Here is a 72,089-nt window from a genome sequence, read left to right on the forward strand (position 1 = left end):
TAATGACATATACGAAACTGACAAACCCAAAAACATTTAAACCCATTGTGTTCCAAGAGGCCGTTTCATCAATATAAATAGAACTTGGGACAAGCCGACGTGTCAGATGACTGGATGACCGCCAAGTCCGTATATTCCGTGCTTGATAAAAGACACATGAGGGAGCAGGAACGAGGGAAGATTTACCTGTGGTAGATTTGGAAAGAACCCCCCGACACTAGAAGGGAACAGAGCTAGTCAGTAAGCCACCAGGCTGTCCCACAGACGTACACACATCATGGTCCATTCACAAATCCATAATATCTATGTACAATAACGGTAACAAGGTCTACAAAAAGAAATAAGGGTACAAAAGACATAGTGGGAGCTGGATGTTCCTAGAGATATGCAGTAACCCTGGGATGCTAGAGGTTGTGTTTAGCTGGGCCCAATGCTATATGTACCGCTGAGGCACTTGTCATGGTGGTCAGGAGTGGTATACGCCAACCCCTGGATATACTGGCTCACACTTCCCAAGGTAGAACAGGTGTAGTGCAGGTGTAGGTGTGAGGAACCACTGAGTCCAGCCAGTGACTAAGGGCCCTATTCCACCGGACGATTATCGTTCGCATAGTCGTTTACCATTAACGATCTCAAACGACCGCTATTGCGAAAGACCTAAAAAAGGTTCACTCGTTACCATGGAACGATAATCGTTACTTAAGCCCCTATTCCACGGATCGCCAGAGGAGCAAACGAGCGCTCTCAGCGCTCGTTTGCTCCTCGTTCCCCGCTCGCTGCCGCCGCTATTCAATGCGGCGGCAGCGAGCAGGTGAGTGCGGGAGGGGGCGGCGGGGAGCGACGGCAGCAGATCGCTGCTATATCAGTCGCTTGTTTTTCAACATGTTGAAAAACAAGCGACTGCAACGATCAGCCGACATGAACGATGTCGGCTGATCGTTGCACTCTATTCCATGGGACGATTATCGTCCGTAGCGGTCGATATCGGCCGAATACAGACGATAATCGTTCCGTGGAATAGGCCTTTATGATCGTATTTGCGAACAACCTAACGACGTCTTATTCAATGCGAACGTTTTGCGAACGAGCAACGATAAAAATAGGTCCAGGTCTTATAAAGCGATCAACAATTTCTCGTTAACTGCATTTCAACCGAACGATTATTGTTTAGATTTGAGCGATTTAAAGATAATCTGAACGATAATCGTCCGGTGGAATAGGGCCCTTAACCAGGAACAACATTTACTGAAGTCAATAAAGGGGTAGTACTAAAATAATAGACTTTGCGGTAAGGTGCAAGAATACAAAAATAGATTTCTCAACACAGATCCCTTAAGTTGGGTATTTGTGTAGGGTACATAGGTATAGGATTATTCTCAGCTTCTCGCTGGCGGACAGATAATAGAATCTGAGCCTCTCGCTGCTGGATATATATACATACTGAGGAGGACTGTCTTTAAAGACTCAAATAGGTTTGTGTAAGACATCATGTAGAGAAGACAGACTTTGAGGTAGTTAGTGCTTAAGTAGTGCAGAAATCTGTCATGGTGACCTGGCGGAAGAAGACTTGATAGGAGAAATACTCGTACTCACGGTTTTGAAGACTATGGCCTCATGCCAGAAGAGATCACGGAGTGCCAGGTCTGGTAGTATGGGCCCCTGGCTTTAACAACCAGGTGTAGATTACTGCTCAAAATTACCCAAGACGGGCGAGCGATGATTAATGGAGTACGTCAACTTAAGTTGCTCTTTGCTCCACTGGGGATATTCCGGTCTGCTGAAGGACTGCCTGAATAGCAACTTGACAGAAGAATAGTCACCTCAGACGGAGACAAGATTGGTCTCTTTTGTGGTAGTTACTCCACTTAGGGTTCTAGCCAGACATAACTAGGGTTTCAGGTGTGCTAGGGAAGATAAAGAGCTGCATGCACACTCTAATTCAGTGTAGAAGAACACAAATGGGTTCTGACCTCCAGTCTAGGCCCTGGGATAGACTGCAACTGGAACAACTTTTCTCCGGACTGCTCTCTCTCAGGAACCCACTACAAGAACCACCAAAACTAGTGTTGGTAAATATAGTGCAAGGGGTATATACTAGGAGACACGGCACTACCCCCCCACCACCAGAGAGATAGTAATGGCCAATCTGGCTCACCTGGACATAGTTCTGAGATCTACGGTGCTCTGCAACCAGCAAAGTGTAGGCCTTGAGGCTTTGACAAAGCGTGTTTGTGCGTGAAACGATCGTCGCCTTTCTGTGCAACATCTCTGTCCTGTATGGCTAAATAAATCATACTTTGGATCGTATACGAGTGCCGCACTACTTTCATCTTTACAGTGCCGTTGGTAAATATAGTACTAAGGGGACCCTGGGATTGGCCAGGAACTCTCTGGAAGGTCCTAAGCTAGGCCTGTGATAGGTGCAAGTGTGTGAGGTACCAAGCTCAAGGATTGGACAGTCAATAAATCACACAATAGTGGCACAAACAAGAATCAAGGACACATCAGTAAACCCCTTGGCCTGTACATCTTCCTTCGTGCAAGTAAATACAGTGCAATATGTCAAGTTTAGTGACACCTAGTGGCGGAAGTGGTAGAAGACAGGCCTTCAGCCCATAGCGCTGGTACTTGTGGCCAAGAGTTGTTGGTGAGATATTTCATCATACAGGGCCGCACTTACTCGAGCACTTGGCCTGCGAGTAAGGAATCAACTGCTTGATCCATAATCCGACTGTAGGACTGTAGACTTTACAGATGGACCATATGCTGCTCCTTGTGGCGTCCACACACATCATGGCTCAGTAGCTGAATCCAATGTCTATCGTGGTCTCCATTCTACTTCCCAATCTTTTTGATGCATGATCTGTTGTGGCTCTTTATAACTCGATAAAATGTGTCTTTGTCTTCGTTGCCCCAGTGTATAACATACATGAGGAGCGTCCTCATCTTATCCTGCGGTGTGGACTGACTTCTTACAGTACTGCACTCTTCCTCTGTGAGGAGTTTCTGCTTCTGGAGGTTGTCTAGGACAGGCTGGATATTTTTCACTTTTTGTACAAGGTCACAACGGTGTTGATCAATGAAATGCTCAGGAGGAACGCCTACAAATCACAATATAGTCAACCTCATCAGCCATTCATATTAACAAACTAAAACTATACAGTGTTATACAACCTCTCCTTAAAGGGGTAATTTAGGTCTGTTAAAAAAAAAGAAAAAAAAAAGTAATATTGTGCTAGAGTCTGTGGTAAAATTACCTATTCACGGTCCTACATTAGTCCTGATGCAGCTCTGTTGTTCTTCCAGCCATTGAGCTCTTCAATCCACTTCTGAGTCGAGTGCTCGGAGCAGGACCTTCCCAATTAGCCAATCACTGGCTGCCGTGGTGTCCTGTCCCGGCCAGTGATTGGCTGAGCGGGCTGGTCCTGCTTCAAGTGATCATTTTGGAAGTGGGTTGAAGGGAGAAGTAGTGGAGGACCACAACAAGAACAACAGGAGCAGTGGCGAGACTAACGGGAAACCTTGGCTGGGTAATTATAGCTTTTTTTTGTATTTTAACACAGCCCCAGGACTATATAATTACTTACAGATCCAGATTACTCTTTAAAGATTTGCTTTCAGTTTACTGGCAGCTCATAACTTACCCTTTCTTCCTCCCTCCCCAACACCCCCCCCCCTCCCGTAACAATATCTGAATATAACATGTTACCTCTCCGGGCGGCTTGTCTTGATAGTTCTTTTATATCTGCTAATAAAAATAATACATTTATAGACCAGACTCAAGAAACATCATCATGTCATGTGATTTATAAGTTTAGTAACTTGGATAGTCAAAAAAATAGGGGTCAGTGGTAGGCAGCTTCACCGCCCATATTCATCCCCTGAGAGCCAATCCCTGCAAAGCTAAGTCCATCCATTTCCTCCTTTAAGTCAGCTCCGGCTTCACCAGGGGACTGAGAGCATCTACCTCCCGCCCTACACAAGTCCACACTGAGAGGACTATAAGCTCTTCTCCCTAATCCAGACAGGAAAGATTGGCAAGACAGGAGAGGTAAAAGCTGAACCAGGACTCTCCTGCACTCTTTGTTGGCGTACAGCCTTAGTGAGTGCAGGGAGCCTTATACAGCAGGAAAAGTGTCTTCCAGCCATCTGGGTGTTGTACAGCAACCGTGAGTTCAGTCATTTTTCAGTAAACGACACCACACTAAGCTGTATACACTACTATGAGTAACATTAAAGTGTTTAAAAGTATTTAGAGATTCTATTTCTGTAAATCGGCTTAAAGATCAACTGCTAAAGGGAGCTGTGACCAAACCTGACTATCCAAGTCCTGTGACTCTAGATCCTGAATTGCATCGAAATCATGGCCTGGATAATTAAGAGTTAAAAGTAGTTACATGTAATCCTAGTGTTCCCGCACAGAAAAAAACTACATTGACAAAAATATATCTTAGAGGGGAGCACCGGGTTAGTGTCACCTTCCTACCATGTGACAAAACTGCTACTCCCGGCTATCCCGCAGCATAACTCTGATCATCCCCCATGGATACAAGTGTAATAAGTCCTATATAGGACCCTGTGAAACCTCGTGTCAGTTCTCCGCTCCACACGGTTTCGGACTCGGAGCTCTTCTCTTCCTCCACACGTAATGAAATCTTCTCTGCAGTTTTTGACACGTTGATCTCGGTGAATGGATAACTTTCTATTTCTTTATGATCGATGAATGGCAGGGTCTACAAGAAACGATACGAGGATTGTGTTACCCCACAGGGCATCTATAGAACCTATAAAACACAAGTGTAGCGCTGTTTTTGGAAGAAACAGATTGATTTTTCTAACCCTGGATTTATGTATTCTGTGGTTCGGTGCGATTATCTCATTTCGATTTTTTTTTTTCCCCTCGTCATCCTGCATGACAGCATAACAGGAGGCCGAGACCACAACTACAGAGACAGGAAACGTTTTTTTCCTTAATGTGGCCTGAAGTTAAAGCAACTCTGTACCCACTTTGTGACCCTCCCAACTACTTATACCTTCTTTTAGCTGGTGAGAAGTTTTTTTTTTGCTGGTATGTTTATTTATGCTGGTGTCGCTTTCCAGAGGCCGAAATTCATACTTTATTCGGCCGTAGCCGTGCCAAAGAGGCGTGGCCTAGAGCGATCGTGCCCTAGGCCAGTGCCGCCTGTGTGGTTGTCCGTCTCCTCCTGCCTCCCGATCCGCCCTCTGTTCGGCTGCACAGTATTAGCAGTCATTGTGCATGTGCTGCCTCCTGACCCCCCGGCGCCGCTGCAATGACGTAGGCGGGTCCACGCCGCCTCTCTGGTTTGTCCTCACAACGCCGCCCCTGCCCCTTGGTCCTCTTCTCCGCACATGCGTCATTGCGCTACGATCATTGCGCTACCAGCTTTGTGCGTCACTGCGCATGCACGGGATCATAGTGCAATGGAGCGCAACGGCACATGTGCGAAGAAGAGGACCAGCTGATTCAGGGCACAATTGTATGCGGGGGGGGAGTCAGGCAGGAGAGGCGGGAAAAGGCAGGGCGTGTTACAAACACGGGGCGGGGGCAGCGTTGTGAGGACACACCAGAGAGGTGGCGCGGACCCGCCTACGTCATTACAGCGACGCCAGGGAGGGGGGGTTAGGAGGCGGCGGCGCATGCGCAATAACTGCTAATGCTGTGCGGGCTCGGACAGAGGGTGGATCGGGGGACAGGGGGGACGGACAACCACTCAGTGTCATGTGCTCCCAATGTTCTCCCAATGTGCTTAATGTCATGTGCTCCCAATGTTCTCCCAATGTGCTCAATGTCATGTGCTCCCAATGTTCTCCCAATGTGCTCAATGTTATGTGCTCCCAATGTTCTCCCAATGTGCTCAATGTCATGTGCTCCCAATGTTCTCCCAATGTGCTCAATGTCATGTGCTCCCAATGTTCTCCCAATGTTCTCCCAATGTGCTCAATGTCATGTGCTCCCAATGTTCTCCCAATGTGCTCAGTGTCATGTGCTCCCAATGTTCTCCCAATGTGCTCAGTGTCATGTGCTCCCAATGTTCTCCCAATGTGCTCAATGTCATGTGCTCCCAATGTTCTCCCAATGTGCTCAATGTCATGTGCTCCCAATGTTCTCCCAATGTGCTAAATGTCATGTGCTCCCAATGTTCTCCCAATGTGCTCAGTGTCATGTTCTCCCAATGTTCTCCCAATGTGCTCAGTGTCATGTGCTCCCAATGTTCTCCCAATGTGCTCAGTGTCATGTGCTCCCAATGTGCTCAATGTCATGTGCTTCCAATGTGTTCCCAATGCTGCTTCCTACATCATTGCTTCCATTACCCTTGGCTGTATTTTTGGATCCGGTTCTGCACTGATGATGTAGTTGGTTTCGGTGTACACAGTGCTGGTTCGGTGAGGTTTATCGATCCTCTTGAACCCATCGAGCCTCTTCAGCTCAGTAAGTTTCTGGGAAAAAAACCCACAAAGCTCTGACAAGCAATAAAGACAAACTTACATTGTGGTTAATGGCGTTTACACATTTTAGCAGTAGTGGAACAATAGGAAACCAATGTATGGAAACAGGGCAGATACCTCTCAGAGACCAGGGTAACATAGCAGAGTCAGCTGTTGTTCCACAATCATGTATAACTTAAAAGCTTGACACATTTTATTTCTCATACTAAGTATATTCACACGCACCATATCACGTAGTGCAGGCATGTCCAAACTTTTTTCGAAGAGTGCCAAATTTGATGAAGTGAACATGTGCGAGGGCCGACCATTTTACATGCTACATGCTATATGCTTTATAACACAGGCAGATAATAGCAAGCTGGATACCTGGGGGGCCGTAAAAGTTCGGAACGCGGGCCGCAAATGGCCCTCCGGCCGGACTTTGGACATGCCTGACGTAGTGGATGCTCCCTGAAATCTTCTGTAGATTTTCTGCCCATTTGTTTTGGGTAACAAACCTATGTGTTTTACGCTCCATGGGTCGGGTGCACAGTGCCCAGCCTATAACATCCCCACTTACCTCCCCAGCCAGGAAGCAAGAAGAGGTACATAGTGCACCACTTATTACAGTACAAGAGCCCGTACTCCACCCAAAATGATGGTCCCTGCTCTGAATGGGGTTTCCTGCTCTAGAGCTGAAGGCTTCTGTTTCTGAGTAGGACTGTGGCTATACAGCCATGGCCCGGCTTAGGTTGTATAGAAGGAAAACATTTCTCACGACTAGTCTTCCAGGAAAACGTTAGTGGTGATATGGATTACCACCTAACTCTTTTGGGACACAAAACAGCAATTTCTTACTACGCCCCATCCCCTGAGCTGAGCATACTGCACCCTACCCACCATGGAAGAGGTTAAGTAGGGATACTGAGCATTGTCACTTAAGCCCCTGGGGGCCAGACAGTAAGCAGTGATCTATACAGATATGGTGGATCAGAACACCTATCAAAATGATGATTGTTCTGCTCCTCAGTAGGGACCTTACCCTTCCCTGCTCCTGGCTGTATCTTTAGCTGCACTGCAGCCTCTAATCAAATGATCACTAGAGGCTGCAGTGCAGAGAAAGATGCCATAGAGTCAGGAATTAAGAGGAGAGAGGGTTAGGCTGTGTTCTCACATTATGTCTTTGTGAACTCAGGCTTTCAGCACTCTGTAGGTGCTTCTCCAAACTGAACTAGCCCTAGAGGCTAGCACATGCACTTGTGAACTGCAGATGTGACCTGGATGTATAAGTCCAGGTGCCACCTGCAGTTCATGACTACAGATGTATACATTTCATAACTTTTTTTTTCCGTTTCTCAGATACCGGTCTCCTGAGGACTACACAGGATTCGATGGACCATGTGGATGAACGCCTGTTTTTTGTTTTTTTAATGTTCAAAGAGGGATATGAGGGTGTTTTTATTCCAGTAAATGAACATCACACCCGTGTTACCTGCACATATGGTCTACCAGAAGGAATGAGGTAGAGGTGGATTCTGTACTCCATAACCTCTTTATCTTCTTCACAAACCAGCCGGAAATATATGAGAACCTTCCCATGAGATGGACACGGCTTCTTTCTTCTTGATACAGAGGTAACATTTGTGCCTACAGCCGCCACGCAGGAGAAGGTGGGATTACCCAGCACAACACGAGAGGCTTCAATTCTACTCGGGAATTTCAGGGTGACTTTCCCATCTTTGTGACCGGATTTTATCATCATTTTTTCTCCTCTATAACCTGTAAGAAACAAATGGAACAAAACATAGTGGGGATAATTTACTAACAATCTGTCAATTTTAAGTCGTTGTGCCGACAGTTGTGTCTGGTTTTTCGCGTTAAATTAATTAGTCCCAGTAGCGCTCAGATTACTTACCCTACAGGTGTTTGCTACACGTCATCTATGACGACTGCACACTAGTGCTCATGATTGGTTGTTTTTGTGTTTTTAACATGTGCTATGTGATATGCTCATTAGACCATGATTAAGCGCGCATGCGTGCGAAACGCGTAGGTCCTTGCTGTTCACCATACATGAGCTGTTTTTACTTTTTGGAATGAAATAAAGATTTTTGATAATTTTTAATACGGAGTGCTGGGACCATCACTTTTTGTAATATCTATTCTGTGTATGTATTTCACTCTGCCTAACAGCAGACGCTGAATGGTTTTGTAAGAGCAAGGGTTAATGATCTTCTGCTGTATCGTGATCCCACACCTGTCACATGTTTGAGAATACGTAAATCTGGTCCCACCGCCCCTCTCTAATCCAATCAGAGAAAGCTCTAAACCTCCTAATGTCTCTCCACCAATGAGAACACTAATCACCTGGTGTCTCTCAATCAATGGGGGCATCACTGTAGCCCATAAAATGGTGGACTGAGTCAAGACTCTTCAGTTTAGGGCCTGGCCCAGGGCCAGTGTGCATGTCTACTAGCTCTGCTCCTGCTAGTTAGACAATTCAGTCGGCTATTCAGCAAGTAACTACCAGTCCATGCTGTGAGGATCAATCTATAATTCTACTTCTTCATCTAGACCAGTGTCTGAGATATTGTGCTGTGCTTCTAGGTCCCGTGGCATTGCTGTCCTCCATTAGGCCTCCAGTTGGAGACAGTACTGGTTGGCTTCCCCGTTGGAGATCATGTTCTTGTATATGTCACTCGGGGTGTAATGATTGAACCAGGCAAGTGGATCCCCTGGGTTACTGAGAAGTGCTGACGTACCCTCTCAATGGAACGGAATCTAAGGAGCCCCCGATCTTCACCAGAGCCCGCCGCAAGGCAGGATGGGCTTCTCTGTACGAAAATCCCAGGTTGCTTCCATAAAGATTATTCCCGGTGAATGAGTAAAGAAATGAAGGAGTACTCGAGCCTGGGCCCAGTTTCTTTTCTTCTGCAGTTGAAGTTCAAAATGCAATGTGAAGACGTTGTTCGGACTGGAGATGAGCAGAGAACTAGGAATGGAACGGGATCTAAATGGATAGAAGGTCACACGGAAACGAGGAATGGAAGATAGCCAGGGAGCACAGATGTGGTTTACTGACTGAAACACACCAACAACTGAGCACAGAGGTCTGGAGGTGGTGGCTATATATACAGTATATAGTTATAGCCACCACTATGCTCAGCTGACCAGCCTAGAATTTTCCAGAACTTGTATACTGAGTCTATAAATACAGATAAGCAGGCGTTCAGCTATCGGAGGTGTATGGCCACCTTCATCGTCTATCCTTCAGTTCCACTTTGATCTGCACTGCACATTGATCAGGACACTGGAAATTGTCTGGTCTTATTTTCACACTTCCCTGAATTGGGTTCCGTACAATCTGAACATGTAGGGAATACAGGAGAAAGAGAGCTCAGTCTTCAGCGGATCAGTATGATCAGAAGACTTATATATAATCTGTAATTGATACATAAAGATTGACCAACACATTTCTGATTCCCGCCAATGGAGTCTCCTCTTCCACCCATCTAACGTGATATATATCATGACTGATATGGTAACTCACCTTGTAGACGAGCATAGTGTGGTGGGTAGATGGCTGACACCCGGCCTGATAGGACTCGTACATTTAATGTGGGGCCCAGTAACTTATAGCCATTTTTCTGGATCAGCTTCATGTAGTCATCACCGTACTCCAGGGAACATTCAATAGTCGTCGTAGATGGTCCCACAAACTTTATCCCAGTTTCTTGGCAATGGAATATCGTCTCTACATCGAACCTTGAAAAGACGGAATTCTTTAGGACCTTGTAACAGTAGGACACAGCCTTCCAGGTATCCTGAGAGCTATGGTTGTCTATGGTCCTGAAGAGTTAAAACTAGACAGGTCCCTACCCTGTTCTCAGGAAACCCAAGGATGTCTCTTTGTGTTCTCCTGGTGGGACCTTCTTAAAATATTCACCCGAGGAGCAGGGGAGATAGGAGCACTGAGAGACAAGAGCAGGGAAGATGGGAGCAGGTGACAGGAGCAGGGGAGACAGGAGCGGACATTAGAGGGGACAGAGGTACAGTACATTAGAGGGGACAGTGGTACAGTACATTAGAGGGGACAGTGGTACAGTACATTAGGGGGGACAGTGGTACAGTACATTAGAGAGGACAGTGGTACAGTACATTAGAGGACAGTGGTACAGTACATTAAAGGGGACAGGGGCACAGTACATTAGAGAGGACACTGGTACAGTACATTAGTGGGGAGAGTGGTACAGTACATTAGAGAGGACAGTGGTACAGTACTTTAGAGGGGGCAGTGGTACAGTACATTAGAGAGGACAGTGGTACAGTACATTAGAGGACAGTGGTACAGTACATTAGAGGGGACAGTGGTACAGTACATTAGAGGACAGTGGTACAGTACATTAAAGGGGACAGGGGCACAGTACATTAGAGAGGACACTGGTACAGTACATTAGTGGGGAGAGTGGTACAGTACATTAGAGAGGACAGTGGTACAGTACTTTAGAGGGGGCAGTGGTACAGTACATTAGGGAGGACAGTGGTACAGTACATTAGAGGGGGCAGTGGTACAGTACATTAGAGGGGGCAGTGGTACAGTACATTAGAGGGGACAGTGGTACAGTACATGAGAGGGGGCAGTGGTACAGTACATTAGAGAGCACAGTGGTACAGTACATTAGAGAGGACAGTGGTACAGTACATTAGAGAGGACAGTGGTACAGTACGTTAGAGGGGACAGTGGTACAGTACATTAGAGAGGACAGTGGTACAGTACATTAGAGGACAGTGGTACAGTACATTAGAGAGGACAGTGGTACAGTACATTAAAGGGGACAGGGGCACAGTACATTAGAGGGGACAGTGGTACAGTACATTAGAGGGGACAGTGGTACAGTACATTAGAGAGGACACTGGTACAGTACATCAGTGGGGAGAGTGGTACAGTACATTAGAGAGGACAGTGGTACAGTACTTTAGAGGGGGCAGTGGTACAGTACATTAGAGGGGGCAGTGGTACAGTACATTAGAGAGCACAGTGGTACAGTACATTAGGGAGGACAGTGGTACAGTACATTAGAGGGGACAGTGGTACAGTACATTAGGGGGGACAGTGGTACAGTACATTAGAGGGGACAGTGGTACAGTACATTAGAGGGGACAGTGGTACAGTACATTAGGGGGGACAGTGGTACAGTAAATTAGAGGACAGTGGTACAGTACATTAGGGGGGACAGTGGTACAGTAAATTAGAGGACAGTGGTACAGTACATTACAGACGGCACTGGTATTGCATGTTAAAGTGGACAGTTGCGCAGGGTGCCATTCCAGTCCCCAGGGGGAGATATAGTAGCATATGAGCCCCGTGTTTTAGCATACTAGAGATTCAAAGAATTAGATCTGGGTTTAGTAAGTCATGTGGAGACAACAGTGAATACCGCCGAAGCAATATGACATCACAGCTATAATCATTTTCTATCGTCTACACGATTTATTACCTTATTTTATCGTTTTTCCATTTTTGCTGCGCTTTAATCTGGAACATGGCAAATCCCAATCTGAGTACCACAGGGAAGAAAGCTCGGGCAATTGTCTTCATCATTCCCATGATGGATGGACTGCGCTTATCCCCAAGTAACTAGAAGAATAGGTAAGGTTACAGTATAGTAACAATTTGTATAACATGGTCTTATGGGATTATGAACAAAGAAATATGGCATGGTGTGAACACAGGCTTATAACAACATGGGGTACAGAGGTTCTTAAGGGGACATTGTGTGAACAAGGTCTCATATGAATATAGTATTAACATACAGCATGAAATGGAAACTGGGTCTAATAGCGATGTGGTGGGAACAGAGTCTTACAGGAATATGGCATGAACAGGGTATTATATATTGGGGTGTGAAAAGGGTCTTATACAAAAATGTGATGTGAACAGAGTCTTATACAAAAATTCAAAATTTGTATAGAAATGTAAGAAAGTGAGGAAGCTTGGATAAAGCATTGGAGCAGAGGTGTAGGCCATATAGCTGGGATCATTTATATTGTAAGGATTTAGCAAGGTGGCGTCCAGATAATGTTTTACATGTATGTATTGGCCCATCTAGCAAGCACTGTGCACTTTACCAAGTCTACCACCAGAGGGCACAACTATATGTTTGATGTATGGACTGATTGATGCACCTAGAGGCTGGGTTCACACGCTGTAAGGCAGCGGCCGTTCTGTGACCCGTCCACGTCTGTGTCAGTGAAGTTCATCCTGGCCAGTACTGCAGTTATTAATTGGGATGCGCTTGCATTTGTGTGTGCCCGGATTTCAATCAACCATAGCCGACAATGTAAAGTCTGTTCGGAGCCGCACTTTACACTATCTGCTCTGTGAGTCATGTGCGGCTGCTATTCAATGAATAGACAAGTCAGTTTTTTTGTGCAGCCGCTTGGAATCCCAGTGTGAGTGTATACAGTGAGTGCACTCCGGCCGGGACTCCATAGTGATTATTGCCGTAGATCATTTAATAACGACCGTGGATGCAAACCTTCAACTACGGCCGTTGTTTATTGAAACTATACATTGTGTGAACTTAGCCTATAGATTGTTTTTTGTGACTTTGTATCCCTCACTGGTTCACGGCCTCCAACGTCTGGGTTATTAATGTGTGTTAGCTTATGTAATGATAAATGAGACATTTATGTTGTTCTTTACATGAACACTGTCTTAAGGGGGTGAAGTGTGAACAGTATCCTATAAAGAGATGGAGTAACCAGGGTTTTCAGAATTGGGGTCAGTACTTGACCTTGTCTACTTGGATGATATCCCATAGATAGTGGCTGCCAACTGGGCGATCGATGGATGAAAAAAAGAAGGTCATGGTCAGCTATACCCCGCTGCCAGGTAGCGTGGGGGAGTGACATCCCTGCCGCTTGATAGGCTGACCAGGGTCGGTCATGGCAGCAACAGAAAGCCAAGTATATCTCTACCATAGTAAGGCCGAGCTCAGCACAGGAGCAGGGAAGGGTAAGTATTATACAAGGATCTTACAGGAATATGGTATGAACAGAGTCTAATAGAAATGTGGTGTAAACAGGGTCTCGTAAGAACATGATACAGTAAAAAGAATGAAGTGTTACCGGTGTCTAATAACAATGCAGTATCTATAGGTATCTGAATAGTATCTGCATAGGAATGTGGTGTGAACAGAGTCTTACAGAAACATGTTTTTGGATAAGGTTGCTAGAAGGTTCTGGAGGTCGCTCAAGGGTTTCCTAATGAAAAACACAACTCATGGACTGACATTTGTTTTATCGTGTTGCCTATGTCACACTATGTAAAAACAACGGCCATATTAATAGTTTGTGAAATTTTGTGAAAAAGCGTCCATTGTTTGCGCAACAACGGCCGTTGTTATGAAATATGTCAGTTGTTTTTACATAACCTTATAATGTATAGAGAGAGACCCGACACTCACCAACGTCCATGGATGCTTATCTGTTCATCCAATAGATACACAGAGTACATGTTTCGGCTAACAAGCCTTCATCATCTTTATTCACAATCTTAAAGGGGAAGTCCGGGGAGGGAGGAAATGATGGGGTGTGCGGTATGAGAGTAGCACTTACATGTTAGGGAGTGTGAGAGGATGTGCAGCATGATAAACGCCAAGTACTACAACTCCCAGCATGTGAGCTGATGAATCCTTATTAGCCGAAACGTGTACTCCATGTATACATGGCATTTATGCTTCTCTATACCACTATATGGACTTCTCTACCTCGTGCACCACAGAGAAATATCCCATGTACTCAGGGCCGGATTAAGGTTGGTGGAGGCCCCGGGCGACAATCCCCCACCCACCCAAAAAAATAAAATAAACAAACTATACCGCCATCCACACAGATGGCTGCTTACTGTAGGTGAATTAGCACAGACCCCTCCTCGCTCCTGGCTGTATGGGTCAGCATCCTCTTCTGTTATGCATGTGGTCACTGGGAAGATGTCAGGCCCTAGAGACAGGAGCAGAGGGGGGGGGTGGACTAAGTATCAGAGTGTATTCCCACATTGTGTTTGTGTTAATAACGCAATGTGAGAACACAGCACTTTCTGCGCGCTGTTGCCCACTGTGTTAGGGCTCTATTACATGGCCTGATATTCTGGGTAAGCAACACCGTTCTGCTAGGGTTCGAGCTGGTGGGGGCCCCTAAGTGGTGGAGGCCCCGGAGCATGTGCCCCTGGTGCCCTCCCTTTAATCCGGCTCTGCATGTACTATGTCCCCACATCCCAATGTAATATCCCATGTACTATGTCCCCACATCCCAATGTAATATCACATGTGCTATGTCCCCACATCCCAATGTAATATCACATGTGCTATGTCCCCACATCCCAATGTAATATCCCATGTACTATGTCCCCACATCCCAATGTAATATCCCATGTACTATGTCCCCACATCCCAATGTAATATCCCATGTACTTTGTCCCCACATCCCAATGTAATATCCCATGTACTATGTCCCCACATCCCAATGGAATATCTCATGTACTATGTCCCCACATCCCAATGTAATATCACATGTACTATGTCCCCACATCCCAATGTAATATCCCATGTACTATGTCCCCACATCCCAATGGAATATCCCATGTACTATGTCCCCACATCCCAATGCAATATCACATGTACTATGTCCCCACATCCCAATGGAATATCCCATGTACTATGTCCCCACATCCCAATGTAATATCACATGTACTATGTCCCCACATCCCAATGTAATATCCCATGTACTATGTCTCCACATCCCAATGTAATATCCCATGTACTATGTCCCCACATCCCAATGTAATATCCCATGTACTATGTCCCCACATCCCAATGTAATATCACATGTACTATGTCCCCACATCCCAATGTAATATCACATGTACTATGTCCCCACATCCCAATGGAATATCCCATGTACTATGTCCCCACATCCCAATGTAATATCCCATGTACTATGTCCCCACATCCCAATGTAATATCCCATGTACTATGTCCCCACATCCCAATGTAATATCCCATGTACTATGTCCCCACATCCCAATGTAATATCCCATGTACTATGTCCCCACATCCCAATGTAATATCCCATGTACTATGTCCCCACATCCCAATGTAATATCCCATGTACTATGTCCCCACATCCCAATGTAATACAACATGTACTATGTCCCTACATCCCAATGTAATATAACATGTACTATGTCCCCACATCCCAATGAAATATCCCATGTACTATGTCCCCACATCCCAATGTAATATCCCATGTACTATGTCCCCACATCCCAATGTAATACAACATGTACTATGTCCCTACATCCCAATGTAATATAACATGTACTATGTCCCTGTTACGGCCGCGGCGGCGTCCCGCGTTCCGGGCCGCCGCCGCGACCGCTACCTGCCCTATGCAGCAGCCGGTGTCCATAGTCGGGGACCCGGCGCTGCTGTCACCTCGGCCCCGGGGGGCGCCTCACCTCTCCACGCTCCTGTCTCCCGCTGTGCCGGCCGGCGCGCGCGTCCCCGCCTCCTAGGGCGCGCGCGCGCCGGCTGTCTCAGATTTAAAGGGGCAGTGCGCTCCTAATTGGTAGTTGCACCCTATCACTCCCCTATAAATCCCAGCATGCCCTGTCCTTAGTGTTGGAGCCTCTACATGCTTCCCATAGCGTTTGGCCCAGCTCCCTGTTGTTCCTGTGTCCTGTCCGTTACCTGGTCCCAAGTCCCTGTTCCTGAGTCCTGTCCGTTACCCGGTCCCTAGTCCCTGTTCCTGGTTCCTGTTTCCCTGTCACTCCATCTGTTCCTGCGTTCAGCCTGTCACGTGCGCTCTCACCTGCAGATCATTGCCAGTGCCATCTCCTGCCTACTGCTCCTGCCACGCCTCGCCTGCCGACACCAGCAACCAAGCCAGGGGTAGCGACCTGGGGGTCGCCTGCCGCAGCAAGTCCATCCCGCCTTGCGGCGGGCTCTGGTGAAAACCAGCGGCCCCTTAGACTCCGCTCCCTGGTGAGGTTTGTGCCATCGCTGGTGCCGGTCCAGTGGATCCACTACTCCGGGCGTTACAGTAGGCTCCAACCATGGATCCCGGCGAGGTGCCAGATCTCCGTGACGTCGCCAGAGTGGTCGCGCAACAGGCTCAACAAATCCAGAAACAGTCACAGCAGATCCAGCAACTCACTGCCGCCTTACAGCAGCAGACTACTGCCCAGCGCACACCATCTCCTGACGCTGCTTCTTCACTCCGACTGGCTCTCCCAAGCAAGTACTCTGGGGACTCTAAGTTGTGCAGAGGATTCCTGACTCAGTGCACCATGCACATTGAACTTTTGAGTAGTCAGTTTTCCACCGAGCGCTCTAAAGTGGCTTTCATCATCAGCCTATTAGAAGGTAGAGCCCTGGCCTGGGCCACGCCACTGTGGGACCGTGATGATCCAGTTGCTGCCAATCTCCGGGCCTTCCTATTTGAGTTTCGCTCCGTCTTTGAGGAACCTGCCCGTGCTTCTTCAGCCGAGACTGCTCTCCTCAATCTCTCTCAAGGCAGCTCCTCTGTTGGTGACTACGCCATCCAGTTCCGCACCCTGGCAGCCGAATTGGACTGGAACGAGGCCGCCCTATTGGCCACCTTCAAGAAGGGCCTGTCTAGTCGTGTGAGAGACGTGCTCGCTGCCCGAGACCTGCCTACCTCCCTGAACGAACTCATTCTACTGGCCACCCGAGTTGATACTCGTTTTTCGGAGAGGGAGGAGGAGGTTCGGCATGAACATTTACTAACCCGTTCCCGTCGCCATCCCCAGCTGGCGCCAGTTTTCCAGAATCCTGACCTTTCGATGTCCCAACCCTCTCCTGAGATTCCTATGCAGGTGGAACGGGCTCACCTGACGCCTGATGAAAGAATCCGGCGCCTGGAGCAGAATCTCTGTCTCTATTGCGGTGGTTCCGATCACTTCCGGCTGGGATGTCCCCTACGTCCCCAAACATCCGGAGAATGCTCGCACCTAGGTCCGGTGGGACAGGTGTCCCTAGGTGTGAATGCCACCATTCCAAGTCTGTCTATGCCAGTTTCCATCCGGACTCCCTCAGGACAAAATCATCAGACTACTGCCTTCCTCGATTCTGGGTCAGCAGGCAGTTTTATTGCGGCAACATTGGTCCAAAGATGGCGGCTACCCGTGACCCGACTAGCCAGGCCCCTGACTATCTCCTCGGTCACAGGCGAAATTCTTACCGACCGCGTGTACTACCAGACCGCATCTTTAGTCCTCCAGGTGGGTCCTTCACATCAAGAAGAGATATCCTTCTACGTCCTGCCCCATTCTTCCCCCGCGGTCCTCCTGGGACTCCCGTGGCTACAAAAACATGCCCCTCAGGTGGACTGGAGAACCGGGGAGATTCTCAGTTGGGGTCAGGACTGTTCCCACCAGTGTCTCAAGTCACCTCAGACCAAGTGTATTATGTCATTTCCTGTCCCGGCCAAGCCTCTATCCGGCCTACCGGCAGAAGACCAAGACTCGGCGGATGCCTTCTCTGCCGAGGTGTACCCTCTCCCCGTACCCAAGACTAAGGTCGTATCCTCTCACCACCGGAAGAACTTACAGAAGGTCCCTTGCCACGTTATACCGCCTGATCGCCTAGTACCAGTCGTCACCTCCACTCTTCAGAGAGTACCCCCCGGAAAGACTCATGTTCACCCTGCGCTTCGAAGAGGTATTTTGAACTGGGGACATTCCTCGTTGGAGGCCGGGCACCCGGGAGTCCGTAAGACCGGCCAACGGATCTCTCGCCACTACTGGTGGCCCAGCCTATCCCAAGATGTCAAAGACTTTGTGGCTTCCTGTACCATTTGCAGGCAAGAAAGAGGGGGAGGCCAAAGGGGGGGGGTACTGTTACGGCCGCGGCGGCGTCCCGCGTTCCGGGCCGCCGCCGCGACCGCTACCTGCCCTATGCAGCAGCCGGTGTCCATAGTCGGGGACCCGGCGCTGCTGTCACCTCGGCCCCGGGGGGCGCCTCACCTCTCCACGCTCCTGTCTCCCGCTGTGCCGGCCGGCGCGCGCGGCCCCGCCTCCTCGGGCGCGCGCGCGCCGGCTGTCTCAGATTTAAAGGGGCAGTGCGCTCCTAATTGGTAGTTGCACCCTATCACTCCCCTATAAATCCCAGCATGCCCTGTCCTTAGTGTTGGAGCCTCTACATGCTTCCCATAGCGTTTGGCCCAGCTCCCTGTTGTTCCTGTGTCCTGTCCGTTACCTGGTCCCAAGTCCCTGTTCCTGAGTCCTGTCCGTTACCCGGTCCCTAGTCCCTGTTCCTGGTTCCTGTTTCCCTGTCACTCCATCTGTTCCTGCGTTCAGCCTGTCACGTGCGCTCTCACCTGCAGATCATTGCCAGTGCCATCTCCTGCCTACTGCTCCTGCCACGCCTCGCCTGCCGACACCAGCAACCAAGCCAGGGGTAGCGACCTGGGGGTCGCCTGCCGCAGCAAGTCCATCCCGCCTTGCGGCGGGCTCTGGTGAAAACCAGCGGCCCCTTAGACTCCGCTCCCTGGTGAGGTTTGTGCCATCGCTGGTGCCGGTCCAGTGGATCCACTACTCCGGGCGTTACAGTCCCCACATCCCAATGTAATATCCCATGTACTATGTCCCCACATCCACCTTGTAATATCCCATGTACTATGTCCCCACATCCCAATGTAATATCCCATGTACTATGTCCCCACATCCCAATGAAATATCCCATGTACTATGTCCCCACATCCCAATGTAATATCCCATGTACTATGTCCCCACATCCCAATGTAATATCCCATGTACTATGTCCCCACATCCCAATGTAATATCCCATGTACTATGTCCCCACATCCCAATGAAATATCCCATGTACTATGTCCCCACATCCCAATGGAATATCCCATGTACTATGTCCCCACATCCCAATGGAATATCCCATGTACTATGTCCCCACATCCCAATGTAATATCCCATGTACTATGTCCCCACATCCCAATGTAATATCCCATGTACTATGTCCCCACATCCCAATGAAATATCCCATGTACTATGTCCCCACATCCCAATGAAATATCCCATGTACTATGTCCCCACATCCCAAGGCCCGAGGTCTTCTCTGTTCGGCTCCCAGCCCAGGACTTACCCTCAGCATCTCAGCAAACTCTACATCCATATTCTGTTCAAGATCTTCACCAATTCTTGCAAGCGCAAGACAAAGCTGCTTCGTAGCGTCAACATTTTCCCTCGCCTTCTCCTCTGTACATGGAAGAACAGTGAATCGGTTAGTATTACATGAACTAGAGAGATATATCATCGACTCTTCGTCTATCCCACCATGTAGAGCTACACATGCCTCTAGACAATATGAGGTTCTTTCATGTATGGAGGTTGTATGGAGCAATAATAGACCCGCATACACCAGCCCTTAATCCGGACATATCATGTAAGGACTCAGCTCAACGCCCAACACCAATATAAGAGATTCCTCACCTTCTATCTCCATCTCTTTCTCTTCCAAGGCGTCATTACTCTTCAGAATGGTGTTTCCAATGGATCCCTGGGACACCGTGTATTCCTTCAGCACAGTTTCAGCCTATGTGAATGAAGGATTAAATTGTTGGATGAATGACGAACACCAAGTGTTACTGTCACTTGATCTTTTGTCATGAATATCGGCTCAGACCACCACCAATGGCCAGATCTAGCTGGAAAAATATTGTGGTCATATCTATCACGTCACACAGAAATGATGGAGAAGATCTTCTCATAGATCAATGGATAGAACAAACAAACTAGAAAAATGTCTGTAATCTCTGTATAAAAACTTTACACACATGTTGGACACAACTTCTTCTACCAACCTGAAGGCCTTTCCCAGGTTCCAGGTGATATTTGTCTTCTATCTCTTTTAGGTTTCGTCTGAACCTTTCATGGCCACCACAGATGGTGTATGACCCCTTGGATAAAGCTTCTTCATAGTCCCCAGAAAGCTTCTTAATCGGAGCTTCACACACTTCCCGTGACTTTTCCTCATTCATGTGATGGAACTCCTTCCTCTTCTCGTCTATCAGTTCCTGAAGGAAGAAACACATAGGGTTTGAATATTTACTGGTTTCTTCATTTTTAAGATAAGCTCCACACTCCACTCCACACATTTCTAGAGATGAGCGAACGATCGGCATTTGATTAGCTGGGGCTGCTGAACTTGGATAAAGCTCTAAGGTTGTCTGGAAAACATGGATACAGCCAATGACTATATCCATGATTTCCACATAGCCTTAGGGCTTTATCCAACTTCAGCAGCCACCGCTAATCACATGCCGAACGATCGGGTTCGGATGGACTCCAGCTGCTCCAGGTTCGCTCATCTCTAGACATTTCCTATCTAGTTAGGGATAACCGATATTCTGGAGGTGGGTGCTATAGGAGTTATGGCCACTGCCCATTTCCCCTGAGGACATCATCACTTTCTTTTGGTGAAACGTGACCCACTTCTCTGAAATCCACTGTCCACTGCCCGTTGTTAGGGAAATTCTGTCTCTACTAACACCTAACAACCATGCTATTCTAACATTGTCAATTCTGCTCAGTGGTTCCTGTTCTCTGTTACGACACATAGGAAATGATTGCTCAGCTGCTCCTGGGCTGCACCGGTCAGACTTACCAAGAATTTTTGCAGGAATTTCTGCTCTTCGTCTTGAATTGACCTTCTTAAAAATTTACGAAGAGCTTCAATCTCGTAGCGTCTGCTGAGCTCCAGGAACTGGTCCAGAGTTTTGGTGGGGAACACAACGTTCTCCTTCATCTTGTTCTCATAATGTCGTACAGCCTCCTGGACAGCCGCTGTGTGTTCTGTGTCAGTCGGTGGCTGGGCCACATCCTCCATGAAAATATTGGAAGCCATCAATGCTTCAGTGTGAATTCAGTTCTGAAAACCAAAAAAATGGAAGTCAGTTATAAGGCAGCCGGGGAGGAGCAGCATAGAGCGGCAGTCAGTTATAAGGCAGCCGGGGAGGAGTAGCATAGAGTGGCAGTCAGTTATAAGGCAGCCGGGAAGGAGTAGCATAGAGCGGCAGTCAGTTATAAGGCAGCCGGGGAGGAGTAGCATAGATCGGCAGTCAGTTATAAGGCAGCCGGGGAGGAGCAGCATAGAGTGGCAGTCAGTTATAAGGCAGCCGGGAAGGAGTAGCATAGAGCGGCAGTCAGTTATAAGGCAGCCGGGGAGGAGTAGCATAGAGCGGCAGTCAGTTATAAGGCAGCCGGGGAGGAGCAGCATAGAGCGGCAGTCAGTTATAAGGCAGCTAGGGAGGAGTAGCATAGAGCGGCAGTCAGTTATAAGGCAGCCGGGGAGGATCAGCATAGAGCGGCAGTCAGTTATAAGGCAGCCAGGGAGGAGTAGCATAGAGCGGCAGTCAGTTATAAGGCAGCCGGGGAGAAGTAGCATAGAGCGGCAGTCAGTTATAAGGCAGCCGGGGAGGAGTAGCATAGAGCGGCAGTCAGTTATAAGGCAGCCGGGGAGGAGTAGCATAGAGCGGCAGTCAGTTATAAGGTAGCTGGGGAGGAGCAGCATAGAGTAGTAGTCAGTTATAAGGTAGCCAGGGAGGAGCGGCACAGAGCGGCAGTCAGTTATAAGGCAGCCAGGGAGGAGTAGCATAGGCAGCAGCTGATGAGCGGACTGCAGAGCTAACAAAGCGCTTCACCTCGTTATTACTGTCTATTCGCTCATCTCTAGCGGCAACCCTTCTCTTTTTTATAACACACACTGACGGCCCAACTGACCCAAGACGTGTACAGATTAGTCGCGCACTGAGACACAGCAGTTAGCAGGTAACTCACAGGTGTTCTGGCCCCGGCTCCTCAGTCCCGGATGGTCTTACAGGAATATTAGTCGAGGTGGGAATTTCCCTTTAAGTCATGTGATTCTTTGGTTATGTGGAAGGTCCTGTCGTACCTGATTTGCTGCACTTCCTCCCTGTGATATGTCAGCAGTATGCGGCACCTTCTCAGATCGGGGGGGGGGGGGGGGGTTGTGTGTGGATGTAACCCCACCTGCATGTGACGGCCCAATGTCATCAATGCTGCGGCCATGTTGGACTGTTATCGGACATTGTGTGCAGGTTACATACACACACGATAGTCACAACATGCCCCCCCTATCTGAGAAGGTGCCCTCCTAGGGGCAGATGTATCGCCCTCATTTTTTGCACAACATTTATCGGTGCAGATCAGCTGCATCTCTCCGGTTAGCACCACATTGGCCGTTTCTCAGTATTTGCGCCAGGAGGGGACGTTGTTTCAGATTAGATGCCTTTTTTGGCAGATTTATTATGTGAGATTTTTTTTAATTTTTGCGCAGATATTGCCTTTCCCCCTTGACTATTTCATGTGACCATGGCTGCCCGATCCGGCCCTGTGTAATAGCCTCAGTAACCCACAAGCTGGTGTTTTTGCAGCAGTTTTGCAGCAGCTGGAGAGCAGGCACTTAGTGCAGCGACCCTGTCATTCTGCTCAGTCTGATGTCACAAACAACAAAGGGTTAAAAAAAATTGTTATTTACTTATAACTGATCATCGAGGTTCAGTGTGTGATGATGTAGCAGAGCTGAGTGTGTGATGATGTAGCAGAGCTGAGGGTGTGATTATGTAGCAGAGCTGAGCGTGTGATGATGTAGCAGAGCTGAGTGTGTGATGATGTAGCAGAGCTGAGTGTGTGATGATGTAGCAGAGCTGAGCGTGTGATGATGTAGCAGAGCAGAGTGTGTGATGATGTAGCAGAGCAGAGTGTGTGATGATGTAGCAGAGCTGAGCGTGTGATGATGTAGCAGAGCTGAGCGTGTGATGATGTAGCAGAGCAGAGTGTGTGATGATGTAGCAGAGCTGAGCGTGTGATGATGTGGTAGAGCTGAGCGTGTGATGATGTAGCAGAGCTGAGCGTGTGATGATGTAGCAGAGCAGAGTGTGTGATGATGTAGCAGAGCTGAGCGTGTGATGATGTAGCAGAGCAGAGTGTGTGATGATGTAGCAGAGCAGAGTGTGTGATGATGTAGCAGAGCTGAGTGTGTGATGATGTAGCAGAGCAGAGTGTGTGATGATGTAGCAGAGCAGAGCGTGTGATGATGTAGCAGAGCAGAGTGTGTGATGATGTAGCAGAGCTGAGCGTGTGATGATGTAGCAGAGCTGAGCGTGTGATGATTTAGCAGAGCTGAGCGTGTGATGATGTAGCAGAGGTGAGCGTGTGACGATGTAGCAGAGCTGAGCGTGTGACGATGTATCAGAGCTGAGCGTGTGACGATGTAGCAGAGCTGAGCGTGTGATGATGAAGCAGAGCAGAGCGTGTGATGATGTAGCAGAGCAGAGCGTGTGATGATGTAGCAGAGCAGAGCGTGTGATGATGTAGCAGAGCAGAGCGTGTGATGATGTAGCAGAGCGTGTGATGTAGCAGAGCTGAGGGTGTGATGATGTAGCAGAGCTGAGCATGTGATAATGTAGCAGAGCTGAGCGTGTGATGATGTAGCAGAGCAGAGTGTGTGATGATGTAGCAGAGCTGAGCGTGTGATTCGGTTCTTTGTGTGATATGACTTCTGTGGGGATACATAGGCCTGCAGGCAAATCTACAACAGAAAGACATGACAAACTCAGCTCTGCTACATGTGAGAGGGTCAGAGAACACTAAGAGGAAACCGGACATTGTGCACAGATGGACAGAGAGAGATTACCGGAGACTCCTGGAGGGGGCGACCCCGTGATATCCAGAGGAGAAGAGACCGACAGAGCCCCGTTCATTGTATATACATTGTAGCAGGGCGGGGGAGAGAGGAAAAGCAGGAAGAGAGAAGTCACCGCCTCATATTACAGTATATCCGTAATATCATATATACAGCACAGTCATATATAGCACTGCCTGCAGAATATCATCATACACCTCAGCTGCTGCAGAACCTCATACTACACATCTCAGCTGCTGCAGAACATCATACTACACCTCAGCTGCTGCAGAATGTCATACTACACCTCAGCTGCTGCAGAACCTCATCATACACCTCAGCTGCTACAGAACCTCATCATACACCTCAGCTGCTACAGAACCTCATCATACACCTCAGCTGCTGCAGAACCTCATCATACACCTCAGCTGCTGCAGAACCTCATCATACACCTCAGCTGCTGCAGAACCTCATCCTACACCTCAACTGCTGCAGAACCTCATCATACACCTCAGCTGCTGCAGAACCTCATCATACACCTCAGCTGCTGCAGAACCTCATACTGCACCTCAGCTGCTGCAGAACCTCATCATACACCTCAGCTGCTGCAGAACCTCATCTTACACCTCAGCTGCTGCAGAACCTCATCCTACACCTCAGCTGCTGCAGAACCTCATACTACACCTCAGCTGCTGCAGAACCTCATCATACACCTCAGCTGCTGCAGAACCTCATCCTACACCTCAGATGCTGCAGAACCCCACACTACACCTCAGCTGCTGCAGAACCTCATAACATACCTCAGCTGCTGCAGAACCTCATACTACACCTCAGCTGCTACACAACCTCATCATACACCTCAGCTGCTGCAGAACCTCATCATACTACACCTCAGCTGCTGCAGAACCTCATCCTACACCTCAGATGCTGCAGAACCTCATGCTACACCTCAGATGCTGCAGAACCCCACACTACACCTCAGCTGCTACAGAACCTCATAACATACCTCAGCTGCTGCAGAACCTCCTCCTACACCTCAGCTGCTGCAGAACCTCATCATACAGCTCAGCTGCTCCAGAACCTCATCATACATCCCAGCTGCTGCAGAACCTCATCATACTACACCTCAGCTGCTGCAGAACCTCATCATACACCTCAGCTGCTGCAGAACCTCATCATACACCGCAGCTGCTGCAGAACCTCCTCATACTACACATTTAGCTGCTGCAGAACCTCATACTACACCCCAGCTGCTGCAGAACCTCATCATACTAAACCTCAGTGGCTGCAGAACCTCATCATACACCTCAGCTGCTGCAGAACCTCATCATACACCTCAGCTGCTGCAGAACATCCTCATACACCTCATCTGCTGCAGAACCTCTTACTACACCTCAGCTGCTGTATAACATGTTGATAGTTTTGCTGCTGTATGTCCTGCAGGAAGTGGTGTATTCTTTCCAGGCTGGCACATATATTTGAGATTGTATAGTAGCCCTATGGTTGTCTCCTACACTGAGATAAAAAAATGATGTTTCTTTTATTTTGAGGGTCAGTGTAATTGGAGCAAAACCAAGTTTAGAAGAAGAAAAGTGTTTGAAGTATCATCTTGTATCAGTAAAGGGGTTATACTGATCTTTATAGGTTTCAAGGTGGAAAACAGCAACAGCATGGGAAGGGTTACATCACAAAAGCAGCCCTGGCCTAAGCAGTGAAGTGCTGCTATTGCTGCTGATGATGACAGGATACACAAGGGATGGCTGCCTGGCTCCGCCCACACCAGGCTGTACCAATAGAGCGCCGATCAATGTACTGCATTGATCTCTATCAGCAATCAAATGACCGTCCATGCAGATCCCCCTAGGGGGACTACAAAAGTGTATAAAAAAAAAGTAAAAAAAAATAAATTACATATATATATATATATATATATATATATATATACATATATACACAAAAGACTTCGCGGCACCTCCGTAGAGTGAAAAAACTGTGATTTATTGTTTCAAAAAAACATTAGTCAGTGCTGCGAAGTCTTTTGTGTATGAAGAAGGGGACGTGGTTCCAGTCTCCATTGCTGGCACTCCAACACCAAGTTTCTGCGAGTGCACTCCATTCTGTTGTTTGTATATATATATATATATGTTAATCAATAAATCCATTGTATAATAACCACTCTTCAAATTCCACCTATCCCTTTGATTCAGTGGGATTTCTCACGCTGCTTTTTGTGTTTGCCAGGTGCCCCTGAATCTTAGTATGTTTGCCGGGTGCCCCTGTATCTTTTTGCATTTGCCCGGTGCCCCTGTATCTTTTTGCATTTGCCGGGTGCCCCTGTATCTTTTTGTGTTTGCCGGGTGCCCCTGTATCTTATTGTATTTGCCCGCTGCCCCTGTATATTTTTGTGTTTGCCCGTTGCCCCTGTATCTTTTTGTGTTTGCCGGGTGCCCCTGTATCTTTTTGTATTTTCTCGTTGCCCCTGTATCTTTTTGTGTTTGCCCGTTGCCCCTGTATCTTTTTGTATTTGCCCGTTGCCCCTGTATCTTTTTGTGTTTGCCGGGTGCCCCTGTATCTTTTTGTGTTTGCCGGGTGCCCCTGTATCTATTTGTGTTTGCCGGGTGCCCCTGTATCTTTTTGTGTTTGCCGGGTGCCCCTGTATCTTTTTGTATTTGCCCGTTGCCCCTGTATCTTTTTGTATTTTCTCGTTGCCCCTGTATCTTTTTGTGTTTGCCCGTTGCCCCTGTATCTTTTTGTATTTGCCGGGTGCCCCTGTATCTTTTTGTGTTTGCCGGGTGCCCCTGTATCTTTTTGTGTTTGCCGGGTGCCCCTGTATCTATTTGTGTTTGCCGGGTGCCCCTGTATCTTTTTGTGTTTGCCGGGTGCCCCTGTATCTTTTTGTGTTTGCCGGGTTCCCCTGTATCTTTTTGTGTTTGCCGGGTGCCCCTGTATCTTTTTGTGTTTGCCGGGTGCCCCTGTATCTTTTTGTGTTTGCCGGGTGCCCCTGTATCTTTTTGTGTTTGCCGGGTTCCCCTGTATCTTTTTGTGTTTGCCGGGTGCCCCTGTATCTTTTTGTGTTTGCCGGGTGGCCCTGTATCTTTTTGTGTTTGCCGGGTGCCCCTGTATCTTTTTGTGTTTGCCGGGTGCCCCTGTATCTTTTTGTGTTTGCCGGGTTCCCCTGTATCTTTTTGTGTTTGCCGGGTGCCCCTGTATCTTTTTGTGTTTGCCGGGTGGTCCTGTATCTTTTTGTGTTTGCCGGGTTCCCCTGTATCTTTTTGTGTTTGCCGGGTGCCCCTGTATCTTTTTGTATTTGCCCGTTGCCCCTGTATCTTTTTGTGTTTGCCGGGTGCCCCTGTATCTTTTTGTGTTTGCCGGGTTCCCCTGTATCTTTTTGTGTTTGCCGGGTGGCCCTGTATCTTTTTGTGTTTGCCGGGTGGCCCTGTATCTTTTTGTGTTTGCCGGGTGCCCCTGTATCTTTTTGTGTTTGCCGGGTGCCCCTCTATCTTTTTGTGCTTGTTTTTGTCTTACAGCCATGGCGGCCTGCACGGGAGCAGAGGACTTTTTTTCAGTGCAGACGAGTTTGAGACAATGACAGGAAATTCACAGAATGTTGGTAAGTTACAAACTATACGGTGACCAAGAGGTCACACCCTGTCCGAAAATAGCCAGAATGAACCTCTCCGTGCCCGGGTGAAATACCACAGCGGAGCTCTGGGTATATAGGACGTGCTGGGGATGGAATTCTCTGTATTCATATTTATTTAAAGGTCCAGGGGTCTCCAGTCTCTTTGTGGTGCAGACCCCACCTGTCTTAGTGTTGGATTTTGCCAATGACTTTGCTTCCTATTTTAGTAGCCATATTTGGGTGGGGGTCCTGGGGTCAGGCATGGGGGGGAGGTAGTTTTGTCACACCAGCTTTTATTGGTGGTGGTGGTGGTGTGTGTGTTGGGGGGGCGTCCTCAGGGTTGCATGCCTTATAATGGTGATGGAGTTGTGCGGTGGGTACTGGGTAAGTCCTGGTAAGTGGAATGGCTGTGCCTGGTAGTGGCCGTTATACCTGCTTTGTATCATTGGGTCCAGACCTTGAGCCAAAGAAAAAACATGGAGATCAGGTGCCTCAGCTAAAGGCAAATCCTGTGCGGGAGGAGTGTTACAGTCAGATCCTCTCTGATTGGGGGAAGGTTTCTCTCTCTTACTGTGGAGGAATAGGCCGGCGCCGTGTGGCTGTGGGTTACCCATCCCCATTGGGAACATCTGAATATTGGTCTGTGCTGAAGCTTCCTGTGTATGGGGAGGGGGAGTTATTGAAGGTGATTGGGTAACATCTGTATGCTGTACTGGGGCAGGGAGGTCATGGAGATTGGACCTATCAGTGGAGGAGATTCAGACTAATCATTTAAACTTGTTAAAAAAGGTTAGTGGTGTATACCGCAGCATAGTGCTGACAAAATAATAAGCTTCAATTGATGCCCCCTCCCCAAGTGCCCACACCACCCCACCACACAAAGCCCCTCCCCCCCTCCGCCTCTGTGGATCGGTCACTTCAGCACCCTCCCATAACGAGCTTACTGCTAGCCAACCCCCCCCCCCCCTTCACTGGCCACGATCATCAAGCCCCCACCCCCCCCCCCCCCTCCACTGGCCACGATCATCAAGCCCCCACCCCCCTCCACTGGCCCCGATCATCAAGCCCCCGCCCCCCCTTCACTGGCCCTGATCATCAAGCCCCCGCCCCCCCCCCCCCCCTCCACTGGCCACGATCATCAAGCCCCCACCCCCCTCCACTGGCCCCGATCATCAAGCCCCCGCCCCCCCTTCACTGGCCCTGATCATCAAGCCCCCGCCCCCCCCCCTCCACTGGCCACGATCATCAAGCCCCCACCCCCCTCCACTGGCCCCGATCATCAAGCCCCCGCCCCCCCTTCACTGGCCCTGATCATCAAGCCCCCGCCCCCCCCCTCCACTGGCCACGATCATCAAGCCCCCACCCCCCTCCACTGGCCACGATCTTTCATCAAACCAACCTCTCTACCCAGTGTCGGACTGGGGTACCTTGGCCCACCAGGGAAATTGATTCTTGGGGCCCACCCAACATATAAAGACATAATCAGCGCCAAACCTTTCACGTTAGTACAGCGACTTTGCATAGAGCTGTGTATGTGAGCAGTGATACTAGTGCACCACTTATACAGTTGTTACTGATTCATGCAGTTGTGGTAAAACTGCACCATTTATGAAGAAACTTTAATGAAATTCCAACAATATTGCTGTAAAAACACATCAAAAATGTCATGTGTGAACACAGCCTCAGAAGAAGAAGGAAAAAATGACCATCTAGTCTGCTCCTCTATTACAATCTCCAGCAAAGGAGACCCATGACGGTTTATTCTAGCCTCACCATAAGGTGTTGGGATAGAATAAGACTTTAAAGGACCATCATGAAAGTCATAGCAGTGGTCAGCGTTAAAGGGGTACTCTGGTAAAAAAAAATATATATTTTTAAATCTCATGTCAGAAGTTACAGACTAGTAAATTACTTCTAATTAAAAATCTTCAGTATTTCAGTACTTATCAGCTGCTGTATGTCCTGCAGGAAGTGGTGTGTTCTCTCCAGTCTGACACAGTGCTCTCTGCTGCCACCTCTGTCCATGTCAGGAACTGTCCAGAGCAGCAGCAAATCCCCATAGAAATCCTCTCCTGCTCTGGACAGTTCCTGACATGGACAGAGGTGGCAGCAGAAAGCACTGTGTCAGACTGGAAAGAATACACCACTTCCTGCAGGATATACAGCAGTTGAAAAGTACTGGAAGACTGGAGATTTTTAATTAGAAGTAATAAACAAATTCCTATAACTTCCTCACACCAGTTAGTTTGAAAAAATATTTTTCACCGGAATACCCCTTTAAGGTCAATACAAAATGTCAGACAGATGTGATTAAAAGTTTAATCTGTCTCAGGGTTGAGACACCCAACAATGGCCAGAATGTCACTCAGTCCATCATAATGCAAGTGAGGGGCTGAGCACTCATTATAGGAGATGGGTTCCATTATAGTCTATGGGCCCGTCATGTGTAACATGACTGATGGAGTGATGATCTAGCCACCACAGGAGGTCTCAGCACTGACACCCCGACTGATCGAAACATTTCACATGTCTGCATGATGTCAAAAGTTTTTAGTGGAAGGAAAAGCGTTTTTGCAGTGGAAAGAAAGCGGTAAGCATTGTGTCACACAGCTAGGTTCACACAGTATTTTGGTCATTTTTATGTAACCAAAACCGGGAGTGGATCTGAAACACAGAAAGGCTCTGTTCACACACTGTTGAAATTTAAAATAACACCAATTATTTGCCATTAAATGGCGGCCGTCCACTAAATTTCTACAGTGTGGGAACATAGCCTCTGTGTTTTCAATCTACTCCTGGTTTTGGTTGCAAAATACTGAGCAAAAATACTGTGTGTGAACCTAGATTTAGGCTGGGTTCACACCACATATAACACCGGCTGTTTTGTGACGCAGCCGGGTCACAGAGCGGCCAATGTTACTGGATATCCTCTGGCCAGTACTGCAGTACTGGCCGGATGATCTTCATTTCTGCTGAATTCGGATGCAGGTGCACCAGTGTGCACCTGCATCCGAATTCACCACTGCACACAACGGAGCGTGTGGCCGGAGCTGCACGCTCCATTGTGTGAACTGCCATGTCTGTACGGCCTATTAGCGGCCGCAGAAAAATGACATGTCAGTTTTTCGTGGGGCTGAAGCATATGCTATGTGTATACGCTCCGTCTGGGATTCCATTCATTCCAATACAACATATGTTTTGCATAAATCGCGGCTGTTATTGCAAATTGCAACAACTAAGATTTATGCAAAACATATGTTGTGTGAACATGGCTTTAAGATGTAATCTGCCATTTTATACTAGTAGAAGAGAGAGAACACCATGCGGCGCACATAGCTTATTACTGCAGAACAAATGTGTGTAAGTGGCTAAACTTGCTGCTCACCTTGGGCGGTCATGCTACAAGCCCAACACCGCCAGTCACTTTAGCGGTGGTTTGTACACCTTGATGCCGCTTGCAGCCCTTTCAACGGAACCAGGAGACTTGGTACAATAATTCAGCTGCGAAGATAGCACCAAAGTAGTCAAAAATCTTGTGACTTTATTCACTCCCTCTTGTGCAATGTTTTGCCTTACTCAGAGCTAAAACGAAGCATCGCGCTAGAGGGTGAGAATAAAATCACAAGAATTATTACTACTTTAGTGCTGATACTGCTGCTGCTCCGGAGGGGGTGCATAATCCTACCTATCACTGATACTACTGCTCCGGAGGGGGTGCAGTCTGGTGAGGGGGGCATTATCCTACCTATCACTGATACTACTGCTCCGGAGGGGGTGCAGTCTGGTGAGGGGGGCATTATCCTACCTATCACTGATACTACTGCTGCTGCTCCGGAGGGGGTGCAGTCAGATGAGGGGGGCATAATCCTACCTATCACTGATACTACTGCTCCGGAGGGGTGCAGTCTGGTGAGGGGGGCATAATCCTACCTATCACTGATACTACTGCTCCGGAGGGGTGCAGTCTGGTGAGGGGGTATTATCCTACCTATCACTGATACTACTGCTCCGGAGGGGGTGAAGGCCGATGAGGAGGGGGTATTATCCTACCTATCACTGATACTGATGCTGCTCCGGAGGGGGTGCAGTCAGATGAGGGGGGCATAATCCTACCTGTCACTGATACTGCTGCTCCGGAGGGGGTGCAGTCAGATGAGGGGTGCATAATCCTACGTATCACTGATACTGCTGCTCCGGAGGGGGTGAAGGCCGATGAGGAGGGGGCATAATCCTACCTATCACTGATACTACTGCTCCGGAGGGGTGCAGTCTGGTGAGGGGGTATTATCCTACCTATCACTGATACTGCTGCTGCTCCGGAGGGGTGCAGTCTGGTGAGGGGGGCATAATCCTACCTGTCACTGATACTGCTGCTCCGGAGGGGGTGCAGTCTGGTGAGGGGGTATTATCCTACCTATCACTGATACTGCTGCTCCGGAGGGGGTGCCGTCTGGTGAGGGGGGGCATAATCCTACCTATCACTGATACTGCTGCTGCTCCGGAGGGGTGCAGTCTGGTGAGGGGGGCATAATCCTACCTGTCACTGACACTACTGCTGCTGCTCCGGAGGGGGTGCAGTCTGGTGAGGGGGGCATAATCCTACCTATCACTGATACTACTGCTCCGGAGGGGGTGCAGTCTGGTGAGGGGGCATAATCCTACCTATCACTGATACTGCTGCTCCGGAGGGGTGCAGTCAGATGAGGGGGGCATAATCCTACCTATCACTGATACTACTGCTGCTCCGGAGGGGTGCAGTCTGGTGAGGGGGTATAATCCTACCTATCACTGATACTGCTGCTCCGGAGGGGGTGCAGTCTGGTGAGGGGGGGCATAATCCTACCTATCACTGATACTGCTGCTCCGGAGGGGTGCAGTCTGGTGAGGGGGGCATAATCCTACCTATCACTGATACTACTGCTGCTGCTCCGGAGGGGGTGCAGTCAGATGAGGGGGGCATAATCCTACCTATCACTGATACTACTGCTCCGGAGGGGTGCAGTCTGGTGAGGGGGGCATAATCCTACCTGTCACTGATACTGCTGCTGCTCCGGAGGGGGTGCAGTCTGGTGAGGGGGTATTATCCTACCTATCACTGATACTGCTGCTGCTCCGGAGGGGTGCAGTCTGGTGAGGGGGGCATAATCCTACCTGTCACTGATACTGCTGCTGCTCCGGAGGGGGTGCAGTCTGGTGAGGGGTGCATAATCCTACCTATCACTGATACTGCTGCTCCGGAGGGGGTGCAGTCTGGTGAGGGGGCATAATCCTACCTATCACTGATACTACTGCTCCGGAGGGGGTGCAGTCTGGTGAGGGGGGCATAATCCTACCTATCACTGATACTACTGCTGCTCCGGAGGGGGTGCAGTCTGGTGAGGGGGTATTATCCTACCTATCACTGATACTGCTGCTGCTCCGGAGGGGTGCAGTCTGGTGAGGGGGGCATAATCCTACCTATCACTGATACTACTGCTGCTGCTCCGGAGGGGGTGCAGTCAGATGAGGGGGGCATAATCCTACCTATCACTGATACTACTGCTCCGGAGGGGTGCAGTCTGGTGAGGGGGGCATAATCCTACCTATCACTGATACTACTGCTGCTCCGGAGGGGTGCAGTCTGGTGAGGGGGTATTATCCTACCTATCACTGATACTGCTGCTGCTCCGGAGGGGTGCAGTCTGGTGAGGGGGGCATAATCCTACCTGTCACTGATACTGCTGCTGCTCCGGAGGGGGTGCAGTCTGGTGAGGGGGGCATAATCCTACCTATCACTGATACTGCTGCTCCGGAGGGGGTGCAGTCTGGTGAGGGGGGGCATAATCCTACCTATCACTGATACTGCTGCTGCTCCGGAGGGGGTGCAGTCTGGTGAGGGGGTATTATCCTACCTATCACTGATACTGCTGCTCCGGAGGGGGTGCAGTCTGGTGAGGGGGGGCATAATCCTACCTATCACTGATACTGCTGCTCCGGAGGGGGTGCAGTCTGGTGAGGGGGGCATAATCCTACCTGTCACTGATACTGCTGCTCCGGAGGGGTGCAGTCAGATGAGGGGGGGCATAATCCTACCTACCACTGATACTGCTGCTGCTCCGGAGGGGGTGCAGTCTGGTGAGGGGGGGCATAATCCTACCTATCACTGATACTGCTGCTGCTCCGGAGGGGTGCAGTCTGGTGAGGGGGGGCATAATCCTACCTATCACTGATACTGCTGCTGCTGCTCCGGAGGGGGTGCAGTCTGGTGAGGGGGGGCATAATCCTGCCTATCACTGATACTGCTGCTGCTCCGGAGGGGGTATTATCCTACCTATCACTGATACTACTGCTGCTCCGGAGGGGTGCAGTCTGGTGAGGGGGTATTATCCTACCTATCACTGATACTGCTGCTGCTCCGGAGGGGGTGCAGTCTGGTGAGGGGGGGCATAATCCTACCTATCACTGATACTGCTGCTGCTCTGGAGGGGGTGCAGTCTGGTGAGGGGTGCATAATCCTACCTATCACTGATACTGCTGCTCCGGAGGGGGTGCAGTCTGGTGAGGGGGGGCATAATCCTACCTATCACTGATACTGCTGCTCCGGAGGGGGTGCAGTCTGGTGAGGGGGGCATAATCCTACCTGTCACTGATACTGCTGCTCCGGAGGGGTGCAGTCAGATGAGGGGGGGCATAATCCTACCTACCACTGATACTGCTGCTGCTCCGGAGGGGGTGCAGTCTGGTGAGGGGGGGCATAATCCTACCTATCACTGATACTGCTGCTGCTGCTCCGGAGGGGGTGCAGTCTGGTGAGGGGGGGCATAATCCTGCCTATCACTGATACTGCTGCTGCTCCGGAGGGGGTATTATCCTACCTATCACTGATACTACTGCTGCTCCGGAGGGGGTGCAGTCTGGTGAGGGGGGCATTATCCTACCTATCACTGATACTACTGCTGCTCCAGAGGGGGTGCAGTCTGGTGAGGGGGGCATTATCCCACCTATCACTGATACTGCTGCTCCAGAGGGGGTGCAGTCTGGTGAGGGGGGCATTATCCCACCTATCACTGATACTGCTGCTCCAGAGGGGGTGCAGTCTGGTGAGGGGGGCATTATCCCACCTATCACTGATACTGCTGCTCCAGAGGGGGTGCAGTCTGGTGAGGGGGGCATTATCCCACCTATCACTGATACTGCTGCTCCGGAGGGGGTGCAGTCTGGTGAGGGGGGCATAATCCTACCTATCACTGATACTACTGCTCCAGAGGGGGTGCAGTCTGGTGAGGGGGGCATTATCCCACCTATCACTGATACTGCTGCTCCAGAGGGGGTGCAATCTGGTGAGGGGGGGCATTATCCCACTTGTGTCTGCTGCTTATATCTTTATTCATGAGTCGGTACAATAGTTGAGAAGAAGTTCACACTCTGGAGGTCCCAGTTGTGCAGGAGATCCGTGAGGCTTGGGCGCTGATCAGCTGAGTCCTGATTCTCACATCACAGATGATAGGAGTTGTAGTAGACGTAGGAGTAAGACAAATCAATGTCAATGTCAAATCAAATCAATTACTGTTATATCTACTACAACTCCTATCATCTTTGATGTGAGAATCCTCAGCTGATCAGAGCCCAAGCCTCACGGATCTCCGGCACAACTGGACCTCCAAAGTGTGAACTTCTCATCACATACATACAGTATACATATATACACAAATAGACATACTGCAGACATACACACCGTATACATATATACACAAATAAACATACTGCAGACATACACACGGTATACATATATACTAAAATAGACATACTGCAGACATACACACTGTATACATATATACACAAATAAACATACTGCAGACATACACACGGTATACATATATACTAAAATAGACATACTGCAGCCATACACACTGTATACATATATACACAAATAGACATACTGCAGACATACACACCGTATACATATATACACAAATAAACATACTGCAGACATACACACGGTATACATATATACTAAAATAGACATACTGCAGACATACACACTGTATACATATATACACAAATAGACATACTGCAGACATACACACGGTATACATATATACTCAAATAGACATACTGCAGACATACATACTGTATACATTAGGGATGGTCCGAACCGAGTTCGTACGAACCCGAACCATCCGCAATGATTACCGCTGTCTGCCCGCTCCGTGCAGCGGGCGGATCCAGCGGGAGGAACGCCTGGAAAACTGGGATACAGTCATAGCCATAGGCTGTATCCCAGTTTTCCAGGCGGTCCTCCCGCTGTATCTACCCGCTGCACGGAGCAGGCAGACAGCGGTAATCCGATGCCGAGCGTTCGGGTTCAGCCGAACCCGAACCTCGGCGGGTTTGGACCATCCCTAGTATACATATATACACAAATAGACATACTGCAGACATACACACTGTATACGTATATACACAAATAGACATACTGCAGACATACACACTGTATACATATATACACAAATAGACATACTGCAGACATACACACTGTATACATATATACTCAAATAGACATACTGCAGACATACACACTGTATACATATATACACAAATAGACATACTGCAGCCATACATACTGTATACATATATACACAAATAGACATACTGCAGACATACACACTGTATACATATATACACAAATAGACATACTGCAGACATACACAAACATGCAGACACAACACACCTTACATATATACATCTAATCATACTAACACACACACAGACTCACCAACATGGATACACAGATACAAAAGCATGCAGATTACACATATAAACCATGTATAGAACTACATTACATAATATACACTATATACATGATAGAAAATACACATATATATTATTCACATGCATAAACACATGACACATGTACAGACACACACTGATGACAGATAGACAAGTATATACACACACACTCACATGTTCAGCAGGGCAGGAAGCTTCAGTCTTCTTGTCTCCATCTTCTCCCAGCCAGGCCGGGCAGCCTCCAGCCTCTCCCCATCCCCTGTGCACCGACTGCACACACAGCAACAGGAGAGTCACATGATTGCAGAGGGGAGGGGGGATGGAGGAGGCCCTGCTGCTGCTCACGTGACAGGCAGGAAGAGGTCAGCGCTGAGGCCCAGAGCTGATGTAAGGAGCCAGGTGAGCAGGGGGAGGGGAGGGCCCATGATTATAGAAAGAACGGGCCCTGATGCGGTGCTGAACTCACCCAGCAGTGTGGGAGCCAGCAGGGGGCCCCTTGAGCTCCCGATACTAGGCAGCTTCCAAACGGGAGGCCCCTCTCTGGCTTGGGGAAGGGCCCTGCAAGAGGGAGGAGGGGGTGGGGCCCACCGGGGGATCCCCCGGCTCCCCGGTGGCCCAGTCCGACCCTGTCTCTACCCCCTCCCCAGAGTAACCCCCGCCCAGGGCAGGCATTATAATTAAAGAAGCACAGGGCAGTCCGAGCCCAGCGGTACATGCGGACAGCGGTGAGCAGGGGCGGCAGGACTTGGGGAGAGAAGTGAGCAGCTGCCCAGGGACTAAGAGGGGCCTTGGCTGCTGTCATTTTTTTTAAGTTAAAGAGCCACTGTCGTAATAGTCCAGGCGATTTTAAGAAACTTTGTAATTGGGTTTATTAGGCAAATCTGCCATTATCTGCATTCAAAAAGACTTTCCCCAGGTCCCCCCCCCCTCCCTCCTCTTTTCCATTCCCTGAAAATTGTCAGGAAATTGTGACACAACCCTGTCTGTTCTATAGAGAGGGGAGGGGAAAGGAAGGAGTTAGTCGGCAGCAGAGAGCAGAGAACAAAGGATTACACAACACCGAGCTGGGTGAAGCTGTAATCAGAGGTAAAAGAGGAGATAGCTCGGTGATGTATTTGCACCGGGCCACTTCGCTGAGAGTAGTAGTAGGTGGTAGTACTGGGTAGGAACCCGGGTAGCCACTTGCCTGATGGTATGTCACGGTTTTGGCATGAGGGATAGCAGCTAACCAGCGGGGACCTGACCATGCGGAGGCTGAGCAATTCTTCGTTGTCCTTAGTCAGGGCACCAATGATCACACCAATGCCAAGGTTCAGAAACAACGGTAGTTGTGTATTTATTGTAACGGTGGTAACTAGTAGCAACAGTCTCTCCGGATGCAACCGGGTATAATGCAGACTTGAATAAAGCAGAGTAATGGGTGATGCTGCAATAGTCTGTGATGATAGCGTGCTGAATGATGGGAGTAGTAGTGAAAATGAGGTTGAGATACTGGGCGGAATGAGACTGAGATGAATACTTGCTGTTGGTGATTAGAGAAGATGATGAGAGGAACTGAAGAATGACTGAAGAACGGCACCCTGATCTTGTGCTTAGGACGAGAATCTTGAGAACTTGAGAATAGAACACAGCCAGGAACACTTCTGGTAATGCTGGAGAAGCAGAGCACACGTATCTCTCTCCTGACAGGGGACAGAGAGGACACACACACAACCTGTCCCCCTGAAGGTGGAAGACAGGACCGAGGCAGAGAGGAAGTCACATTGTATCCCCCAGCCAAAGCTCGATGGCCATTGGGGTTACCATGGAAGCAGGGGCAGTCACGTGACATCCAGCCATTGCATCATCACACCATTAGGACATATAGGACCAAATATACATGAGAAGTACCATACTTGAACACTGGGGGGCGACATAATACCCTTAGGCACTGATAACTGAATATGCATACAAGAAATTAATGGAATAGCAGACCTGAATACTGCAGGGGTGACACAATACACACAGTTTGCAGTGGACCATAGCTTTCCAGAACAGAACTGGCTACAATAAAAGTGCAGAGATAAAGTGACAAATAAATACTCTGTTCTGGGACACTGCATATTTGTAGATTAACTCTTTGTTGTCATGTTTTGGTGCCTCATCTCCCTCCACCCCTCCCCTCTCCATAGAGAACCATGAAGACAGGGGGGAGAGCTTCAAACTGCTTATTCATGATAAAAATGCATTTTTCGGCTAATAAACCCAATTACAAAGTTTCTTAAAATCGCCTGGACTATTGATTTCTGCAAAAAAAAAAAAAATTAAACGACAGTGACACTTTAAGCGGCCGGGAATATTATGCCGCCCCCTCCGGAACCACAGAATCTGACGCCTGAGGTTGAATACTCATTCCACCTTATGGCAGAAGCTACTCAGAATGAACGGACTGTAGTCACTAGTGGATCATGTTAGTCTGGGGGCCCATTGGGAGTACACTATGGTATGTACCAGCAATATTTTTTTTTTATGACAGATTACCTATGTACACCAGCAGAATAGTGAGTGCAGCTCTGCAGTATAACGCAGACCCCAGCCGTTGCTGACAAATTTTGCATTTTTTTGTTTCAAGGAAAGCTGCCGGCTGCGCAGGATGTGAAGGTGTCATGTAGAGAACGACTTTAGTCACAACTAGAAGGAAAAAAGAGGAAGATGACATCTTGCGGGGCGCTCGTCGTGTCTCTAATAAATTTTCGCTTTTTCATGTGGTTGAGGCAACAGAGCTGTGGTGGGCCGGACGAGAGGGAGAAGCCCCCAGAGAGGAACGGGTTATACAGCATCATCCTCCTACAAGACGCTTTTAGGTTCACTAAGGGCCCTATTACACGGGACCATTATCGTGAGAAAATCGTTATATCGTTCAAATTTAAACTATAATCGCTCTGTGTAATTGCAGGCAACGATCGAAAAATCGTTCATGTGTCGTTGATCGTTGAATTAGATCTGTACCTAAAATTATCGTTATTAGTTCGCTAATCGTTCGCTGTAATTCCACATTTGTTCGCTCCAGTTCCGCATTTGTTCACTAATCGCTCAGTGTAATTGCACATTGTTTATTGTTTTGCTGGGATCAGAAGGAAGAAACAATCATAGTAACCATTGCAGCAATGATCGTAGTAAAGATCGTAACGAAACGACTATCGCTCTGTGTAATATGGTGAACGATTTAACGTTAACAATAAACAATGTCATTTGCGATCGTTGATCGTTAGTCGCTAAAAATCGCTCCGTGTAATAGGACCCTTAGTAATTGTTATACTGTATAGGTAAAGGTTTATTTATGCCCCCAGACAATATGAGTTCAAAAAGAAAAAGCTTTTTTACGGAAGGAATCGAGAATAATGTTTGATGGTTGTTCAAGGGAAAAATAGGACCCACCCTGAGAATAAGCCCGAGCCAGAGAGAAGGAGGATGGCAATGAGTGGTTGATGTGGTTGTTGTTGTTGGTTGTGGGAGGGGGGTGTCACCACTGAACTAGGGAAACGCTTGGAAAACGGAAGGAGGGACCCAACCATCACATACACCATAACTATTCTTTTCTTTGACCTCAGACCAGTAGCGGATCATAACAGGTCCGTTTCGGGCGGCAGCCCGGGGCCCTGAACTCCTGGGGGGCCCATGGCCACCCAAAAAGACATATACTTTTGTGGTGTATTGTCTCCTGACTACAGTTCTGCCATGATTTGCAAAAAAATTGCATCATGGCATTATCTACCCTGTACTCTTAACGCCACGCTAGTGTTGCCATAGTTACAGTGGGCTAGGGGGGGGGGGGGGCAGGCTTGGTGAACAGCCCTGGGCCTATGGTAAAGTTAATCCGCCCCTGACCAAAACTGATCATCTTTTCCCCCGTTTCTAGTGCAGGGTTAGTCCCCCCTGGTGTATGGGGACACCTGAACCAGGAAGTACCCTCTTAGCAGCAGGCTGGGTCATAGAGGGGATATATTTATGTGTCAGACCAACTATTTTGGTTCATAATAAACACACACAATAAGACGGATTATAGCAATCCCACTACAGTCCCTCGACTTGTTTTTGTTTACAAATACTCAGGACTGAGGGGATCCCAATCCTCTGTTAACTACAGGTTTTACAACCCAAAATGTATAAAGGCGAATGAGTTAGTTTGCCCCTGTTCACAGCACGTTCGGCTTTCCTTCGCTTTTACGCCAGGAGGGGGCGTGGCTTCAGATTGGCTACATTTTCCGGTTGGATTATCATGTGCAGTTTTTATATTTTTGCACAAAACATGACGCAGCCGCGCTCCACTGCTTCCCTAGCGTACTTCTCTTTCCAAGCTATTTGAGGCAAACATTGTGCCTGTTGCTCGAAATTGAGCGAGAATTCTGAAGGCATGCTTCCCTAATAGTAGATTTTAGAGTACAATATGCACAGTAATGGCTAGGTGTTTTTGATGTTATGTTTGCAGTGTTCTATTGGGAATAGAGATGATCAAACATCGGGAATTTTCAAGTTCAATCGAACTCGAACCTTCATCATTTGATTCCCGATGCCTTCACGTTCCGTGGGGAAGGTGGAAACAGCCCTAGTACCATCTGGAAAAGAGGAATACAGCCTAGGTAATAGGCTGTATCCCTGTTTATAAGGCGGTACTTGGGTTGTCTCCACCTTCCCCACGGAACGGGAAGGCATCGGGAATCAAATGATGAAGGTTCGAGTTCGATTGAACTTGAAAATTCCCGATGTTCGATCATCTCTATTCCCAATAGGACACTGCAAACATAACATCAAGGTTATAGGCTGTATCCCTGTTTTCAAGGCGGTACTTGGGTTGTCTCCAACATCCTCACGGAACGGGAAGGCATCGGGAATCAAATGATAAAGGTTCGAGTTCGATCAAACTTAAAAATTTCCAATATTCGATTATTTCTAATTGGGAACCCTACGAGCCTCTTCATTGCGCTGCGGAATCTGTTGGCGCTATACAAATAAATATTATTATTATTATTATTATTGTCGATTGGTCGGTTTTACCTTATTTCACGTGATTTTCTACAGAAACGATACAAGTGATGAAATCCTCTTTATTTCACTCATATAGAGAAAGCTAATCAAGCAAAAGAATACAAACAGAATAACAGCACAACGTAGCGCCCTCATATACACGGGAGGGACAGGGTAAATCTTATGTGCATTTGACACCCAGACCGTCACATTTGGTTCCTCCAGTATCTTGATCTACCAGTAACTATATGGAAAACTAACTTCATGCATCTTATTTGTGGTTTGATCCATATGTTTTGCACAATGATCCAAGTCACTGGTGGTCACGTACTAATAAGAACCTTCAGTCCCACCTCTTCTGGACTGGGCACCTTGGTCACTAATGGCGCACATTCTGATGGTGAATGTCATCTAGCCCGACACTAACGTGATTGTCTACCTCAATCATTGGATCTGATTCTCTCATTGTACACCCAGGTCACCTACGGATAAGGAATGACTTCTGAGGAGACCCCCAGTGATGACCCTCGTGTGATTGGGACAGTCTTCTGATGGGCTTCATGAACTCTCTTGTGGATAGCCTCTATTATTATGCCTGAACCTTGGTCTACCACATGGTCATTGGGAGCCTGTATTTGTAAGTAAGGTGCATGTATATTACCTGTCAATCTGGCCTTGAGTGCGTGTGTTCTTTAGGGACAATGTATTGATATATGCATGCCATTGTTTATGTAGTTATAAATGATCAGCTAAACGAATTATCACGTTAACGAGCAGAAAAGGTCCCACCTATTTTGCAGTCCAGCACTCTACCTCCTCCTTCTGGTCTTCTTGCAAGGTATCTTCCAAGATAAGCGGGGGGTGGGTGTATGTTGCGAGCATTGCATGTAGGTGACACCACTCCGTAATACAATGGAGCCCGATGTCGCCTCAATATTGGTAACATTGGGCAGCTACTGAACATTGCCCGCATCATACACGCGCCGCCCTCTAACCTTTGAAGATATCTTACGAGAAGGCCAGAAGGAGGAAGTGGAGTACTGAAGAGAAGAACAGCTTCGGCTCTCTGGATAACCACTTTAATGCCACCACTTAGTGGAAACTGGTTGACTTTTTCGATAATTATGGTCCTGGTGTACAAATTAACTGACTATAGTATATTTGGCTTCAATTAGGCATGAGCATTGCATAGCAAGGATAGATATATGACTGCAGAGCACAGAGCTTTCAGAAGCTTTTATCATATGAGACATAATAGGCCTTTGACTAAGCGCTTGGGGGCACTGAAATATAATCATGGCAAACCCGCCCCTGGAGGTGATCGGCACAAGTTACATCTAGGGAATAGGAAAGACTGCCATGGTTAAGATAACAGGTTTCCAAAGTGTTACCTGAATTCAAAGGTTTGTGACACCTCCCCAGGAGATCATCGGCCTCATTATCCTCATCCCAAACCTCTATCGTGTACTTTTTACCTTCCCTGAGCTCTACAAATCCCAACTCATATTTTTTATTCCATGCTGGTTTATTCCTGTTCACGATGGTCGGGGTTCTCATTGTAGCATCATCAAATTTAAATAAAACATAGGCGTCTGTCTCTGACCAGACGTCACCATAAAGACCGGTGCCAGATTTGATGGTCACATGAAGCTTGGCGGCTCCTCTATGTGTTGGGCAGCAGTCAGAGCTTGTGTACTTAGAAGCTCTACATGTACAGGAGCAGTCATTCCCAACATGGTGGCCAGGACAAGAGCACTTCTGTGTTAAAGCCTTCTCCTTGATGTAGTCACTTATGGCCACCCGGAGGTTCTCCTTTTTAGACCCCTTCATTCTCACCAGGTTGTGGATGGACTCTAAGGAATAGGAAACCAGACCGGGGTAATACTTCAGGCTCTCCATCCACTTCTTGAAGGCATCAGCAGTGGTTTTGTCAGATGAGAGAAGATCAAATGTTCCATTTCCTCCGATCACCTGTGAATTAAAGTGGACCTGTCAGTAAGCCAAGTACATGGTAGAAAAGTGCTCCTCACCTTGTATTGGTTTATACATGTCTCATGTAATTTGGCCCCTGAGGTATATTAGTTTTATTTGATATGCTAATTATCTCTCATAGAGATGCATTGAAGACCCTGACTTCCGACCTTAGAGATAGAAGAGGGGTCGGAACTGCTGTGACGTCACCGTGTGCTGGATTTGAATGGCACCACAGGACTGGACTGAAGCCACGTCGCGGGACACCAACCATCATTGGTAAGTATATGCACCAGTGTGCAGCGGTGGCAGGGATGAAAAAAAATGTGGAATGCTACTTTAAGAATTCTAATATGGTGACTTTTTACAATGTCCCAATGGATGGCAGAACCAAGTCGATACAGCCCAGAACTCACCTTCCATACTCGCTCTTTGAATGCTCGATGAAAGTCTCCTCCAAGATCTGTTTTTGCTAACTTGTTCTTACAGTGGTCAACTTTGGAATCGACACTTGTATCAATGTCCCCTTTATTCACCCCAATCTCAGCTTCGACTGAAAGGCAATCCTTCACCTCGTCCATCTTAAAACCGTTCATAGCCACCTGACATGTTCTCACTGCAGTCACTTCCTGGGTTCGACCTCCGACCTTTACACGGGTGATATAGTGCGTGCCAAAGCTGTCTATAAGACGCCTGTATTCAGTCTTAGTCATCCTATCGTAGGTATCTGGAAGTTCTTGCAAAGTTTTTGCAAAATGAGGCGTTAGCGAAGGGTCTGATCCCAGGCGGAAACTAAAAAAAAAAAGAATACAACAACACATATGCAAAGGTTTAGTCTATTTGTTTCCATTATTTCTAATAATCATAAAAAAAATAGTAACCCTCTAAACCCCAGAATACAAGCTATGGGTCCTACCCGTAAAAAGCGCACTCTAACTTGTGACTCAGGAAGCTGTAGTCGTCAGTGACGCTTTTACTGTCGGCAAACTTGGCCATCTGACTCTGAGACCCTCCGACAGCTGTTCTGGCGTTCACCGTTTTATAAGCGCTCACGTTGAGACCAACTTTCCAATCGTTCTGCACTGAAGATGTTGCTTCATCAGCTACTTTCACTTTAGACCGAGACACCGAGCTTTGAATATTTTTGGAACATGAAGTCTCGGGTCTCCAGTCCGCCATAGCCTTGGGTAGCTTCTGCAGGGCGTTGTTGTTGTGAGGGTTCACACACACGGTGCATTTCTCTCCGACTTCTTGTAGATCAAGCAGAAAAGAGCCAGTGGCCTCCATGGTGACGATATTAATGCCTTCTCCTAACAGAGTATGGCCGGGGACAAACTTATTTTTCTTGCATTCTTGTTCTGTGCCGGGTCTACACCCAGCTCTAAGAATGGGCGAGGTCATAGAAGGTCTCTGATGGTGGAGGAGAAGCCAGAACAAGAGGCACAGCTTGGACGCCATTGCTGAAATGTCCTGAAAGGAGAAACGATACAATAAGAAACCATATAAGTATACACAAAATACAGAACAAAGCTCAAACTCTGAGAGTAAGGAAAAGCTGGCGGACAAATCCTACAAATTATTGGACGTCTTCCTCATATAGGATAATGGTAAGGCAACTATGTAGTATTGGATTATATATAAGGAATCTGAAGTGTCGATAGTAAGATGACCTCTGGATCAACAAATCGCCTAATGTTATACAAAGAAGAGGGGAAAATAAGACATGTGAGACATATCCCACCCTAAGTGGACAGTATGGGACAGTAACCATACAGCAAACCATACATCTCTCCTATCTATCTATCTATCTATCTATCTATCTATCTATCTATCTATCTCCTATCTATCTATCTATCTAGTCCGGGGAAACTTGTCATGACTTGCATTCAACATCCGTGTCATCCATATCTCATGGACAGAACACGGGAGGTGTGAATGCAGCCTAAGGGGGACATTTACGAACATCGGTGTACGAGTATGCTGGTCCTAAACTAGGCCCTGCCCCTGAACACCTCTTAGTAAAGCCGTCCGGCCCTGCGCCCAGCCCTGCACCCCGACAATCATGGGAGGCATTGTATTGTATCAAGTGCCTACATTATCTAGACATATCCAACATGTCTCTTGTCTGAGGTGAGGAGTGGTGGATATCATATCCACAGGGCTCTGATCCCGGCTGAAGAGTCATTAACAATATGTCATTTTGTAAAATCAAGTTGCACCATACGGTATTTAATTCTGGACGATGGAAATCGCTATTCAGTAGTAGTTACAATGTAACAGAAGAAGAAGAAAAAAAAGGAACTCTAAGCAGCTATGGTGCACACCTCAGTAAATGGGGCACACCTCAGTAAATGGGGCACACCTCACTAACTGGTACACACCTCACTAACTGGTACACACCTCACTAACTGGTACACACCTCACTAAATGGTGCACACCTCACTGAATGGTACACACCTCACTAAATGGGGCACACTTCGGTAAATGGGGCACACCTCACTAAATGGGGCACACCTCACTGAATGGTGCACACTTCGGTAAATGGGGCACACCTCACTAAATGGGGCACACCTCACTGAATGGTGCACACTTCGGTAAATGGGGCACACCTCACTAAATGGGGCACACCTCAGTAAATGGGGCACACCTCAGTAAATGGTGCACACCTCAGTAAATGGTGCACACCTCAGTAAATGGGGCACACCTCAGTAAATGGGGCACACCTCACTAAATGGGGCACACCTCAGTAAATGGTGCACACCTCAGTAAATGGGGCACAACTCAGTAAATGGTGCACACCTCAGTAAATGGGGCACAACTCAGTAAATGGTGCACACCTCAGTAAATGGTGCACACCTCACTAAATGATGCACACCTCAGTAAATGATGCACACCTCAGTAAATGATGCACACCTCACTAATAGGTGCACACCTCACCTCACGATAGGAATGAACTGAATACCTTCATATAGTTGTTTTAAATGTATTTTAATGCTTTATTTTTGCTTATGCTTATTGGTAGTTTCTACTATATATATATATATATATATATATATATATATATATATATATGCATAGACGTACGCAAGACATCATAATGCAGCCGTGACGAACTGCCGAATAGGCATGAAACAGCTGTGGCTGTAACGCAGATGGCGTCCTCTCACTTGTCTGTCTATACATCTGTTTGTATAAATTAAATAAAGGAAACATAAGAAGACTCTGAATGGTGAGTGCCATGTCTTCTAATGTACTTGTATGGACACGTATAAACTTTACATAGAGCATTACCTAGTGAGCTATTTGAACTTACGTATATGCCAGAAGCATTGGATTAGGATTCACATATAGTACCGGCCTCAGATAATCTATTTCTGCATGCTCGTCATGGAGTCTAACCTCTCCGAGCTCAGAGCACAATGGAAGTGACCCAAACGGACTAATGGATTTTACCAATGAACAAAGCACCATGAACTTTGATGGCATAATTCAGACAGGCAGAGAGGACGCAGCGTTTTCTTTGCGTCTTGCAATGAGAAGGATGAGATTCATATCCTTAGTGTAAAAACGCTGGAACAAAAAGTATTTTCCCTGGGCGAACACGAAATTTGGCTATTTTGGACAATTCAATCATTACAAGAGTGCCAAGAGGCCTCCGCAATTATAAAGCACCCGCAATATTCCAAGAAGATAAAGACTTTACAGCGGTCTGGGATCAAGTGTTTTTAGGCCACTCGACCCGCCTGTTGCACATTGTGCTAGAAAGAAATATTAAGGAACATGAAAATGTCTGTGTGGATCTACAAAAAATAAAAATGGAACTACAAAATAGAATGTCGGAAGAACATCTCAAGATTTTCTTGAAAAAACTAGAAAAACTACTCCCGCTACAAAAGGAAACAAAGAAGAAAAAACGAGGCAAATACCTATGAGACAAAAAGGACTACGAGACAAAAGACATTCTTTCATGGCCAAATAAAACAAATAAACGCTTCCCAAAAAAGAAAAAAAACTCACAATATTCGGATATGGGAACAAGTGAATCCGATTCCAGTTCCGCAGACATGGATCCAGAAAAGAAGAAAAACTATAAAAAACCTGACACTAAACATGAAAAACCTAGCACCAGTAGAGAAGTCCCTTTAGAAAGTCGACACGCAGAGGCCGAGGAAGAAAAAGAAAAGGAAATATGTTACGTGGAGTTACATGTCAGTAAGCACCCCCAATGTGCTGAACCCCTCCGATGACTGTAATAATATGTTATCTAAAGGGTTAAACTATGGTATTACAGAAAATTTTGATCTATGTTTGAAATAGAATGTTTGAAATAGATTTATATAAATCTATGCGCAAAATTAACTTGCATAAGTTTTTTTCTACTTCCCCAAAAAATCTCAAAAATATACGGGGAGAAATACACAAAAATCAGCCCCTTAGGTTTTAGCCCAATAGATAACATTTCCCAAAAATTCGAAGAACTAGAATTAGAATCTGCAGGTATAACCGCAAGTGAAAACGCAGAATGGGAACTTTAGTTGTGGTAATCGTTCCACTTTTTGCCCCTCGATAGAACCAGGAGGTTCTATAGATCTTTTTACTAAGACAGTTATTAAGGATATTAAATGCTTAATTTATCCTAAAGCAAAAATTATTTGTCTGCTAAAGAAACGAAAACTCTTGCATGGTTAAACAAACGTCCGGATCTCATTATAAAAGGGCGGATAAAGGAGGCAGAACAGTCGTCCTATCAAAAGCCCAATATGATAATGAAACTAGAGATGAGCGAACCGGATTCTGGTTCGAGTTGATCCGAACCCGGATGTTCTGCATTTGATTAGCGGGGGCTGCTGAACTTGGATAAAGCTCTAAGGTTGTCTGGAAAACATGGATACAGCCAATGACTATATCCATGATTTCCACATAGCCTTAGGGCTTTATCCAACTTCAGCAGCCACCGCTAATCAAATGCCGAACGTTCGGGTTCGTATCGACTCCAGCTGCTCCAGGTTCGCTCATCTCTAAATGAAACCTATAGGCAACTAAATAATGCAAATGTTTATTGTAAGTTAAAAAATGATCTGACTGTTAAAACTATGGAAAAGCTCAGAAGCCTATGACGATTTGCCGTAGATACAGGTATATCGTCTGAAAAAACTGCAGATAAATTAATAGCTACAGCACCAAAAAAGCCTAAATGGTATTATCTGCCAAAAGTCCATAAATCATTGACCGATCCTCCTGGCCGACCTATCGTGGCCGGAATCGGTTCAGTGACCGAGCCTCTTTCAAAATACGTGGATTGGCTCTTACGCCCTTTACTTCCACATATACCAGCATATCTTAAAGATACAAATACATTTTTACAATCTTAACAGTATGTAGAATGGAAAGAGACATACAGTTTGGTATCTCTGGACATCGAGAGCCTGTACACCTGTACAGCCAATCGATGAATTCCTAAAAAGCCCCCCAAAAATTGACAATTTCATAAGGTTCATATGTGATTCATTATTGTTTATTCTGTCTAATAATAATTTCAGATTTAAAAACGAATGGTACAATCAGCAAACGGGCAAATCTTTTTTTAGCTATTTTTGAAAAACATTACATTTTTGCCACCAATGACCCTTTTATACATAAAATGAAATATTATGCCCGTTTTATGGATGGTGTTTGCATTATATGGGAAGGTGACAGTTTAGAATTTGAAGAATTTATTCAATGTCTAAATAGCATGAACAATATGAATATGTATTTTACAGGGCAAAATGGAGGAGATCATCTGGATTTTCTAGACGTAACAGTAAAGATCACTGATAATACAATACAAAACCCTCATCCCGTAATGTTTTATTGCACTATAATAGTTCTCACCCAGAAACCGTTCAAGAAGCCAAACCGTATGGACCGCAGAAAACGTAGACAGATCGACCTTAATAAAAGCCAAACCTAATAAACAAAAAAGGAAGAAAAAAGATTCTGTTTCTCTTTCAAAAACACTGCCGTAAATGAGTCTGGTAAATGCACTAGTCATAAAAACTGGTATCTATTGGAGAGTGGCCCAATACTAAAAGAAGTAGCAGCTCGAAAACCTTTTAATAATGCATAGAAGAAATCAGACCATTGGAGATAGTGTGAATAGAGCCCAAACCTCCCGTTGTACTACATGGTTAGAGAAATCGGCACCTGAAGGGAATAAGTTCACAATGCTCTGTGTGCATCATATTCTTGCAGTTAATCAGGAGGGAAAAAATGGGACATAAGACAACTTCTAAGATGTCATAGTATCTATGTGGTTTACGTGATAGGAAAACCGTATTATAGAATAAAAGAACACTTACATTCCCTAACTACAGGCAAGGAAGAGGCATAGAACATGTACAAACAGCTCATAATGGTGACAAGAATCTGCTAAAATTTGCAGGACTAGAAAGGGTCTACACCCCGAAGGAGGCGGGGATAGACACGCCCTAATACTAAGAGGAGAAGCTTATCTAATAGCAGACCTTGAGGCAACCGCACCTTCGGGGTTAAACGTTAGGAATGAACTGAGGACCTTTATATAGTTGTTTTAATGCACTATTTTTGTTTATGCTTATTGGTAGTAACTACTATATATATATCTATATCTATCTATCTATCTATCTATCTATCTATCTATCTATCTATCTATCTATATATATATATATATGCATACACGTACACAAGGCGTCATTACACATTACACATTGACATCACACACATTACACATGACGAAATGCAGAATTGGCACAAAACAGCTGATGCTGTAACGCAGATGGCGTCCTCTCACTTGTCTGTCTATACACCTTTTTGTATGAATAAAGGAAACATAAGAAGATTCCGAATGGTGAGTGTCATGTCTTCTAATGTACTTGTATGCACACCTGACTGAATGATGCACACCTCACTGAATGATGCACACCTCACTGAATGATGCACACCTCAGTAAAAGTGTGTGTAACTATTCACACAACCCATACAGCAAAACAAACAAGGCAACACATCCAGACACTTCCAGACACTTCCAGACACATCCAGACACTTCCAGACACAGACACATCCAGACACTTCCAGACACAGACACATCCAGACACTTCCAGACACATCCAGACACATCCAGACACTTCCAGACACAGACACATCCAGACACATCCAGACACTTCCAGACACATCCAGACACTTCCAGACACAGACACATCCAGACACTTCCAGACACAGACACATCCAGACACTTCCAGACACAGACACATCCAGACACTTACAGACACAGACACAGACACTTCCAGACACAGACACATCCAGACACTTACAGACACTTACAGACACTTCCAGACACAGACACATCCAGACACTTCCAGACACAGACACATCCAGACACAGACACATCCAGACACATCCAGACACAGACACTTCCAGACACAGACACATCCAGATACTTCCAGACACATCCAGATACTTCCAGACACTTCCAGACACTTCCAGACACATCCAGACACTTCCAGACACAGACACATCCAGACACTTCCAGACACAGACACATCCAGACACTTCCAGACACAGACACATCCAGACACTTCCAGACACAGACACATCCAGACACTTCCAGACACAGACACATCCAGACACTTCCAGACACAGACACATCCAGACACTTACAGACACAGACACAGACACTTCCAGACACAGACACATCCAGACACTTACAGACACTTACAGACACTTCCAGACACAGACACATCCAGACACTTCCAGACACAGACACATCCAGACACAGACACATCCAGACACATCCAGACACAGACACTTCCAGACACAGACACATCCAGATACTTCCAGACACATCCAGATACTTCCAGACACTTCCAGACACTTCCAGACACATCCAGACACTTCCAGACACAGACACATCCAGACACATCCAGACACGGACACTTCCCTTACTGATTTATCACTCAAGAAAGACTGAGCTGAAATCTGACCTGTTAGATCTCTCCAGACAATAATAACTTATTCTAGTAATGAAGGTGTCAGTAGATGTGATTGTTATCTGGCTGCGACCACCTACCATGGACATCACTTACCTCGATGCCTCCGGTCAGTCTGCTGCCTGAGATACGTCCATCTCTCTATATAGCCGGACCAGAGATGACGCCACCTCCGTCCACTTCTCATTATTCACAACATCTCGTATTGTGGTCAGATCGCTGACACCGACTCATCTCACTGGTCTCTCGTTTTCTCTACATTTCTATTCTTGGCAAAAAGTGTTATAATTCTAATGTAGAGTCAGAGATGAAAGGAAGATGGCAGCATAGGAGATGATAGTAGTATTATAGTACATGGATAGGAGATTATAGTAGTATTATAGTACATGGATAGGAGATGGATAGTAGTAGTATTATAGTGGTATTATAGTACATGGATAGGAGATGGATAGTAGTATTATAGTGGTATTATAGGAGATGGTAGCAGTATAGTGGTATTATAGTAGATGGATAGGAGATTATAGTAGTATTATAGTGGTATTATAGTAGATGGATAGGAGATGGTAGCATTATAGTGGTATTATAGTAGATGGATAGGAGATGGATAGTATGTGTATATGGTTTTATACTAAATGTGTATATGCTATTGTACATGCGTCTCACATGATTTTCCCCAACAATTGTACAGTGATGATTTTTGATCTTTATTGCAAAAGTCGAAAAGGCACAGAATACAAACAGAGTATCAGCTAAATAGTCACCCCGTCATATACACAGGGGGGGGACATGGTAACTGCTATATACATTTTATGTTATTTGTATTAAAGGGAACTCTGGTGAAAAAGAATAATGTTAAGATAAACTGGTTTCAGAAAATTATACAGATTTTTTAATTATTTTTAATAAAAAAATCTCCAGTCTTCCTGTACTTATCAGCTGCAGGAAGTGGTGTATTCTCCCCAGTCTGACACAGTGCTCTCTGCTGCCACCTCTGTCCATGTCAGGAACTGTCCAGAGCAGCAGCAAATCCCCATAGAAAACCTCTCCTGCTCTGGACAGCGAGGGAGATGAAGAGTGTTTGCTGCTGAGCGCGTCTGCCCCTTCACTCTAATGATGGACGAGGGTCTCAGCACCTGGACCCCGACTAACAAAAACCTCTCACATGTCGCTGTTATATATCAGAAGCTTTTTAAAATGATAGGTACCCTTTACATTTAATGGGTGGGCAGCTAAGTGACTGAATTAGATGGCTAGCATAGAGGTAAGTGTCTTAGGTGCACAGGGTCAGGGGTTGAAAACCTTACCTCATTGTACACCGACTGTCAATCATCATTACAATGGAACAAGAGGTTCTGCACATGAAGTTAAAGGGGAACTATCAGCAGGTGAGAGGAAGCTTACCTCCTGAAGGCCCCCTATTGTGTATGAAGTGTCCCAGATGAAGCTATGTCTCGTACCCTCATCCTCGGTGCCGGTCCCGTGGTGTTAGCAGTGTAATCCTCAGTCTGGAGCACTGCCCTGCCCCCATCATGCGAGGCGCCCGATCCTAATCAATGGATCGGCCTGGCTGGATCGGGAGCCTGGGGCGAGGCAGTGCTCATAATGGTGCCCCGGACCGAGGATTACGCCGCTAACAGTGCGGGAACTGCGCCGAGGAGGAAGGTTAGAGACATACCGTCCTCTTCGGCACACCATGTTCAATAGAGACATATCAGCAGGTTAGATTTGTTCCCCTTTAAATATTAATCTTCATATATGTAAATACTGGACCTGTTAATGTTCAGTGGAATATGGGGATAATTATAGTTCTCGTGTCTAAACAATCCAATGTATATAGCTGACTCTGAATAAGCCGGATAATGATGTAGCACGGAGGAATATATATGACTACAGAGCACAGCGCCTCCAGGGCAGAAGCCCTCACCTTAAGGGGAATCTGTCAGCTCTGGGGCCCTACCTGAGGGGGTGATGGTGTGCTGTAGCTGTACCTGAGGTGGTGACGGTGTGCTGTAGCTGTACCTGAGGTGGTGACAGTGTGCTGTAGCTGTACCTGAGGTGGTGACGGTGTGCTGTAGCTGTACCTGAGGGGGTGACGGTGTGCTGTAGCTGTACCTGAGGTGGTGACACTGTGCTGTAGCTGTAGCTGTACCTGAGGTGGTGACAGTGTGCTGTAGCTGTACCTGAGGTGGTGACGGTGTGCTGTAGCTGTACCTGAGGGGGTGACAGTGTGCTGTAGCTGTACCTGAGGTGGTGACAGTGTGCTGTAGCTGTACCTGAGGTGGTGACAGTGCGCTGTAGCTGTACCTGAGGGGGTGACAGTGTGCTGTAGCTGTACCTGAGGGGGTGATGGTGTGCTGTAGCTGTACCTGAGGGGGTGACGGTGTGCTGTAGCTGTACCTGAGGTGGTGACAGTGTGCTGTAGCTGTACCTGAGGTGGTGACAGTGTGCTGTAGCTGTACCTGAGGTGGTGACAGTGTGCTGTAGCTGTACCTGAGGTGGTGACAGTGTGCTGTAGCTGTACCTGAGGGGGTGACGGTGTGCTGTAGCTGTACCTGAGGGGGTGACGGTGTGCTGTAGCTGTACCTGAGGTGGTGACGGTGCGCTGTAGCTGTACCTGAGGTGGTGACGGTGCGCTGTAGCTGTACCTGAGGTGGTGACAGTGTGCTGTAGCTGGCCGTCCCCTAGTGAGCATGGTGCCTTCTGGTAATTTGTCTATGGAGTGGATTATGCACAATCTCAAGTCTCCTACTGTAAGAGTCAAACAAGAGTTGTGGCTCAGCATTGGTGTCACCTCACCACTGCTTCCTCCCCCCTCTTCTTCATGAAGCAATGCTGTCCGGCCTTCTGCTCACTTAGCTGTCAGTCAGTATCTGCCATATAGGAGGGAACTGCAGTCAGATATAGTTGAGTATCTTAGCCTGTGTTGGGGCTGTGGTCTGGGGGTAAATCACCTGTCTAGAGACCTCCAGCGGATTTTTCTTTGGTTCTAATCCCCTGAATTGAAATGAAATATAGAACTTTTTTCTTTTTTTCTCATTATCGTATAATTTTTACGTATATTTTTGTAAAACTACAGACATTGTTGCCGAGTTTTAAAATTAATTTTCTTAATACAATGATGCAAAAAATAAAAATAAATATACTTTTTTATTTTTCTCTTCATTGTATTAAAAAAACTAAACTAATTTGGACCTGATTGGGAAATCTTTGCGCTGTTAAAAATAGTACAGTAATTAGAAAGAAAAAAAAAGACCTATATTTCATTTCCATCAGGGGAATAGAACCAAAGAATGGACTGCTGGAGGTCTCTAGACAGATAAGTTACCACTAGACCACAACAGAGGCTAGGACATTCAATTATATCTGATTGCAGTTCAGTCCCCTGTTGGCAGATACTGACAGCTGAGCGAGCAGGAGACCGGGCATCATTGATTATTGATAAAGGGGAAGGAGAAGGGGTGAGGTGTGTCAGAGTGCAGCACAAATGGAGACACCACTCCTCATTGACACTTCATTACAGTAGGATTGTGCATAATCTATTGACAAATTACCAAAAGTCACCATGCTCACTAGGAGACTGCCAGTGACAGCACACTGCCACCACCTCAGGTAGGGCCCGTGACCTGACAGAATCCCTTTAAGGGGTGTATTGAACTCTTGACTAAGCACTGGGGGGCACTGCAGTATAATCCTGGCAAAGCCGCCCCTGAAGATGATGGAGACAAGTAACGCTTAGGGAATATGTCAGACTGCCTTTCTTAAGGTAACAGATTTCAGAAGTTTCACCTGAATACAGAGTTTTGTGACACTTCCCCAGGAGATCATCAGGGTCATCATCTTCGTCCCAAACCTCTATCGTGTACTTTTTACCTTCTCTGAGCTCTACAAATCCCAAATCGTACTCCCTATTCCATGTCGGATTTTTCTTATTATCAATTTTTGGGGTTCTCAGTGACACGTCATAAAATTTAAATATCACATAGGCGTCTGTCTCTGACCAGAGGTCACCAGAAAGACCGCTGCCGGCTTTGATGGTCACGTGAAGCTTGGCGACTCCTCCACGTGTTGGGCAGCAGTCAGAATCTGTGTACGAGGAGGGTGCACATGTACAGGAGCAGTCCGCTCCTTGGCCAGGACAAGAACACTTCTGTGCTAATGCCTGCTCCTTGGTGTAGTCACTTATGGCCAGTCTGAGGTTCTCCTTCTTAGGACCGTTCACTCTCACCAGGTTATGGATGGAATCTAAGGAATAGGAAACTAGACCTGGGTAAGTCTTTAGGCTTTCCAGCCACTTCTTGAAGGCATCAGTGGTGGCTATGCTGGTGGAGAGGAGATCAAACGTTCCATTTCCTCCGATCACCTGTGAATGTAAATCAAAATACAGATGTCCTGTCAGGGCCCAGGTGGACAAAGAGATATGACTAGTGGGCCCTAGGGCTAGCACCCCACACTATTACTCTACCTTCTTGCAGAGCAGGTCCTAAACGACCATCCGCAACTGGGCGACAGTCCCTGCTCTAAAATAAGTGCAAGAACATGGACAGATGGACAAAGTACAGACAAAAATACAAGACATAATGGAATGGTCAAACAGGCTGGGTCAGCAACAGAGAGTGTGAACTAGGTACAATGGCGGCTGACTAAGGTGTAGACACAAAACCAGGCAGAAGGTCAGATACCAGAAATACAGACTGCAAGGCAAAAAGCTTCATCAAGCTGAACAGGACTATCAAGACCATGACTGAAGGAAGAAGAGAACCCTATAGGGGAAACCAAGACCCGGACTCAAGGCTCATAGGTCCGGGCAGAAACCCAGAAGCACAGAGGAGAAGAGACCTGTCCATCAAAGCCCAGCAGACACAACAGCAACAAGGCAAGAAAAGAGCTAAGAGCCGGGAGAAGTGAAAGACATGGAACGGACAACTGAAATAAAGAACATAGAAAACCCAAGAGTGGAGTTTAAGGCCAAAAGCGTAATTTCTGGCATAGAGGTCGTAACTTCACCCTAGAGGCAGCACTGAGGCCTTATCATAGCGTCCATAGAACGTCCATTGTATGTTGTGAACCATCCTCATCTACAGAACACGTCTCCTGCCAATAAAGTTTTTGTACATAGAGCAGGTGCCCCAAGCTGGCTATTAACTGTTTAAATGCTGCAGTCAAAACTGAGAGTAGTATTTAAACGCTGTATCTGCACCTTATGCAGTTGGGGGTTTAGTAGGACGGTTTGGCTCCCCACAACACAATACTGGGGAGCGAATCCACTGTCATGGCGGCCCAGAGCCTGTTCTAGGGCTCCAGAGCTGCTGTGACTCATCATGCAGACGCTCATAGAAGCCCCTAAGGGAAATAAAAAAGTGTAAAGACTGTTTGAAAATAGAAAAACAAAAACAAAAACCAAAAAATTGGTATCACCTGCAGATTTACAAAAAAAAAATATCACAGTTTATGGAACTTTCCAAATGATTATCCCCTAGAGGACCCTGGGCTTACTGGAACGTGCTGCACAGTAGGTGGGGGCTACCAGGCCCTCACCCTTAAAGGGGTAGTGTGGCGCTTAACATTTATTCACTAAATAACACACATTACAAAGTTATACAACTTTGTAATGAGTGATATTTAAGTGAATGGCCCCCTTCCCCGTGTTCCCCCCCACCCCGGAAGTGTGGTGCATTATACTTACTCAATTGCTGTCGAACCTGGCCCCCATCTTGGGTCGACAATGTCATCTTCGGGAGGCCAGCCGGACCGCTCCAGCCCTCCCTCATGCCGGCCCCCCTCTGCCGCATCATCAGCGGCTCAGCTGTTTTTAAAAATATGGCAAAGCCCCTCCCCCAATAAGATTGACCCCCCCCCTTTCTCATTACACAAATAAAATATGTAAAATGAAATAAACATATTAAATATTTTAGCGTACGTGTAGCGAGCGTGATCTATTAAAATATAATACGGTCCAGTGTATGGGGAATGGCATAAAGTAAAAGAGTGGGAAAAAACACCAGGATTGCAGATTTTTTGTTACATCATATATATATAAAAATTTATGAAAAGTGATCAAAATGCCAATCATGGAGCAAAATATGATGCCTCATACAGCCCCATAGGTGAAAAAGTAAAACCGTTCTAAGAGTCGCAATGGGGCTGTTTTACTATTAATGTTTTGCAAAATAAATAAATAAATAAATAAAACATTAGAAAAGTTAGATAAACCTGCATATCGTTGTTTTTGGACTGACCTATAGAATAAGAATATCAGGTCAGTCTTACTGTAAAGTGCATTACGTAGACATGGGAACCCCCCAAAAGTTACAAAATTGCATTTTTTCCAATTTCGCCCCATAAATAATATTCTTGGGGATACATCACACATTTTATGGTAGATTGAAAGAAACTATTAGAAAGAAAGTACACTTGTTCTTAAAAAAAAACAAGCCCTTACCTGGCCGTATATGTGGAAAAATGACAACGCTAAAGCTCTTAGAAGGCGAGGAGGAAAAAATGAAAATGTAAAAATGAAAATTGGCGCCGGGTCATTTAGACCGTTTTGGGCTGCGACATGAAGGGGTTAATAAACATGTATAACGTTACTGATCCTGAACGGTGAGCGATGCCAAGTGCCAGAATAGCATTAGATACATCATAAACAATGTTATATATGGAGGGTTCTAATATGATGACTTTTATACCACGAATATTGGTTGCCAGAACCAAGTCGGTAAAGCCCAGACCTCACCTTCCATTCTCGCTCAGTGAAAACTTCATGAAAAGTTTCTCCAAGATTTGTTTTTGATATTTTGGTTCTGCAGTGCTCATATCTGGTATCGATACTTGCTGATATGATCCCCTTTGTTACTCCGACCTCAGCTTCAGCTGCAAGGCAGTCCATCACCTCGTCCATCTTCAGACCATTCATGGCCACCTGACAGGTCCTCACCGCGGTCACCTCCTGGGATCGACCTCCGACTTTTACCTGTGTGATATAATGTGTGCCATAGCTTTCTATCAGACGTCTGTATTCAGCCTTAGTCATGGTATCGTAGGAATCTGGAAGTTTTTCCAAAACTTCTTTAAAGCGAGGAGCTAGTGAGGTGTCCGCTCCCAGGCGAAAACTGGAATGAAAGAAGAAGTCATAACAAACACCTAAATGCAGACGTTTCATCCATTATCCTAATAACTGTACATAATAACCCCCTAAACCCCGGAATACAGGGACATACCTGTATAAGGAACATTCTAACTTGTGGCTCAGAAAGCTGTAACTATCACTGACGCGTTTACTATCGGCAAACTGGGCCATCCGACTGCGGGATCCTCCGACAGCTGTTCTGCTGTTTATTTGGACATTAAGACCAACTGTCCAATCGTTCTGCACCATAGAAGTTACATAATTGGCTACTGACACTGGAGATCGCAACACCGAGCCTTGTATGTCTCTGGTACATAAAGAGACAGGTCTCCAGTCCGCCATAGCCTTGGGTAGCTTCTGCAGGACGTTGTTGTTATGGGGGTTGTCACACACGGTGCATTTCTCTCCGACTTCTTGGAGATCAAGCAGAGAAGAGCCGGTGGCCTCCATGGTGACAATATTAATGCCTTCTCCTAACAGGGTATGGCCGGGGACAAACTTAGCCTCCTTACATTCTTGTGCTGTGCCAGGTCTACACATGGCAATAAGAATGGGCGAGCTCATAGAAGGTCTCTGATGGTGGACGAGAAGAAGACAGAACAAGAGCCACAATTTAGTTGTCATTATGGAAATCTCCTAGAAAACAAAGAGTAAACTGTGTTATTAAAGATACAATAAGAATCCATACACATATACAAGGCACAAACTATAAGAAGCTGATATTATGACCTAGAGGACCACACTGCTGCGTCAGCAACACCTTAGATCTCTTCTCTAAGGATAGAGTTACGGAGAGGTGGTGGACAAATTCTATGCAAGATTGGATGTTTTCCTTATATATGATAGTATGATAGGCAACGGTGAAATATTTCACTAAATATATGGAATTTGAGGTGTATATGAATGGTCCCACCAAGGACGTCACAGGCCCGCCCTCTCGATTGATTATAATTAGAGAAGGGTGGATTAGCGCTATGGGAGTGGGCAATGCTCCTAAAGGGTGCCCCAGCGCTCCTAATGGTCTTACCGGATCATGGAGCAAACTACTAAATGCACCTGAGCAGGGCCGAGGATGAAGACGTGAGAGACATACCATCCTCCTCGGCATCTCCTGTGCAATAAGGACATATCAGCAGATAGATTCGTCTAACCTGCTGATAGTTCCCCTTTAATGCTGGAGTACGGACTTTACTGTTCAGCAGATTTCAGCAAATTAAGGAAATTGCAGAAACCACAGTGGCCACATTTATTAAAACTAAGTGCAAAATTAGACTGGACAATCCTCAACCAATCACTGGGTAAGGTTACTAGCAGTGCCCGGGAGATGTGCTAAAACGCTGCCTTACCATGTGCTCTGTGTCTTCTGTAGACACTTTACCTTCTTAGGGTAGATTCACACACCGGATCCGCAGTGGATTCCACACTGCGAGTTTGCAGCCAAATCGGCTGCGGATTCTGGTAGTGTGAAGGTCTATGGGGTTATATATGCGCAGTGGATATGTAACCCGGCCCCTTTAACCCCCCGTCGCCCGCAGCCCTGACCCAAAGCATACATTATCTGCTCTGTGCTGTGGCTGTGTGTGAGGCTCCCGCCGGTCCCCATCAGCCAATCAATGCTGCCGTCCACTGATTGGCTGATGGGGAGCGAGGGGAGTCAAGAGCCAATCGGGTACGTGTGAAGCTACCCTTAAACTAAGTCTTTTATTCTGGAGCCCAAGACAGGTAGAGAGACGGGCACTAGTCATCTGGGCCGTGACTAGCCATGGCTATCTTCCTATCAGGGCGCTAAGCAGGATGTCTGCTAGACAGCTAAAGTTAGACTGTCTAATTTTTTGGTGCAATGCTTGAAGTCCACCAGAAATTTCAGCCAGATTTAGGTGAATTTTTCGGTGCAAAGTACCCATTAGTAAATCTTGGCCGATGTGCTGTTAGTTTGACGCTATCTCATCTGGAAACATTGGCCCAGATTCACTAATATGTCTCTGCCACAATTCTGGCTGAAAAGGTGGCACACAAGACTTTTCCAATGGGTACGAAAAAATCTGGCTGCAAATTCTGGTGGACTTCAAGCAAAGTAATAGCTGGTGTAAACTATGAGTATCAAACAGCCTCATTGATAAATCCTGTGCATTTGAAGATTGTCTAGTCTAAGGGGGGCATTTATTAAGTCCGGCGTTTATTTACGCCGGACTTAAAATGTCCCCGCATCTCCGGCGCTACGGAGATTTATGTAGAGGCGGACTGCCTCTACATAAATCTTTAACACAAAGCAATGATAGATCGCCCCCCTTTCCGCCCCCTCCACACCTCCTCCCTGCTCCTCTGGCGTACGAGGCAGAAAGTGCCGATTTGCGAATATTTTATTTGCAAAACAGCCATTTTGCTAATAAAATATTCGCAAAACGGCACTTTCCGCCGAAAAACAAAAAAAAGATACGCCACTTGATACAAGTCCCCCTAAGTTTGCACTTGGACAGTTGTAGTAAATGTGGCCATTGCATCTATGGGAGAATATCATACCATAGAGAGATACTATAGAGCAGGACAAGTGATAACATATGGACAGTTTTGAATATAAGGAGGAACTCTGAGGAGCTAAGGTGCACAACTCATCATACATTCATGCTAATAAACTATCCACAACCGATACAGCAGGGGAAAAAACAAGAAGATCATGACACTTCAATAAAGAAATAATTCTTTTCCACCATGTTTGAGAAATTGTGCATGGCATGGTGGATCCTACATATTCTACAAGCTACTGGCAACAGAAGAACCACCACATCCAACTAGTCGTTCAGGGGATCGATTGTTATTTGGCTCCTACCAACTCCTGAGGACAACACTTACCTCCACATATCTGGACAACGGATGGCTTGTAGTGACTGAGATGGATTCCTTCCTATATAGATATATACATAGCCGGATCAGGGACGACGCTGCTTCCATACATGGTCTTCTCATGGTTCGCTCAGGGACGGGCCTCACCAAAGGCAGAAATCCATGCAAATAAACTATTCACAGCCTGTACAGCCGAAAACACAAGGAGAGGCGACCTGTAAGGAAATACATCTCAGGATATTCCACCATGTTTGAGAAAGCTTTACAATAGCCGGATTATGGATGAAGCTACTTCCATACATGATCTCATAATTCCCAACGTCTTATATTGTGGTCAGAATTTCACATTCTCTAGTTTTCTCTGAATTGAGTTCTTCTTGTTCTTGGCCTAAGTCTCAGAAGCCGGATGTAGTGTTGGAGATGGTAAGAAGTTTTCATTAACCCTTTCATTAACTATTAATTTTTGGAGAGGGCTTAGGCCTAGAGTTGAGCTGACCTGTCAAAATGTTCAGGTTTGGCAACATTATCCAAACCCAAACACTCTGCTATTGATACCCCACGGCTGCATAGGTTGGATGCCACCCTAGGGAGTCCTGGAAAACATGGATACAGGGTTCGGCTCAATCCATGGTTTCCAGGACTCCTTAGGGAGGCATCTGAACATTTTGACAGGTTCGTTCAACTACTTAGGACCTGAACAAACGCTGATAATGCCTCCTACTGGTGTCAGTGATTTAGTAATTAGGAGTAAGGGTTGTATTAGACAGCCCGATACAGCAGATAAGTGAGCGCTGATCGGTGTTCGCTTAGAAAGCCTATTATACGGCTCAATTATGGTGAGGCAAGGGCTGTATATATATATATATATGATTACCCATGTCCATGCAGCCCTAGCTTTATATAGTAAATTGAGATGAGTAACCGGGTTTGAGTCGATCCGAACCCGAACGATCAGCATTTGATTAGCGGGGGCTGCTGATCTTGGATAAAGTTCTAAGGTTGTCTGGAAAACATGGCTACAGCCAATGACTATATCCATGTTTTCCACATAGCCTTAGGGCTTTATCCAACTTCAGCAGCCACCGCTAATCAAATGCCAAAAGTTCGGGTTCGGATTGACTCGAGCATGCTCCAGGTTCGCTCATCTCTAATAGTAAATAATAAAGTATATACTTACTTCTCCAAGCTCCCCGGTGTCCTTCTAGCTTTTCCCTGCTTACCTTTACATCCATCTCTTAAGTGACAAGCAGCTCAGCCAATTAGATGAAACAGTGCCGTGCCAGTGATTGGCTGAATGTCCTCTCACTTCAGAGACGGATATAGAAGCTTCAGTGGGGTTGAGCGGGGCGAAGCTAGAAGGACACCAGGGAGCGTGGAGAGGTAAGTATATACTTTATTATTCTCTTAGAGTGACCACGCATCACTATTAAACGGAGCGATGCCTGGTCGTTACACCGCCACCTGTGACAACACTATCCCAAGGGACCCGGAAGCAACCTGACAGGACAGTGACCACAGGGGAAAAGGGTAAAACTGGCCTTACACCTTAAAAGCAGGCGTGCCATCACACCTGTGTGCCCACCAGGCACTGGCATCATGTGACAAAATCCTGCGGCTGTATCTCGGCCATCCACCATAGTAGTGGTGTCACACTTCCATCTAGCAAGTGACCGGCCGTCCCATAGCTACAACATCATCCGGGGGCACACCACATTTAGACTGCGTATGACCACCTTCTGCCTCCTGGTATCGTAGAACCCGTCCCAGTAGGGTAGTACAAGCCCAGCCGTGATTATATGGGTGTAGCTAAGTGTCCAAGGTTTCCCAGTTACCTGCACATAGGCCTTCTATACTGGCTGTTTTGTCCTATCGAGGCTAGTTTTTTTCTTGTTCAGGAAACTGCCCTGCTCTTTGTATATGTGTTCCTGGCATGGGTCAGGGTGTTCCTTGGTGACTACTCTCCCTTGAGTGCACTTAGCACTGCATAATAGATATAGCGCTAGAGGTAAAAGAACTGTTGGTCTCTAAGTGTATCTGTACAGGTTGATGACTCGACTAGACTGAACTGCGCTTCTGTCCCTGACGGGATCCTGGCATAAGACAGGCCCTGGCTTAACTTCTGCAGGGACTGTTGTCTCTTGTGTCCTTCCTCTCTGAGAATCTGGTAAGAAATAACTTGTACTTCCTCCACCTGTGAAACTCCTCCTACAGGGGCCTTCTGTATGCCTGCCTGTGAGTGGTGGGGAAGATAATAGGTAGAAAAGGGCACTCCTATTAGTCAGCATGGGACACATGGCATACACAAAACATTGACCCATGACCTTCTTCAGCTGTGCATATAAATAAGTACATAAGAAATACTGACACCTAGTGGGGAACTTAATACACTTCATCCACCACTTAACCTGAGGGAAAGCTTTACGAGAGGTGCATAGAAGAAGAGAAAAATACCAGTGGTGGGACACCACAGTTGAACTTGAATGTTTTGAGATAATGTACAATAATTTTAGGGCATTTGCATCAAGAGACCGCACCCCTGTAGCTACCTATAGGCTTCAGCAGAAAAGACACCTGTGGTTTTGTCATGACCTGGGTCACTGGGACTGGTATTGATCCTGTTCTTGGGTTCTGTTGTTTTTGGGGGCTACTTTTCACGGTGGCCAGGAGTGGTAACACCCACCCCCGGACACACAGCAACCGGACCTTAGTTAGAACTGATGTGAGGTACAGATTGTAGATGCAGGTGCGGAGTCAGAGAAGACAGAGTCCCACTTTAAACAATGTTCAACTTTTCATAATATAACACCATCAATGCAATTAAGGTAACAGCAGTAATAATTTGTAGAAAGGGAGTAGGTAGAAGAATGGAACAGTAGCAGGTGTCAGGGACTGGATAGGAGGGCCCCTTGCCTAATGTAGTCAGTACTCTGCCGAGATTGTGGTGAAGTATATACAGTATATATATATATATATAGCATTATATCTTAAAAAATTATATATATATATATATATATATATATATATATATATATGTATATATATATACTGTATATATATATATATATATATATATATATATACAAGTCCTATATATTACAGAAAATACTGTTCTCATCTACGAAGTGTATAAATCATAATTTGAATATAAATTCATGGCAAAGTGGCAGCAGGAAACCTCACAAAGTGTTTCAGGCAGAGGGCAGGGCAGAGAGTCTGGCTCAAGGGGCAGAAGAGGAAGTAGCGCAGGTAGAGGGTCCAGTGGCAGGCCGGAGCTTCCTTTGTCACACCAGGGTCGTGTCCACAGGTCTAATTCCACAGTCCTGGAGGGGCTGGCTCACACTTCGACGTCCACAAGGATGAGTAGTGAGACAGCCAGCCAGGTATCTGTGGGTACCTCGGACACGACCCTGACTTGGCACGGGCACGCAGCAATTCCCCCACGTCCTCCATCTGACATCATCAGCAACATCCCTCTAACTTTTGACCCGCCGCCTGCAAGGGAAATGTTGACGTCTATGAGCAGCGAACTGCTTTTTGATGACAATGAGCACATGGGGGAAGAGACAGGGGACAATCAAGTGCTGGGCATAGCTGTGTCGGAGGCGATATCAGAGCAGGCCCATGTTAGGCCTGGCAGGAGAGCAGTAGGCAGTAGACGAGAGAGGGCTGGGCAGGAGCCTGATGAGGATGATAGCATCATTCTGGAACAGGATGATGCTACATCGGATGTTACATGGGATCCACGGCAGGATTTGGCTTATTCGACGGATTCGTCAACCGGGAATCCGTCTGCCAGCAGGCCCGCCACAACTAAAAAGCAGACAGGCAGCAGTAGTCAACTAACAAGTCGGAAGCGTAGCCAGGACAAGCAGATGACCACTGGGGAAACCTCCTCCACTGCAGGTCCTAGTATCGGCAGCGCCCGCCCGACCTCGCAGCCTGTCGGTACTAGACTCTACACCTCTCCTGTGTGGCAGTTTTTTAAAAAGTGCCCGGAGGATACCTATGTGGTCATCTGTCACCTGTGCGACAGGTGCATTAAAAGAGGCAAGAGTTGCCATCCTGGCACCAGCCCCATGGCTGCCCATATGAAGCGCCACCACCTTTCCGCCGGGTAGAAAAGGGGTGATAGTGGGTCACAACAGGCCCAGGCAGACCCGCGGTCAACAGCAGCAGGAAGCAGCAGTAGTCAGGGGGGCCTCTCACAAAGTCAGACCTCCCCTGTGGAAGGGAGTGTGGCTTCACTCCCTTCTTCGGCTGGTGGCCCCTGTGTTGCTAGCAGTAGGCAACCTGGCATCATGGAGTCCCTATACCGGAGGCAGACATATGCACCCAGCAATCCCGCAGCAGTCAAGCTGAACGCCCACCTGGCCAAATTGCTGGTGCTCCAGGCTCTGCCGTTTAAAGTTGTCGACTCTACTTTTCCAACACAGCTATCCCGGCCATGTACAGCTATGTTCGCGAAAAAGTTGCTGACTCGCTGAGCCATTCAGTGAGCAGACATGTTCATTTAACCACAGACATCTGGAGCTGTAATTACGGGCAATTGCAGTATATGTCCATTACTGCTCAGTGGGTAAATGTAATATGGCCGGCGGACCCCCAGCAACTTGGCCAGGGAAGGGTGATGACACCACCCCGTTGTCACAGCAGGGTTCCTGTGCCGCGGTCCTCCTCCACCTCCTCCAGTAGGTCCAAAACCTCCTCAACCGCCAGTGTTCCTCCCTTGTACCACTTGGGTGTAGCACGGAGGTGTCACGCTGTGCTACACCTAGCCTGCCTGGGGGAAAGGAGACACACAGGGGAAGAGCTGCACCGCCTGCTCGAGACGGAAATCCTCTCGTGGCTGACTCCACGCCATCTTAAAGTTGGGATGGTGGTGAGTGACAATGGGCGCAATATTTTCTCCGCGCTGTGTCGAGGAGGTATGAGGCACGCCCCGTGTATGGTACATGTTCTATACCTAATAGTTACACACTTTCTAAAGTCTTCATCCCATTTAGAGACTGTGCTGTCAATGGCTCGAAAGCCGTGTAACCATTTCAGCCATTCAAGTCGCTCTCACCACATCCTCCTCGACCTGCAGCGGAGGAATGGTCTTCCCAACCATCGTCTCATTTGCGATGTAGCCACGCGGTGGAACTCCACCCTCCTCATGCTGGACCGGCTCTATGAGCAGAGGAAGGCCTTGACGGATTTCCTCTTGATCCAGGCGGACACGGCGACTCCCCTGTGTAACCTGGAGCTCGGGCAGTGGCAGCTCATGCGTGACACCTGCCGCTTGCTACGACCCTTTGAGTAGGCCGCCTTTCTGGTCAGTGGGCAAGACACAGGACTGAGCGCCATCATACCCATGCTTCATGTACTGGAGCTGTTGCGACTCAGTGGCGAGAGGGAAGAGGTCTTGCCACTGACGCAGCCTGAGTCGCTAGAGGAAGGCTTGGCAGAAGAGGAGGGAGAGGAAGTTGAGGAGGAGGAGGAGGACCGGAATGCACAGGAACTCTTAGGGGCGATGGGTGGAGGAGAAGGAGATGAGCCTTCCTGCCAGACCAGAGGGGGGGCCAGAGGAGGATATGCAGTGCTATGAGGAGGATGAGGAGGATGGAGGCAGTACCCATTTGGCAGTATGCTGTGGAGACGGAGGAGGGGTCTCCTTCCTACACCCTAGTGGAAATGGCTAAGCGCATGTAGATATGCTTTCGGGCCGACCCACGCTTGCAAAGGATTCTTCAACGGGACGACTTCTGGCTGGCCACACTACTGGACCCACGGTATCGCAACAAGCTGTGTGAATTCATTCACCCTTCCCAACGGGAGGAAAAAATTAATTATTATAGACAGGAGCTGGGTGCACAGTTAGTGGCAGCCTTTGGAACGCGACGCTCTCATTCACGCCATTCCCACCAGGGCCACACCAGCAGCGCTGCCTCCTCCACATCCTCCTCTAGTACCTTGGGTGGCATGAGCAGCGGCACCGGTCTGAGCCTGATGTCCATGATGCATGCTTTCATGCAGCCACAGGCCGGGGTAACAGTAGCACCCGCACAGCAGCAAGACATGGCGGCACACCTCAAACAGCAAGTCCAGGTGTTTTTAGACTCTACGTTGCCACCTAACGTCCCCGAACCCCTGGACTACTGGGTGGGAAAATGAGATGTCTGGCCACAACTCGCTGAATTTGCTTTGGACATACTCTCCTGTCCGGCCAGCAGTGTGTCATCCGAGAGAGTTTTTTAGCGCAGCAGGTCATATTGTCAGTCCCAGGAGAACCAGATTGTCCTGTAATAGTGTGGAGCGTCTGACTGTCATCAAAATGAACGCCACATGGATAGATAAGGACTTTGTGACACCTGCTCCTGATACCACAGAGTAGGATTTGGTCGTGTTGTCATCAAGATGTAGTGCCCTGTTACCTCTCGCCTGTCCATGGACCTCATTATTCTGCTACTGCTGCTCATGTCACCCCATTACAACTGCTACTCCTGCCCTGGCCTCCATCTTGGCTACTGCTGGGCCTTCACTGGCCTCATAATTGGCTACTGCTGGGCCTTAACTGGCATCCATGTTGACTACTGCTGTGCCCGCCCTTGCCTCCTTGTTGGATACTGCTGGGCCTTGACTGGCATCTAGGTTGACTACTGCTGTGCCTGCCCCTGCCTCAATGTTGGCTACTGCTGGGCCTTGACTGGCATCTAGGTTGACTACTCCTGTGCCTGCCCTTGCCTCAATGTTGGCTACTGCTGGGCCTAAACTGGCATCTAGGTTGATTACTGGTGTGCCTGCCTTTGCCTCAATGTTGGCTACTGCTGGGCCTTAACTGGCATCTAGGTTGACTACTGGTTGGCTACTGCTGCTCCTGCCTGGCCTCCATGTTGACTACTGTTGTTCCTGCCTGGCCTCCATGTTGGCTACTGCTGCTCCTGCCTGGCCTCCATGTTTGCTACTGCTGATCCTGCCTGGGCTCCATGTTGGCTACTGCTGATCCTGCCTGCCCTCCATGTTGACTACTGTTGCTCCTGCCTTGCCTCCATGTTGACTACTGCTGCTCCAGTACTGGCCTCCAATGACTACTGCTGCTCCTTCACTGCATTTGTGACCTTTTTCCCGCATAGACCCTGTAATGGTGAGTTTCCCCCCATAGACCCTGTAATGGTGAGTTTCCTGCATAGACCCTGTAATGGTGAGTTTCCTGCATAGACCCTGTAATGGTGAGTTTCCTGCATAGACCCTGTAATGGTGAGTTTCCCGCATAGACCCTGTAATGGTGAGTTTCCTGCATAGACCCTGTAATGGTGAGTTTCCTGCATAGACCCTGTAATGGTGAGTTTCCTGCATAGACCCTGTATTGGTGAGTTTCCTGCATAGACCCTGTAATGGTGAGTTTCCTGCATAGACCCTGTAATGGTGAGTTTCCCCCCATAGACCCTGTAATGGTGAGTTTCCCCCATAGACCCTGTAATGGTGAGTTTCCTGCATAGACCCTGTAATGGTGAGTTTCCCCCATAGACCCTGTAATGGTGAGTTTCCTGTATAGACCCTGTAATAGTGAGTTTCCCGCATAGACCCTGTAATGGTGAGTTTCCTGCATAGACCATGTAATGGTGAGTTTCCTGCATAGACCCTGTAATGGTGAATTTCCTGCATAGACCCTGTAATGGTGAGTTTCCCGCATAGACCCTGTAATGGTGAGTTTCCTGCATATACCCTGTAATGGTGGGTTTCCTGCATAGACCCTGTAATGGTGAGTTTCCTGCATAGACCCTGTAATGGTGAGTTTCCTGCATAGACCCTGTAATGGTGAGTTTCCCCCATAGACCCTGTAATGGTGAGTTTCCTGCATAGACCCTGTAATGGTGAGTTTCCCCCATAGACCCTGTAATGGTGAGTTTCCTGCATAGACCCTGTAATGGTAAGTTTCCTGCATAGACCCTGTAATGGTGAGTTTCCGGCATAGACCCTGTAATGGTGAGTTTCCTGCATAGACCCTGTAATGGTGAGTTTCCTGTATAGACCCTGTAATAGTGAGTTTCCCGCATAGACCCTGTAATGGTGAGTTTCCTGCATAGACCATGTAATGGTGAGTTTCCTGCATAGACCCTGTAATGGTGAATTTCCTGCATAGACCCTGTAATGGTGAGTTTCCCGCATAGACCCTGTAATGGTGAGTTTCCTGCATATACCCTGTAATGGTGGGTTTCCTGCATAGACCCTGTAATGGTGAGTTTCCTGCATAGACCCTGTAATGGTGAGTTTCCTGCATAGACCCTGTAATGGTGAGTTTCCTGTATAGACCCTGTAATAGTGAGTTTCCTGCATAGACCCTGTAATGGTGAGTTTCCTGTATAGACCCTGTAATGGTGAATATTGAAGTCTAGAAAAAAAATTTACTTTGAGATATCGAAAATATAACGATGTTACTGACATGTAGAGCCCTAAATTCAACCAAATACACTACCCCCGTATCATATAGAAGCTTTACACTATGAAATCCGAAGAAATCCGAAATTTGGTCGGACCGAACTTTTGAAAAGTTCACTCATCTCTAATGCTGTTGTACTATATATGTGTATATGCTGTTATACTATATATGTGTATATGCTGTTATACTATATATGTGTATATGCTGTTATACTATATATGTGTATATGCTGTTATACTATATGTGTATATGCTGTTATACTATATATGTGTATATGGTGTTATACTATATATGTGTATATGGTGTTATACTATATGTGTATATAGTGTTATACTATATGTGTATATGCTGTTGTACTATATGTGTACATGGTGTTATACTATATGTGTATATGGTGTTATACTATGGCTGGGTTCACACTACGTATATTTGAGGCTGTATGTTTGAGGCTGTATAGCAACCAAAACCAGGAGTGGATTAAAAACACAGAAAGGCTATGTTCACATAATGTTGTAATTGAGTGGATGGCCGCCATATAATGGCAAATATTTGCTGTTATTTTAAAACAACGGCTGTTATATTGAAATAATGGAAGTTATTTACCGTTATATGGCGGCCATCCACTCAATTTCAACATTGTGTGAACAGATCCTTTCTGGGTTTTCAATCCACTCCTGGTTTTGGTTGCTATGAGGACCTGACATGAGGACCAAATACAGCCTGAAATATACATAGTGTGAACCCAGCCATATGTGTATATGCTGTTGTACTATATGTGTATATGGTGTTATACTATATGTGTATATGGTGTTATACTATATATGTGTACATGGTGTTATACTATATATGTATATGCTGTTATACTATATGTGTATATGGTGTTATACTATATGTGTATATGCTGTTATACTATATGTGTATATGGTGTTATACTATATGTGTATATGGTGTTATACTATATATGTGTATGTGGTGTTATACTATATATGTGTATGTGGTGTTATACTATATGTATATATGGTGTTATACTATATGTGTATATGGTGTTATACTATATGTGTATATGGTGTTATACTATATATGTGTATATGGTGTTATACTATATATGTATATGCTGTTATACTATATGTGTATATGGTGTTATACTATATGTGTATATGCTGTTGTACTATATGTGTACATGGTGTTATACTATATGTGTATATGCTGTTATACTATATGTGTATATGCTGTTATACTATATGTGTATATGCTGTTATACTATATGTGTATATGGTGTTATACTATATATGTATATGCTGTTATACTATATGTGTATATGGTGTTATACTATATGTGTATATGCTGTTATACTATATATGTGTATATGCTGTTATACTATATGTGTATATGCTGTTGTACTATATGTGTACATGGTGTTATACTATATGTGTATATGGTGTTATACTATATGTGTATATGGTGTTATACTATATGTGTATATGTTGTTATACTATATGTGTATATGCTGTTATACTATATGTGTATATGCTGTTATACTATATGTGTATATGCTGTTATACTATATGTGTATATGGTGTTATACTATATATGTATATGGTGTTATACTATATGTGTATATGGTGTTATACTATATATGTGTATATGCTGTTATACTATATGTGTATATGCTGTTATACTATATATGTGTATGGTGTTATACTATATGTGTATATGGTGTTATACTATATATGTGTATATGCTGTTATACTATATATGTGTATATGCTGTTATACTATATGTGTATATGGTGTTATACTATATGTGTATATGCTGTTATACTATATGTGTATATGGTGTTATACTATATATGTATATGGTGTTATACTATATGTGTATATGGTGTTATACTATATATGTGTATATGCTGTTATACTATATGTGTATATGGTGTTATACTATATGTGTATATGCTGTTATACTATATGTGTATATGCTGTTATACTATATATGTGTATATGGTGTTATACTATATATGTGTATATGGTGTTATACTATATGTGTATATGCTGTTATACTATATGTGTATATGCTGTTATACTATATGTGTATATGGTGTTATACTATATGTGTATATGGTGTTATACTATATATGTGTATATGC

The 72,089-nt window shown here is 46.6% G+C and overlaps 3 protein-coding genes and 1 long non-coding RNA gene across 7 annotated transcripts; 1 reads left to right on the forward strand and 3 right to left on the reverse strand.

The window, feature by feature from the left end:
• Nucleotides 1-908: 908 nt before the first annotated feature.
• LOC138800561 (NACHT, LRR and PYD domains-containing protein 1a allele 5-like) lies at nt 909-36,832 on the reverse strand. 4 transcript variants are annotated; one of them, XM_069982330.1, is made up of 12 exons: nt 36,754-36,832; nt 21,150-21,413; nt 20,347-20,559; nt 19,976-20,078; nt 19,629-19,741; nt 11,946-12,085; nt 9,998-10,212; nt 7,940-8,226; nt 6,334-6,459; nt 4,586-4,733; nt 3,710-3,748; nt 909-3,101 (listed from the first exon to the last, which is right to left on the reverse strand). In XM_069982330.1, the coding sequence occupies exons 2-12, from the start codon at nt 21,387-21,389 to the stop codon at nt 2,836-2,838; spliced, it is 1,890 nt and encodes a 629-aa protein (XP_069838431.1). In that variant the 5' UTR covers nt 21,390-21,413; nt 36,754-36,832; the 3' UTR covers nt 909-2,835. The 4 variants fall into 4 exon arrangements, with proteins under 4 accessions (XP_069838431.1, XP_069838433.1, XP_069838430.1 ...); XM_069982332.1 differs by lacking the exons at nt 19,629-19,741; nt 36,754-36,832 and adding exons at nt 14,357-14,451; nt 24,201-24,287; XM_069982329.1 differs by lacking the exon at nt 36,754-36,832 and adding an exon at nt 24,201-24,287.
• Nucleotides 36,833-36,922: 90 nt separating this feature from the next.
• LOC138800564 (uncharacterized) lies at nt 36,923-49,492 on the forward strand. Its single transcript, XR_011364478.1, has 4 exons — nt 36,923-36,978; nt 42,061-42,220; nt 43,697-43,833; nt 49,317-49,492. It is a non-coding gene; the product is annotated as an uncharacterized lncRNA (long non-coding RNA).
• Nucleotides 42,741-45,012, reverse strand: LOC138800563 (perforin-1-like). Its single transcript, XM_069982333.1, has 3 exons — nt 44,471-45,012; nt 43,971-44,346; nt 42,741-43,554 (listed from the first exon to the last, which is right to left on the reverse strand). Exons 1-3 carry the CDS (start codon nt 45,010-45,012, stop codon nt 42,850-42,852), a joined length of 1,623 nt encoding a protein of 540 aa, XP_069838434.1. The 3' UTR covers nt 42,741-42,849.
• A 5,480-nt stretch (nt 49,493-54,972) lies between the features above and the next one.
• On the reverse strand, nt 54,973-61,612 carry LOC138800565 (perforin-1-like). The gene is made up of 4 exons (XM_069982335.1): nt 61,537-61,612; nt 58,778-59,322; nt 58,294-58,669; nt 54,973-55,920 (listed from the first exon to the last, which is right to left on the reverse strand). Exons 2-4 carry the CDS (start codon nt 59,308-59,310, stop codon nt 55,222-55,224), a joined length of 1,608 nt encoding a protein of 535 aa, XP_069838436.1. The 5' UTR covers nt 59,311-59,322; nt 61,537-61,612; the 3' UTR covers nt 54,973-55,221.
• Between the last annotated feature and the right edge of the window lie 10,477 nt (nt 61,613-72,089).

This window comes from Dendropsophus ebraccatus, chromosome 9 (assembly GCF_027789765.1).
Source record: "Dendropsophus ebraccatus isolate aDenEbr1 chromosome 9, aDenEbr1.pat, whole genome shotgun sequence".
Classification (NCBI taxonomy): Eukaryota; Metazoa; Chordata; class Amphibia; order Anura; family Hylidae; genus Dendropsophus; species Dendropsophus ebraccatus.

Bases quoted from the DNA above. Each gene is read 5' to 3' on its own strand.
- LOC138800561 (XM_069982330.1), bottom strand. From the start codon at position 21,389: ATGGCTTCCAATATTTTCATGGAGGATGTGGCCCAGCCACCGACTGAC. The intron at 6,460-7,939 runs GTAACACGGGTG...TTTTTTTCCCAG, and splicing joins CTGGTAGACCATATGTGCAG to AAACTTACTGAGCTGAAGAG. The intron at 3,749-4,585 runs GTTTCACAGGGT...TATTTTTATTAG, and splicing joins GAGCGGAGAACTGACACGAG to CAGATATAAAAGAACTATCA.
- LOC138800563 (XM_069982333.1), bottom strand. From the start codon at position 45,012: ATGGCGTCCAAGCTGTGCCTCTTGTTCTGGCTTCTCCTCCACCATCAG. The intron at 44,347-44,470 runs GTAGGACCCATA...TTTTTTTTTTAG, and splicing joins TTAGAGTGCGCTTTTTACGG to TTTCCGCCTGGGATCAGACC. The intron at 43,555-43,970 runs GTGAGTTCTGGG...TTTAATTCACAG, and splicing joins TCAAAGAGCGAGTATGGAAG to GTGATCGGAGGAAATGGAAC.
- LOC138800565 (XM_069982335.1), bottom strand. From the start codon at position 59,310: ATGACAACTAAATTGTGGCTCTTGTTCTGTCTTCTTCTCGTCCACCAT. The intron at 58,670-58,777 runs GTATGTCCCTGT...CTTTCATTCCAG, and splicing joins TTAGAATGTTCCTTATACAG to TTTTCGCCTGGGAGCGGACA. The intron at 55,921-58,293 runs GTGAGGTCTGGG...TTACATTCACAG, and splicing joins TCACTGAGCGAGAATGGAAG to GTGATCGGAGGAAATGGAAC.